The following is a 69,654-nucleotide window of genomic DNA, read 5'->3' on the forward strand; positions in this document are numbered from 1 at the left end:
CGGCGCCCCAGCCCAGTGCCCCGCACCCCTGGCTGGCTCTGCCGCAGGGCCTTTGCAAAGGATTCTGCATGCAGCTGTAGAGAGGGAGTAGGGCACGAGTTGGGGAAGCCAGTCTCCACTTCCAGGAGTGTTTTTAACATCTAACCTCCCCTACCCCTCCATGCTGAATCAACAGCCCTACTCCAGTCAGTTGGGCTGGATGGCACCATGCCTGGCACGAGACGAGTGGTTTCTCAGAACAGGTTCCAATGGGACAGGCCACCCCCACATGCTAATACTGGGCATTAATCAGCCCTAGGAGTGCCAGTCTCAGCAAAGGTTTCAGAGTAGCAGCCGTGTTAGTCTGTATTCGCAAAAAGAAAAGGAGTACTTGTGGCACCTTAGAGATTAACAATTTTATTAGAGGATAAGCTTTCGTGAGCTACAGCTCACTTCATCGGATGCATTTCGTGAGCTGTAGCTCACGAAAGCTTATGCTCTAATAAATTTGTTAGTCTCTAAGGTGCCACAAGTACTGCTTTTCTTTTTACTGTAAGGAGAGTGATCACTTAAGATGAGCCATCACCAGCAGCGGGGGGGAGGGGGAGGGAGGAAAACCTTTCATGGTGACAAGCAAGGTAGGCTATTTCCAGCAATTAACAAGAATATCTGAGGAACAGTGGGGGGGTGGGGAGGAGAAATACCATGGAGAAATAGTTTTACTTTGTGTAATAACCCGTCCACTCCCAGTCTCTATTCAAGCCTAAGTTAATTGTATCCAGTTTGCAAATTAATTCCAATTCAGCAGTCTCTCGTTGGAGTCTGTTTCTGAAGTTTTTTTTGTTGAAGGATAGCCACCCTCAGGTCTGTAAATCGAGTGACCAGAGAGATTGAAGTGTTCTCCAATTGGTTTTTGAATGTTGTAATTCTTGACATCTGATTTGTGTCCATTTATTCTTTTATGTAGAGACTGTCAAGTTTGACCAATGTACATGGCAGAGGGGCATTGCTGGCACATGATGGCATATATCACATTGGTAGATGCGCAGGTGAACGAGCCTCTGATAGTGTGGCTGATGTGATTAGGCCCTATGATGGGGTCCCCTGGATAGATATGTGGACAGTTGGCAACGGGCTTTGTTGCAAGGATAGGTTCCTGGGTTAGTGGTTCTGTTGTGGGGTTGCTGGTGAGTACTTGTTTCAAATTGGGGGGCTGTCTGTAAGCAAGGACTGGCCTGTCTCCCAAGATCTGTGAGAGTGATGGGTCGTCTTTCAGGATAAGTTGTAGATCCTTGATGATGCGTTGGAGAGGTTTTAGTTGGGGGCTGAAGGTGATGGCTAGTGGCGTTCTGTTGTTTTCTTTGTTGGGCCTGTCCTGTAGTAGGTGACTTCTGGGTACTCTTCTGGCTCCGTCAATCTGTTTCTTCACTTCAGCAGGTGGGTATTGTAGTTGTAGGAATGCATGAGAGAGATCTTGTAGGTGTTTGTCTCTGTCTGAGGAGTTGGAGCAAATGCGGTTGTATTGTAGAGCTTGGCTGTAGACAATGGATCGAGTGGTATGATCTGGATGGAAGCTAGAGGCATGTAGGTAGGAATAGCGGTCAGTAGGTGTCGATATAGGGTGGTGTTTATGTGACCATCGCATATTAGCACCATAGTGTCCAGGAAGTGGATCTCTTGTGTGGACTGGTCCAGGCTGAGGTTGATGGTAGGATGGAAATTGTTGAAATCCTGGTGGAATTCCTCAAGGGCTTCTTTTCCATGAGTCCAGATGGTGAAGATGTCATCAATGTAGCGCAAGTAGAGTAGGGACATTAGGGGATGAGAGCTGAGGAAGCGTTGTTCTAAGTCAGCCATAAAAATGTTGGCATACTGTGGGGTCATGCGGGTACCCATCGCAGTGCCGCTGATTTGAAGGTATACATTGTCCCCAAATGTGAAATAGTTATGGGTCAGGACAAAGTCACAAAGTTCAGCCACCAGCTTAGCCGTGACATTATCGAGGATACTGTTCCTGACGGCTTGTAGTCCATCTTTGTGTGGAATATTGGTGTAGAGGCTTCTACATCCATAGTGGCCAGGACGGTGTTTTTAGGAAGATCACCGATGGATTGTAAAAAGAAAAGGAGTACTTGTGGCACCTTAGAGACTAACAAATTTATTAGAGCATAAGCTTTCGTGAGCTACAGCTCACTTCATCGGATGCATCCGATGAAGTGAGCTGTAGCTCACGAAAGCTTATGCTCTAATAAATTTGTTAGTCTCTAAGGTGCCACAAGTACTCCTTTTCTTTTTGCGAATACAGACTAACACGGCTGCTACTCTGAAACGATGGATTGTAGTTTCCTCAGGAAGTCAGTGGTGTCCTGAAGATAGCTGGGAGTGCTGGTAGCGTAGGGCCTGAGGAGGGAGTCTACATAGCCAGACAATCCTGCTGTCAGGGTGCCAATGTCTGAGATGATGGGGCGTCCAGGATTTCCAGGTTTATGGATCTTGGGTAGCAGATAGAATACCCCAGGTCCTGGCTCCAGGGGTGTGTCTGTGCGGATTTGTTCTTGTGCTTTTTCAGGGAGTTTCTTGAGCAAATGCTGTAGTTTCTTTTGGTAACTCTCAGTGGGATCAGAGGGTAATGGCTTGTAGAAAGTGGTGTTGGAGAGCTGCCTAGTAGCCTCTTGTTCATATTCTGACCTATTCATGATGACGACAGCACCTCCTTTGTCAGCCTTTTTGATTATGATGTCAGTTGTTTCTGAGGCTGTGGATGGCACTGTGTTCTGCACGGCTGAGGTTATGGGGCAAGTGATGCTGCTTTTCCACAATTTCAGCTCGTGCACGTCAGCGGAAGCACTCTATGTAGAAGTCCAGGCTGCTGTTTTGACCTTCAGGAAGAGTCCACCCAGAATCCTTCTTTTTGTAGTGTTGGTAGGAAGGTCTCTGTGGGTTAATATGTTGGTCAGAGGTGTGTTGGAAATATTCCTTGAGTCAGAGATGTCGAAAATAGGATTCTAGGTCACCACAGAACTGTATCAATGTTTGTGGGGGTGGAGGGGCAAAAGGAGAGGCCCCGAGAGAGGACAGATTCTTCTGCTGGGTTACGAGTATAGTTGGATAGATTAACAATATTGCTGGGTGGGTTACGGGAACCACTCTTGTGGCATGTATTAGTTTAGATAGCTTAGTGTCCTTTTTCTTTTGTAGAGAAGAAAAGTGTGTGTTGTAAATGGCTTGTCTAGTTTTTGTAAAGTCCAGCCACGAGGAAGTTTGCGTGGAAGGTTGGTTCTTTATGAGAGTATCCAGTTTTGAGAGCTCATTCTTAATCTTTCCCTGTCTGCTGTAGAGGATGTTGATCAGGTGGTTCCGCAGTTTCTTTGAGTGTGTGTGGCACAAGCTGTCAGCATAGTCTGTGTGGTACGTAGATTGTAATGGATTTTTTCCTTCAGTCCTTTCGGTATGATGTTCATCTGTTTGCATTTGGAGAAGAAGATGATGTCTGTCTGTATCTGTACGAGTTTTTTTTATGAAGTTGACAGATTTCCACTCTATATGGCTAAATCTATTCCTCAGATGTTCTTGTTAACTGCTGGAATTAGCCTACCTTGCTTGTCACCATGAAAGGTTTTCCTCCCTCCCCCCCCTGCTGCTGGTGATGGCTCATCTTAAGTGATCACTCTCCTTACGGTGTGTATGATAAAACCCATTGTTTCATGTTCTCTGTGTGTGTATATAAATCTCCCCACTGTATTTTCCATCAAATGCATCCGATGAAGTGAGCTGTAGCTCATGAAAACTTATGCTCAAATAAATTTATTAGTCTCAGCGAAGGCTGAGGATGGACCAGGCTAGAGCCAAGCACCCTTCCTGACTAGGCAGAGCCACCCGGGGGGGAGGGGCACACAGGGAGGAAGCTTGCAAAGCCCCCACCCATGGTGCACCTGCCCTGGGGGTTAATGGCTGATGCTTACACAGAGCCCAGCACCATCACTGTCCTGACTACAGCTGCAATAGCCTCCCCATCACAAGCCCTAGCTCAGACCTAGGGCTCTTCAGCAGCAGAGCTCAGAGCACTTCCCCGAGATCAGCAGCATTAGCCTCACTTTATAGATGGGGAAACTGAGGAAACAAGGCAAGGCCTTGTCCCTTGGGCACGGGCTGGGGCGCCCATGAAGATGGGCAGAGGCTGCTGCATGAGGACAAGCCTAGGGCCCAGGCAGGGGGCAGCCTGTGCGAAGAATGGAAACACCCAGACCTGCAACCAGCGCCATGTGCTGCAGCTTCCACTAGAAGAGCTCTGGTGGGTGAAGCGCAGGCTGGAGGAAGCCATGTGCCCGTGCACCCAGCCACTGGGGACAGGGTCCAGGAGTCAGGAGGCAAGAGCCGACCTCCCACGGCCAGTGTCCCTCTAATTTTTCCCACCCATGTGCGGAATGAATTTTATTTTGTGCACCAATATGAAGGTCACGTGTCACACAACGAAATTCATGTGGTGGGGATGGGGCCGAGGGGGTTTAGTGTGTGGGAGGGAGCTCAGGGCTGGGGCAGAGGGATGGGGTGCAGGGGGTGAGGGCTCCGGCTGGGGGTATGTGGGCTCTGGGGTGGGGCCAGGGATGGGCTTTGGGGTACAGGCTGTCCCAGGGCTACGGCAGGGAGAGAGGACTCCCCAGGGAGAGTGTCCCTCCCCCAAGCCACGGCCAGTCCCAGGCTGAGTTGGGGTTGGGGGAGGGGTGCGGTGGTTGCGGCAGGTTGAGGACAGGGATAGGTAGGGGCCAGGGGAGGGGTGCCCCAGCTACGGCAGGTCCTGGGCTGGGTTGCCCCTCCCCCAACTACAGCAGATCCTGGCAGGGTGGGTTCTCTGAGCTCCTGCGTGGCGCTTAAGAGGCTGCTGCACAGCTGCGCAGTTTACAGAGAACTTAGCCTATGGCTCCTTGGCCCAGGGACTCTCCTGGGAGCAGGGCATTTTATGGCCCCGCTCAAGCACCCAGGCGTGCAGAGTCCGAAGCTGGGGCCCGCCCCTCAAAAGAGCACTGCAGTCCTGCCCTGTCCAGGGAAAGCAAGGGAGCAGTAGGTCAGGCGAGGCTGCGGAAGCAGCTAGCACCCTGGGGAGGGTGGCCTGTTGGCGTGGGGATGGGCACAACCAAGTAGCTGGGATAGCAGGTGCCATGACAGCTGGCAGGGGGACATGAATCAGTCACCCCACCTGTACACCTTGGTACCTGAGATGGGACCAGGGGATCAGCCTTCAGATGTGAACAAGGCCCTGCCCCCAACCCCCTTGGCCAATCAGAGCATAGAGACTTGTTCCCTTCTGTCCTGCCCCCATATATTCACATCCTGGGGGGTGAGGCAGATTAATCACTCAGCCCCTCACCCACATGCTGGTTGAGGGCCTGGCCCCCGGAAGGACAGTGCTGCTGCAGTTGGACCGAACCCCACTAACTGCTGAGTGCAGCAGGGCCAGGCTCTCCAGCGACACACCACCAGTGTTGAGTTAACATATGGCCAATGGCCCCATTATTTGGTGCGGCAGCTGCCTCTCCTCCCTTCCGTACCAGGGCTGAAGCCCAATTTACCCCACAGGGAGCTGGCCCTCTTCCCCCACTGCTGGCCCCCATTCTGGGACCGTACCATTGCACAGCCACTTTCCACACTGTACTAACGGGCTGAGCAGGTAGGAATTAAGGCTGGCCATGCCCCTGAGCTGGGGGAGGGGAGGGCACGCTGCCTGGGTGGAGTGTGACTCATTTCCCATGTGCTCCCTGCTGCTGAGATCCATGCTCGCACTGCCCCCCACCTGCCCCCAACAGCCTGGCACTCGTCATAGCAACTCTTTATTCACAGACTTATCAAAAACCCTAATAAAAACCATCAACCCCCACCCCCCCAAGGGGGGAGTCCCAGGAGCCCAGGGGCCACCCACCTGCATGCAGGGACAGGGGTGCAGAAAGGAGCCCCACTGAGAGGAGTTGCTGCTCCTGGCTTCACTCCCGCTGCTCCTCTACAATGGCAGCCAGCGAGAGCCTACCGTCAGCCAGTGCCAGGGCAGCATGGCGATGCCCTGGAGGGAAAGGCGCTGCCCAGCTTTCGGGCTGCCCTACAGCATGGAGAGCTTCAGTTCCTCTGCAGCCTCCAGCACGGCCAAGCTGGTACCTTGGCTTCAGTAACACTCCAGGGCCTCTGAGCTGGCAGCAGGAAAGCCAAGGGGCATGGCTGATGGGTGCCAACAGCCAGGGGTAGGAGCTGCTGCGGCGTGGGGCTCAGAGACCCCCCCTGCTCCTGGGCCCATGGCAGCGGAGCACAGAGCAGTGGGGAAGGGTGCTGTTCTGTCATCACCGGAGCTGCGGGTTGAGCTGCAGCAGCCACACGATGGTCTCTAGCAGGTGGGCCATGCCGTAGTGCCGGGCAATGCTGTGGAAGACGTTGATCTGCTCCACGAAGGCCTGGGGGAGCAGAGGGAGCAGTCGGGAGAGGTGGCCGGGCTGCAGCCCACAGCAGGGGGCACAGCACTGCAGCATGGGTGGAGAGCACATGTGCCAGCACCTGGGCGGGGCAACCAGGCAGAGGGCAGGACATGAGGAGCTAGTGGGCAAGGGGAGGAGAGGTTGGGCCAGGAGGGAGTAGGGTATGCTGGACTCCTGGCCATCATTTCCCAGGGAGCATGGGGTGGCTAGGGCTCCAACGGGGGCAGCACGTACCTTGGTCTGGATCATCAGGGTGAAGTCTCCCGCACAGCTGCAGTAGATGGGCATGTGTGTCTCCTTCACGCCTTTGCACTTCACGCACGCCTGGGAGCAGAGGAGCTTTGCTGAGGTCAGGGGATAGCCCTGGGATTGGGCCCCACCCCCAAGCGCCAGGCCGAGGGGACAGGCTCGCTTTGTCTGACCACAGTGGCCCACAGGGCCCTGCAGAGGGGTGTTGTGTGTCCCTGAGGCTGAAGCCAGCCTCCCCCGGCCCCCCAACAGTGGCTGTTAAGCACACTGCAATCGTGCCGGCCAGAGGGTGCTGGGCCTCCCCATTCCCCCGCCACTGTGCGGAGAGCAGCCCTGTGCCCAGGCTTTTGGGCAGCCCTGTCCCCATCTGAAGCAGGCACCAGCTGGACATTAGCAGCAGTGAGGGCCCTGATGAGAGAGCCCCTCCCCCTGCTTCTCACCAGGTCCTGCAGCACGAAGGCCATCAGCTTCTTCTGCAGGGCTTCCACCAGGGCCACTTCGATGGAGCTGTGGTCGTACTCCACCTGGCAGTTGGCGCACACCCAGCTGGGGGGCACAGCACCATCCTAAGGGCAGAGACAGGGTGAGAAGGAGCTGGGTATTAGCCAGATTGCAGCATGGGAGCAAAGCGAGCCCCCATGGCAGTCTGTTACCTGGCAGGGGCTGGGGTCTTTGCAGAGGTCCAGGTCCCTGCAGAAGTTGCAGTTGCGACAGATCACCTCGGAGAGCACGTAGGAGCGGCAGGGGTCCCGGAACTGGGCCTCCTCCGAGAACTCACCCACGTCCACCAGGCGCAGCAGGTCCCGCTTCAGCTTATTCACCTGATTGGTTATGTTGGCATCCAGCGCCAGCACCTGCCAGAGGGGAGAGCCGCATGGGCCACTGGGCTGCGAAGGGGGTGGGGGATGGGGGGGGGTCTGTGTTCCTCTCACAGGGCCGTAGCCCCACACATGGCCTGCAGACACTGCCCTGCATGGGCTGGGGAGTCCCTGGGGCAGCGATGGCAGCTGACTGGGCTAGTAGAGGAGGAGTAAATCCTTCCTAGGGGAACTCGCAGGCTGGAACTCTGCCTCAGGCCCTCCTGCTCTCTGCAGAAGGGGAGCGGCATGGACAAGCTGCAGATTAGAGCAAGAGAGACCAGGGATTCCCCCAGCCTGACTGGACCCCAGGAGGGCAGCTGTGCCTCCTCCGGCTGGGCAGAGTCCAGGGCGCAGGGGAAGGAGAGAGCCCTGCTGACCCAGCAGGCCCGGGGTCTGCAGTGCAGCGGGCGCACAGCTCACCTTACAGACGTAGTTGATGAACTCCAGCGCCGGGTTGTTGAGTGGCAGGTGGGAGCCGGGCAGCGCTGGGAACATGTCCGAGGGCAGCGTGGCATGGCGGGAGCCCGTCACCTTCTTCTGGATCTTCTGGGTGATGGTGAAGAAGCTCTGGGTAAGCTCGTTGGAGACGTAGTCCTGCGAGAAGGTGATCACGCCTGGGAGGGCAAGGGGAAAAGGTGCCCTGAGCCAGACTGCGGTGTGACGGGGCAGCTCGCCTCATCCCAGACACCAGCGCCCGGCAGGCCGCAGGCCCCAGGGCAAAGGGAAGAGTTGAACTCACCAGGCATGGCGCCCACCTCACCCGCAGCCTCCTGGGAGGCCTGGCTGCTGGCCCTCCTGACGGGCGTGCTCCCAGGAGCGTTGCGCCGCACCTCCGCCTTCATGCTGTGGTACACGGCGACGATGTAGGCTGGGAAGAGGGGGGGAAGAGGCAAGGCTCCAACCACAATCCCAGCTGGGGTGCTTGGGAGTGGCCCCCGGGCACAGCACCGCCTGATGGGCAGACAGGAGTGGGTGCCCCAGCAGGCATGCACCACCCCCATTCCCTGGAAGCCCCCTCAGCTGGGCTGCCCACCCACGGGCCCCTTCCAGGGGCTATGTCTATGCAGCGCACAGCACAATGGCGTCCAGTCTGGGGCTCCCAGCTGCTATCACAACAGCCATCCTAAGGGACAGAGATGGAGAGCCCCCACTGAGCACCAGGGGGCAGCACTGAGCGTCTCAAGGGGCAGCAGGGAAGAGCCTGGATCTGGCTCCTGTTGGGGGCAGCAGTGAGTGCTTGGGGAAGGCAGTCCCCATGCGCCCTGCAGGGGGCGCACTTACCCGACACAATCATGAGGAAGTAGTTCTGGCAGGAGGCTGCCTGTGGCAGGTACTGCACGATGTTCCAGTTGTTCTCCAGCAAATCCTCCATATTGGCCTCCCCTGGTTCTGGCTCTTCCTCCTCCTCCTCCTCACTGCCCTCCTCAGCACCCGCTTGCCGTTTGCTGGCGTCTGTCTAGACCAAAGAGCCAAGCGCTGGACAGTTACATGCCTGATTCCTGGCCGCATTTCACCTCCCTCGGGGGCTAACGTGCCCCATGCCCAGCAGTGACAACCCATCCCCCTGCCCCCACACCTGGCACAGCCCCTGCTCCCCTCTCCAGTGTGCCCCAGCCTGCCCTGAGCTCTTACCTCCCCAGAGGGGACACTGGAGGGCACTCTCCCCTTGATGCCCCCATAGTTAGCCGGGTCCATCCAGAGAAGGAACTCCCAGCAGCGGGAGAAGGAGATGGTCAGGGAGTGGAAGATCTCCTTCGAGTGGATGCTGGAGAGGAAGAGATGGCGGTCACCCAGCGGCACATGGAGACTGCAGCCTACCCAGGCTCTGCCTTCTACTCCCCACCTCGGAGGGAAGTCCCCTTGGGACCCAAGAGAGGAGGGCAGTGTGGGATGTGTGCCCCACGTGGGGGTGCCACTCCCCCACCCAGCCAGCCAGCCAGCAGAGCCCCCTCACATCAGACCCTCTTCAGGGAGTGGGCCTGGCATAAGACTGGAGTGTGGTTCTGCTCTGACCAGGGGTGTCATGGGTGCTGGGTCTGCCCCACAGAGGCTCCAGGTCTGGGGACGAAGGGGGATGTTTGACCCAGGGGCTCCAGGACGACAACATGCTGTGCTCATCAGGCTGCCCCCTATCCCGAAAGGCACCAGACCCAGAGGCCAGTGGGGAGCCCCTGCACTCTAATGGCTTGGAGGTAGCCAGCTCCGGCATGCTGAGAGGCAGCCAGGCTGGGGTGCGTAGCTGGCACTGTGGGAAATTCACTAGCCTGGGTTATGCAGGTGTCAGACTGGCTGATGTGTGGGCGAGGGAATATCTTTGATTGGCCCAACCTCTGCTGGGCAGAGACATTGTTACCTCCCGCAGCTGGTCTGCCCAGTGTCTGGGGCCCAACACGGCTCCACCACCACTGCACAGATGATCTAGTGGGCATGCCTGGTTTTAAAAACTCCATGAACCACTGACTCCTGCTCTGAGCTACAGAGTTACAGCCCCCGCCCACGTCCTGGCTAGAGCCGTCGGCAGCAGCCTCTCCGCATGCCCTGGCTTAGCATGTGGGGCTTAGCCCTGCGCTGCAGGGCCAGGGGAACTTGGCCAGCTGCCCGGGGCCCTGCCGCACCTGTTGGTGATGTACTCCACGTAGGCAATGGCGTCCTCGATGCGCCGTTTCTTGGTGCACAGGATGATGCGGTTGAAGTTGGCATAAACCACGGAAGAGCCGAGCCGCTTGAACTCGGCCACCAGCCTGGGAGAAGGGCGCAAAGGGGAGAGGAGCAAGTGAGGCAGGCGCTGCCCCCACAGAGAGCTCTGGCCCATATGCTGCTGGCTCCAGCCCCCTCCATGGGCACACACTGGCTGAGCAGCCTCAGGAGCAGAGCCCATCGGGCATCACATGCTTGGTCCCCGTCTCTGAAGGGAGCTCCCCTTGGCAGGGTGCTGGTTAAGGAGGCCTGGCCGTGGGTGTGGCCAGTGCAGCCGCAGGGGTGCATGCACAACGCTTTGGAGAGCACGTCAGTGCCTCAACAGCCACGCAAAGGCGCTGCCATCACCCGCGGCTCTTCCCCTCCTGTGTTTAAATGGGAGAAGGCCCCTTCCCCAGCACAGGCCATGCCTTCCAGGCCCGTTGGGGGCACTCTGTAACCCCAGCACCCAGTACCCTGAACCTCTCAGCACTGATCACCTGCTCTGGGTGGGAGAGGGGGGACAGTGCACTGCAGAACAGGGGATCTAGTGCAAGGTTCCCAGACTGCCACATGTGAGCTTGATCTTCCAGCCCTTCACTTCACAGCCATTGTTCAAGGTGCTCCATGAACCAGTGACGTTTGGGAGCCGCCATAGCCCGAGCTCTCCCTCCACCCCCTGGCTCCAGCGTGGCTCCCCCAGAAGGCCCCACTTGTTGAGCACATTAATGATGCCACCTAGTGGTGCTCAACCTGAGGTGCAGTCCCACAGCACAGCAGACGCTGGCAGGGCTTCCAACTGGCAGGCCGGGCCCTCTCCCCAGAGCCAGAGGAGAACAGCAACGAGTGGGGTGATCAGGTCCATTTTGGGGCCTGCCCTACCCACCTGCCGGGGAGCTCAGGGGACCCGGCTGCAGCTGGCACCATGACAGGCTGACACACCGCACCATGGCCTATCGCACCCCCCACCAGCCCTTCTGCCCTCACTCACTGCAGGAAGAGCTTCTTCATCATGTTGTGCAGGGTGCGGTGCAGCGCCGGGTCGTGCAGCAGCGAGGAGGGCGAGCTGAGCCAGCGGTAGAAGTGGATCACCTGGTTGTCGGCATAGACGTTGTGGTACTGCGTGATCTCCTTCACCCAGCCCACCACCATGCTTTTCAGGATCCTGGCAGGAGAGCAGAGATCAGCCCCTGCTCAGCTATCAGTCAAACCCACAGGCCTCAGCCAGAGATTGACCCCTCCAAATGCTGCTGGAGGAACCCAGCGGTGCCCAGCCCCCACCTACTCTGGTGTCCTTGCCTCCCCACCACAGCCAGAGGCCAAACCTCCAGGTCCCCGCCCGCCGACACCTACAGGCCTGGGGAATGGGGTCCCCTTCCCTGGAGCCCAAAGTCATGCTCCTGGCTACCCACAGCCATGCCCTTTGAACAGCTGCTGCAAGACACCTGCTGGGCAGGCAAACGCCTCCCAGCCCCCGCCAGGCATCTCCTTGCAGAGCGCCTGGCAGAGCCTGGCCCGTACTCCAGCTGCGTGGCCACACCTGAAGGTGTTGGAGCAGAGGGCGGTCTCGTCATAGCTGGCCGGGATGCTGGCGGCCTGGTTCCCCGTCACCATGTCCTCCAGAGATGCCTGCTGGATCACGTCGAAGCTGATGCTCATGCTGGAGGCTCCCTCCATGTCGTTGATGTGGTGGGACTGCAGGATGGTGTTCACAGCCAGGCTCTGGATGTCCAGCTCCAGACACACTGAATACAAGCAGCCTGTCAGCAGGAGGGAAGCCCCCCGGCCCCAGCACAGCGAACTCCTAGCCCCACTAAAGTCAATGGTTCAACACAATTGAACCCCGCATGGAGCTATTTACAATGCAACTGTTGCAGCGTACAGCTATCCCTGTGGCTTTGTACAGCATGATGCTTCTGGAGGGGGCGGCAGGGGCTGGTTATCTAGAGCAGCGGCTGCTGTGGAAATGGAGGGCCCTGAACCATTTCAGACCCTCTGATGAGGCAGGACACCTGCCTGGGTCCGCACAACCACTAGCCGGTTGATCAGTCACTAGCCGCAGCCAGGATTTCGCTATTTGCTGGCATTTAAAGAGGCTCAGTGTCTCCAGCCGCAGGGACCCTAGCCCCAAGGCAGGCTGCTCAATGTTATTTAGCCTTGTTCTGAATGTTTCACAATAATGGGCTGACTTTCCGAGGACAGCCAGGGTGACCATGGGGGTTCTGGAGCCTCTCTCCTCTGGTGCCAGCAGCTCCCGGCTTTCCCATCTCCAGAGACCAGCACAGCCCATAGTGCAGACGCAGCCTACGCCGCTAGACAGGGTTTCTCGGTTGCCCTCCCTGGACGGCACAGCTGTGTCGACACTGGGGCTATGTCGGCCTGGCTGCACGAGGCAGAGGAGGTGGGTTCACAACGTAGCTCTGCCCATGTCACTTTTCACCATAAGCCAGCCACAGTATCAACTGCCTGGACCCTGGCTTAGCCAAGTGGATGGCAGGCCAAGGTGGGCCGGTGGCAGGGTGCTGAGCAGTCCCCCAAACACCCCATCCCTCTCGCCCCCTGAGCAGCAGCCCAGCCCTCTGCAGCCCCCTCCTCACCGGTGGAATAGCAGCCCGGGTTGTTGATCTCTACCGAGGCTCTGTCGTCGAACTCCATGACCAGCCGGCTGTCGTCTGCCTCCTTGCCCCCGAGGTCCGGGCGGACCATCGGGGAGAGCCACAGCAGGTGGTTGTGGCGACGCAGGTGGCGGGAGAAGAAGAGGTCGGAGCCGAAGGTGGAGATGTCGTCGGGGAGGTTCCCAATGGGGATGTGATAGTACCTGGGACGGGGAAGGTGAGGGGTGCGGCTAGGCAGGGCTTTGACACTGGCCTGCCCCACCTCGGGGACACAGCACAAGCCAGCCACAGCTCCTGGCCCTCCCACTGTGCCAGACACCCTCCCCCACCCACGCTGTCCCCAGACAGCGGCTCACCTGCTCATCTCGAAGGCCTGGGACAGGCAGGTGTCCAGGTTGAGGTAGTGGCGGATCATGCGGCGGGCAGCATGACGCTGCCAATCCAGGACAGCATAGCTGATGTCATCTGTCACCCGCATGGGAACCAAGGGGAACTCTTCGAAGACGGGAATCCCACTCGCCAGCTGCTTCACGTCCCAGTTGGACTGCACAGCAATCAGCGTGGGGCCCCTGCGCTCGTCCTGCATCGGGGGTGGGGGGGGGAAAAGGGAGTTGGGGCTGGCTGGGGCACACAGGACAACCCCTCTGGTGGGTGCAGAGGCCTCTGTCTAGGTGGGGAAACTGCAGCCTGGCCAGCGAGTGCCCATGGCTGATCACACCTGCCCCTGCAGCGGGTCAGAGCACCCCGCAGAGCTGCAGGGTCCCAGTGCATTCTGGGACCCCCGGGAGCAAAAGCTGTGGGGACCTGGCCCCAAGGAACGAGTCGGGAGGCCTAGCTGCAAGGCTTGTCCCGCACTGGAGAGAGTCTGCACCAGGTAGGGTGACAGCTGGCCAGCCAGGGCCTGGGGGTGGGTGTGAAGTGCTGGGCCTCGTGCCAATGGTCTGCTGCCGGCCTGTCTAGCCTAGGCCAGTGGCTGGGGGCAGCCGTGCGGCTCACTTGCCAGGCTCCTACCTTGTAGGCCAGCAGCAGGCGCTGGATGGCCCTGGAGACCGTCTTGAGGTCGGTCTCAGCTCGCACCTCGAAGGTGTGCTTGTCCGGCGGGAGCAGCTCCTCGCTCAGCTTCTCCAGCATGGTGCTGCGCTCCGAGGAGTACAGGTTGGCCAGGTTAGGCATCTGGTTACTGCGCACCTGTGCCAAAGGTAGAGCGGGTCAGCGGGGAGGAGCAGGGCCCCCAGGCCTCACGTCCAGGGGCCAGCGGCTCCAGACGCTGCATTTCTCCACGCTGAGAGGGGTTTGAAGAACAGCGCTGCCCCGCTCCTGCTGGAGTCCACTGGGAAGCCACGATCCAAAGCAGCACAGAGCGCCCCAGCCCCTCTAAAGACACCCCGCCTGCCCGCAGCCTTACCGTGTCCAGCACGAAGACAGAGGCCTTGCGCTGCGATGGGACGAAGAGGCCAAAGAGTGCCTTGCTGCCCTGGGAGTTGTGATAGAGATAAATGTGCCGGATGCTCCCTAGGAACGCAGAGCAGACAGGTCAGAGCCCTGGGGCTGAGCCTCGCAACCCTCCTGCCAACACACCCAGCCTCAGGGCCTTACCTGGCTCTAGGTAGCTGAACTGGGCCAGCGAGCGCATCTCCAGATGCTCCAGGGCAAAGGTTTCAGCCTCGCGGCCGGTGAGATGCCTGACCAGCTGCCTGCTGACCATGCACACGCAGCCGAGGTGGATCAAGGCGCGCAGCAGTAATGGCACCTGGGGAGGGGCAGAGCTCAGCAGCTTCCCTAGAAAGCCCTGGTCACAGGCTCTGCTGCTGGTCCAACAGCTCTTCTTCATGTGGGTGGAGACAGTCCAGAGGGGCAGTCACCGGGTGAGGGACTGTGGGTTGCTCGGACAGTTCTGTTGCACTGCCCCATTTCCCTGTGTGATCTCACTTGGCGACCTGCTTCCCCTCCCCTCACCCCACAGCTCCCGGGCAGAAGGGTGGCACATGCTACTGCATGTCTGTGGAAGGAGAGCCCTGTCGAGCCTGGGCACTGGGGGGAAAAGGCTGCGTTTTAGGCACCTCTGGCGACAGGGCACCTGATGCTGCAGGCAGGGGGCTCCCAGGCCTGACGTGGGATGGGGTAACACCCGAGTGGGGCACGGGAACCTGTGTTCCCATTCCCCACCTGAGGCCAGGTCTGGCCTGCAGTTTAGGAGCCAGGTCTGTCTCTGCGGGAAGAGCCCCAGTGAGTACCAGCCGCAGTCACCTGAGTCTCGTACACTCCCTCGATGTCCGGGGCAGACAGGCCAGCATTGATCTCGTTGATGTGCTCTTGATACATGTCTTCGGGGACGGAGTACTCGTACAGGTTGTAGAGGAGATTTGAGCGGGGCAGGACCCTGTTCACCTGCCAGGAAGAGACACAACCATACACCAGTCTGCACCCCTCCCATGCGTGGGGGGAGCCCCAAACGTCCCCAGGAGAGCTACAGAACTACAGCTGCTACCAGAGCTGGCTCAGGACCTGGCTGAATGGGCCACCCACCTCCCAGCACGAGCCCATTCCCACATGTAAAGGAGTCCGATGGATTCATCCACTGTGCACATCTCAAAATCACCATAACTGCCTGCCTCTGCTCAGTAGTCCAGTGCTAGGATAGCAGGGGCCAGTGGGTTGGGACTATGGGGCGCTGGCGGAGCAGTGTGGGGGGCAGGGCTGGGATAGCAGGGGGCAGTGGGTTGGGACTGAGGGGCGCTGGCAGAGCAGTGGGGGGGCAGGGGCTACAGGTTGGGATTGAGGAGCGCTGGCAGAGCTGGGTAGAGGGGTCTGCACAGCAAACTGTCTGCACTTCGCCTCTAGCTGACAGGATTCCACTTCCCGGGCAGCTGACTCGTTGCCATGTGCAGCCGGCGGAGCAGAGGGCGCTCCCCTCACCTTCCGGTAGGCGACTCCCTCCTCTGGCTTGGCTACCCGCTGGTTGACGTAGAAGACCCGCGGGATGCTCAGCTTGATGCAGTGCAGGTCACTCCCAATAACGGCCCACAGCCTGAACAGGCCCGGCTGGCTGGTCTCCGCAACCTGCAGGCGGGAAGGCGGCTCAGATGCCCGGTGGGAGGCAGCACGCAGAGTTACTCACTCTTCCTCCGTGGGCTTGTAGGGCCCCCTACTCAGGATACCGCCCCTCCCTCTGGGGCCGCTAGCCACACTGGATATTTTCTCAACCTTTGGACTTGAGAGGGAGGGGCGCCCTAGCCATGCCGTGCCTTCACCCCCGTGATCCCCTGCACACATTCAGTTACTGCCCCCCAGGGTGCTCTCTTCCTGGGGCTGGAGACCAACCCCTCCTAGTTCTAATCCAGGCCCTGAGCCAGGGGATATCCCCACTGAAGTCTGCTCCATAGGCACGGCTCAGGGAGCCTACAGTCAATGACACCATTTCTGAAAGGAGCTGCGCACATGCCACCAGGGCCCTCTGCTCTGAGCCTGTGACATGGGCCAGCAGATCCTGGCCAGGCATTCTCTGCTTGGGCAAGGTGTAGATCAGCAGCAGCGAGAGGCAGCGCGCAAACGGAAGGAGGAGCCCACAGCCCCGAGAGGCTCCAGGCCAAGGTCCAGACACCATTTTTCTCCCCGTCCCAGTTTGCTAGACTCAATGGAGCCACAGTGGATGAGCTGGGTTCTCCCGCCCAACAATCCTGGCCAAGGACAATGGGTCGAACCCCCTCTCTACCAGGGGAGCTAGTGTCCATACAGAGCCACCTGGCCCTTGGGCTGGGAGGACCCGTCTGGTCTCCCTGGGATTCACCCAGCTGCGGCTCCGGGAGTCTGCAGGAGGGATTTCCAACTGGGGTCTGAGCACCCGTGACAGACTCAGCAGAGACACCCCACCTCCTGCTGCCTGCTACCTGCACGATTTGCCAGGGCAGGTCCAGGATGCTGCGTGCTGTCCTGCGCAGGTAGCTGCTGAGCCCCTTGGAGGGCCCATCCCGGATCACGCCCCCACCCAGCACCACTTCGCCATCCTCCAGCCGCCGCTTCTTCCGGCGCGCCTGGCGCTGCCGCGCCTGCAGCTCCCACTTCTTCTTGTGGTACTGAAGCCAGGCCATGCGCTCCTCCTGGGTGGAGAGCAAAGAGGGGTGACTGGGGCAAGGATCATGGGGATAATATTAGCTGTTGTGACCAGGAGCTGCAAACATGCCCAGCACAGTCAGGGCAATCCCCTGAGACATGGATATCTGCTACCACCCAGCCCCTCCTACTCCCCAGCCAGGACAGGCTCTGGGCGTGGCCAGGGAGCTGGACTAAGGCCTGCCATTCCCCCCCTACCACTCCCAAGACCAGTGTGCTCCGAGTGAGCATCTCATAGTATTGCCCTGCCTCCCACTGAAGCTTGCTTTACCTTTGTGGTGCCAGTGGGTGGGGGCGGGCCCAGTATCTCCCGCCAGGACTGGGTCAGCTCCAGGTTCTGAGACACCTCCTGGCTCTCCCCTGCCACTGGGACTCGCTTGCGCTTACTGGCGACGGGAACCGACAGCTGCAGGGGCTTGGCAGCCCCAAAATCCTCCATGTCGGCAACCTGTGTGCATGGGGTGCCCTCCTGGGGCTGGTTGGCAGTGACCTGGGGTGGGAACAAGGGCAGGGGGGCTCAGCCATAGAGGCCAAGGTGCGGGAATAGACAGGGCCCCACATGGCCTAGGCAAACAGCATCAGCCAGTCCCCCGCCTTGTCTCAGCCCCACCCCCATTACCTGTCTCTTGCCTTCACTAGTGAACAGTTCGTTGATTTTCTTCTGTTTGTATACGTCATTCTTCTCCAGGAGCTTCTTGTGCAGCCAGTCGGGGTGTCGGACCCGGGGCACGGGGTTCTTCACCTGCAGGAATATGGCCTGTCATGCCGGCTGCAGAGGGGAGGCCAGGGACCCAGCCCCTCCAGACCCAGCCGCCACACCGGCCCCTCACCTGCTGCAGTGCTGCAGGGATGGTGATGATCTTCTGGATGGTGCTGCCCAGTCTCTCGATGTAGTAGTCCCAGTCCAGGATCTGGGTGCAGGGACAGGGTGACAGTTAGCACTAGGGAAGGCAGAGCAGCGGGCTCACTAGCTACACTTTGCTGAGAGGCACAGCTGCAGGGAGTTAGGGTCCGCACAGCCCCTTTGTGTCCATGTACTAGCTACACCCCTGGTCAGGTGCCAGTGACAGGCAGTCACACCCACGGTAACACCCAGGAGGGAGCTGCTTCTAGCTGGTACCGGTGTCTCCGGATCGCTTACCGTTCGGATGTTGAAGTCCTGCAGGGAGGGGCTCTTCAGCCATTTCCGGAGGTAGTGCTTCCGCACAGTGAGCTCGGCTTGAAAGATGGCAAGCGGGATGGCCCTGGGGCACACAGGAACACTCATCATCCACTGGGTGCTGGCAGCACAGAACCCCCTCCCTGAGCCCACAGGGAGGCCAAGAGCCATCATAGCTTGTCCCCCCCGAGAGTGTCCCATTAGGGCTCATTGCAGCAGGCAGGTGCAGGGTCCATCTTACCCCCATGCCTTCATTATGGTCTGCGCCCTCTGTGGTGGGCCCCAGTGCCTCTCAAAGCAGATTTACCTCTCAGTGACTGGTGACCCTTCCGGTTTCTTGGAAATGATGAATCGACAGCTTAGCCCAGCATCCTTCACCATCTGATCCCCCAGGAACTCGGCCAAGCGCTTGGCCGTGCTGATGGAGGTGGATTTCTGCTCCCCGTAATCCTCCAGCTTGCGGGACATGGAGCGGTTCTCGGAAATCAGCTCAAATAACTCTGAGTCCGGCATGTTGGCAGCCTGAGGGGAGAGAGTGTCTGTGGGAACCCTGTTGCTATTAATTAGTGCTGCAGGAGCATACGGTCCTCTATGGGGGAGGTTGGGGGGGAGGAGGAGGGACTATACGAGACGCTCTGTGCAACCTGCTCTCTGCCAAGGATCTTAAAATCTAAGGTATACCGAGAACACACTGACTACAGCTTGCCTCACTGGAAGGGGCAGGTGTGTGTGTGTCTGGGGACAACCCTGTTCTACATTGTCATGTTATGGCAATTTAGGGGCATTTTATCATCTTGATCAGGCATGAGAGCGGCCATTGGAAGCTCCCAAGTGTCACTTGGGGATTCTGCACCCCCATTTGCTTCCTAGGGTTACCCACTCTCCCCAATTTCTTGGCTTTGTCTATGTCAGCGCTCTCCGATTCTGACCCAGGGAAGGTGGCCAGACTTCACAGAGCCCTCATGGCCACGTCCTACCCTGCGAGGGTCACCTTGAAATGAACCCAGTGAGAGCTGAGCAGCACTGCCCTACTGGGAGAACACGCAGAAGAATCAGAGCGGCTACGAAGAGATGTCTACTTAACCACCTGATTCCATCCTTCAGTAATGTCTCTTATGGGGCTGGCCAAGGCTGGGCGTGTTCGATCAGGCCTTCCTTCTCCTCCATGGGTGGAGCTCAGGACGCCCAGTCTGACGCCACCACTTCCCTGACAACAGCCTGTGTCAAACACCAGTTCTGACCTCCCTGCAGGATGTGGGGAGGGGAACCCAGTCTCCTGGCTCTGTCTTGCTATATGTCTTTGAGATCGATAGCTGGGGAATGACTAAGAGCATTGGATGGGAATGACTTCGTGACCCACCTCTGGGCCAGGGGCTAGACTCATCCCGGGATGGGAGCTGCTGAAGAAGAAGGGCAAATATTAGCCCAACATGGACAACAGCAGCCAAGGGAGTGCCGCAAACACAGCCCAACGGCAGGTCCTGTTCTCCTCCTCTGACGTCAGGAGCAGCAGACAGAACCAAAGCCATAGAGCCGGAATGGCCCTTGGGGAAACAAGGGGACAAGCAGGTCGCTGGAGAGAACGTCTGTCCTTCCCTTGCTGCTCTCCTTTAGCTCCTGGTGGCAGGGCACCTGTGCACCCCTTGTCCTCCCATCCAGGGGGTTGCGCCCATCTCCCCTCCAGGGCCCATGTTACAGCACAGAGAAGCAAGAGGCTGGGCGCTCACCTTGCTGTAAAGCACATCGAGCCAGTAGTCAGCCACCTTGGCCACAGAGGCATAGACCTCCTCCAGTGTGGTGCCCTTCAGGAAGGCCTCGAACACGGACGACTGGAAGATCTTAACCAGCTGCAGCTCCCCACGCCGCTTCACTTCAAACCCCTTCAGCTCAGCCAGGGACCCGTCCTCGTTGAACACTGCGTACCTGGGAAACGGAGCTTGTGAGAGACTGCCCAGCATTCCATGGCATGTCCTTTCCCTGCCAGTAGAGATGGGCCTTGCTGTGCTCTTGGATACCCCCAGCCGCATTGCCAGCCTGGTCAAGGATTGTGGTGCTAGAAAATAAACCCAAATTCACACAGCTAAAAGTCAAAGCGCTGAGGGATATCAGAGCCCTGCTCCACGGAGCTCCCGGAATGCTCCAGGCAAGGGAGGGCCGCCAGAAGTTGTGTGTGGGACAGAACAGGCAGGGGGTGGATACTGAATGGGGCACTGCTCCTCGTCTAGGAAGCAGGGAGAAGCGGATGGCGCAGGACGGGAGTGAGAAAAGCAGGGCAGAGTTCTGGAGAGCTTCCCAGCGGAGGATGAGGAAGCTGCTTGCTTGTGAAGGGGCAGAGGAAGCTGATAGCGTAATCAGAGAGGAGAGATGCTGTAGCATCACTTGTTATAAGGACACATCCCTCCAACCACAAGCCCTGGCTCTCTCTGCAGTTCGCATCCCCTGCCCTAGTAATCACCAGTGCACATGGGTGCACACAAACCAGCTCGAGCCTCCCAGGGCCATGCTCTCCAAGCAAGCTGGGCACATGGAGCCAAGGTCCACGTGAATATCCACATCACTCTGGAGATGCCAAAGGAGGGTCAGTCCCACACCGGGGCCTCCAGGGGAGCGTGAATGCAAAGAATTATGGAAGGCCATTCGCCATCCATGTGACTATGGAACATGTTGGCAGGACCTCTGGGCAGCAATTGGTTCAACGTGTGAGAGGCCAAGGTGCCCACCCAGATCAGCAACTGCATCTGCCCCCATCCTGCAGCAAGTTACCTGCGAACAGGAACTGAATGGGGTTGAGCAAGGAGATGACCCTTCCATTTAATAGGCATTGGCAGGCCCCTGACTGGATTCCCTGACTATGAAATGAGATGGGAAGGCAAAAGGAGAATTGTACTGTGATGCAAATGGGAGATCCCCAGTGGGAAAAGAAGATGGCGGGCAACAGGACGGAGTTGCATTGCTGCTGAAGCTGAAGGCAAGCCAGGTTCTTACAGCATTTAGCTTGCTATCTCCTTGTACACTGAAGATGAGATTCAGAATCATATCTGAGCAGTTACAACAGTACAAATATGCACCAACCTCAGCAGTGCCCAAGGAAGAAATTGACAAATTTTATAAAGATCTACAGAAAACATTACAAGGAGTTTCAAAAAATTTTAGAGCAAAAATAGGAATTCCTGGGCTGGAGCAATAGGCAGATGTAGATGAAGAAAACAGAAGAGAAAGGCAGAAATTTATTAGCCTAAGTAACAGCCTGGTGACAGTGAACACACTATTTCAACAAAGAAAGTGGCAGAGGAAGTGGACATGGATATCACCTGAGGGGCAAACGAAGCACATGAACGACTTTGTACTTGTGAATTGCAGATATAAATCAAGTGTGGAGATCATCTGAAGCTGTTATCAAATCAGATCATAAATTACTCCTGGCATCCACGAGGTTGAGGCTGAGAGAAATCTAAAAAGTGCCAAAAACCAAGATCCATGATGCAGACAAACTGAAAGAGCTGGATATCAGGACAGACTAAAAAATACGCCACGTGGAAAAACATCATGTCTCTGCTAAAAGAAGAAATGAATGTTGAAGAAACGTGGGAACCGTGTACAAAAAGGGATTATGAGAGTGGGTGAGTAAGTGTTGGACTGCAAGGCCAAAGAGAGGAAATAAGGCAGATAGCAGATGAAGTGCTGCAATACAGCGACAAGCAAAGGCAGCTAAAGGAGAACAAAAAGGATGATGTACGTTTAAGAACCAAATACAGTCGGCTGACCAGAGACACAAAACAGGAAGCAACTGGATAAGAGAAAAAAGAAAAGGAGTAGTTGTGGCATCTTAGAGACTAACAAATTTATTTGAGCATAAGCTTTTGTGAGCTACAGCTCACTTCATCGGATAAGAGAACAATGTAAGAAAGCAGAAGAATCCACAGAGAAATGTGACAGGCGTTATATTTCAATATAAAAGAAATTAGCAATATAGGGGAACAGATGAGATGAAGATGTCGGCAGTGAGGAATAATAACTGGGGGTGAATAAGCAAAGACTAAGCAATGGAAAGAATACTCTGAAAAGCTGTACCAAGTGCAGAACACGTGGGGGAAACCATCCTGGAGAAGCTTCTCAGCACAAACCAGGGAGAACAGATGCTGGAATTCTTAGAAGTAGCAAAAGAACTTGAAAACGAAAAAGGTGCTGACGTAAGCTCAGAGCTGCTGAGTCCCCAGCAGAGTCACGGAGTCCCCAGGCGATGCCTTGGAACTGCTCCCTACGAAGCCAGTCAGGACTCTGGGGAAGTCTCCTTTCTGTGAGCAGACTGATTTCAAAGCAAGAAGCTCACACAGCCTCCACCTTCCTGGGTCTGACCTTGGAGCATTCAGCATCCTCTGCCCCTCCGTGTGCTTCCCACAGCGAGTCTGCCCAGGCAGGATCCTGGGGAAGCCAGAGGGTCCTGCACTCCAACTTTGCAGTCAGACGTGACTCTTAGTCAGCCAGTAAAACAGAAGGTTTATTAGATGACAGGAACATGGTCTAAAACAGAGCTTATAGGTACAGAGAACAGGACCCCTCAGCCGGGTCCATTTTGAGGGGCAGTGAGCCAGACAACTATATCTGCACTTCACTCCACATCCCCAACCAGCCCCCAAACTGACTCTCCCTCTCTCCACCCTTCCTCCTCTGGATTTTGTCCCTTTCCTGGGCCAGGAGGTCACCTGATTCTTTTGTTCTCCAACCCTTTAGCTATCTCCTTGCAGGAGGGGAAGGGCCCAGGCCACCAGTTGCCAAAGAGTGTTGGCCATTTATGTACACTGGCCCTTTGCTCTTCTACAATTACACCCTCTTATCCACTACCTAGAAACTTAAGAAATGCATAGGGGAAACTGAGGCACCCCTACAGTATTCAGAGGAAACATTAAGAACAGTCTCACTTCGTCACATCGCTATAAGCAGGCAAGGAACACATGGTGAAGGCGAGGCACAAGCCAGGTACATATCTACACATAGCAAGTGCCAAGTGAACGGGGAGAAGCAATAATAGGACTGATATATAAAAAAAAAGAAGAGTCAGTGCAGCAATGACAGAAGAATCAGCTCATTGAGCGTGCCAGGAAAGCATTCCCCAACGCATTGCAGACGAGAATGAAGCCGTCTATGGAAGCAGTGCTTGCAGAGAAATGGGCGGGATTTCAACCAGAATGAAGCACAACAGATCAGTTATTTGTGATGAGCCAGATATCAGAGAAGCACATAGAACACAACCAAACCTGTTACAACAAACTTCAGTGTCTTTTGATTGCATTTGGCAGAGAGGGTTATGGCAAGCTATGAGAACATATGGCATCCATGAAGAATGGAGCAAACGTCCACAGCAAGTTTCTGAGTGTGGTGGGAGCAGAAAAGCAGCAAATGGAATGGTGCAGAGCAACCGTAGACGTGAGACAAGGATAGATGCTCACATCAGATCTTGGTCCTGGAAGCAGTCATGGCTGTAGCACTGACAGATGAAATGAGAGGAGTCATGTTATGTGGTAGGACAGTGCATAGCCTTCAATTAGCAGATGTTTCTGATTCACAGCATTGACCTAGGATTTATAGAGAATAAGTGATGAGGTTAACTGGGACAGCAGAACATTTGGACTGAAGAGCAGCATGGAGAAGACAAATACTATGGCAACTGGAAGACAAAAGAAAGAGGTAAAAATCAAACTCTGAGAGAGAACCAGAACAAACTGTGTTCCTTAAAAGACTAGTATTGAAAAATGGGATTTGAGAAGATAACATAAAAAGAAGACTGTGTCTAGCTGTTACCACATTGGGAAAACTCTAGATCTTGCAGAAAGGTAAAGACATTTTAATAAAAGCAGAAGCCAGCGTATCTGAGGCACCCTTATGCCAATACTGCTGGAGTATGAGAAAAGCCAATGAACAAAAGCTTTTGACTGCAGAAATGAACTGGCTGAGGGGAAAAGAGAAGACTGCAGAAAACAAAACAAATGAAGAGAAGAAAATGGTTAGGGCAAGAAATAATGCTGTTACAGAAGATTCAAGAAAGATGATGATGATGGTTTGGACACTTCAAGAAGGATACCACACATGGGGATATGTACCAGAGCGCAAGGAACCAGAAACAGAGAAAGACCAAGGATGCATTGGATATAGACAGACACAGACACAGAACAGAGACAATTAAAGATCACCAATGCCATGAAGCTGGTACAAGACAAAGTGGTGGAAAGACCTCATTTGGGCCCTGTCGTTGCTGCTGAGCTGACAGACGGGAAATCCAGGAGAAGAACTGCCACAGCACATTCCTGGGGCTAGAAGGCTAGTGGGATTCAAACAATGATCAGATATTTGTGTGGCTCAGGAGAACAGCAGTTGTAGGGAATTGGAAGGGATCTAAGCCCTCATGCCAAAGGCTATGAGCCAAGCTCTCACTGGGAAGGAATATTTCATAGCTGCCCAGCGTGAGTTTCCTTGCTCTGTCCTCTAAAGGACACTGGACTAGATGGCTCACTGGTCTAAGTCCATCTGGCCATTCCTATACTCCCAGGTTTTCAATGGGGTTGCTTGGACTGCAAGTCAAGGGAGCATTGGGTCCAACATAACTCAAAAGATTCTGTTGATGTAACATGGAGTCTGCCCAGTTAAAATCTCTGCCAGCAAACGTAAGAGCTAAGGCTACCCTAGCAATGCTAGGCACTCTTCTGGCCTACCAGCATGTTTCACACCTTCCTGGCAGTGAACCAGAGTTAACAATAGAAGGTGCTCCCTAGGCCAGGCTCACCCCACTTTACTGCTGGTGAAGTCAGTTCAGCCCTGGGGTGCACTTCAGCCTTGTTCACATTGCAGCTGGAATCTGGACTGTTGCACTTCATGAGTTCTGTGCAGTGCTGAGCAAGTAAGGAAGCAGAGTCTGGCTTGCCTCATGCCCCTATCAGACTGAAGGGGAGCATGAACAGCCAACCTGCCCACCTCCCTCCTTCCCTCTGAGTAAAGTGACACTCACCGTTTCTTCAGTTTCTTGCCCTCCTCCTTGGAGGCTGGGAGGATCATGGCGAGGTACGGCCCGTCCACTTCAAAGAAGATGCTGTTCTCTGAGCGGGTAACGTAGGTGAGCATAGCCGGGTCCACAAGCTCCTGGTACTGATCATTTGTGAAGCCTTCCTATAAACACAGCATCGTGGGACCACTTCATTGCACTGCTGGCCGGGCAATCCGCAGGGCAAAAAGGGGGACGTTCTCCCAACACACCCACCTGGAGTGACGCCCAAGGACCCGCTGCTCCCACAAACGAGCAGGGAAGGACAGCAAACACTCCCTGCTCCTTCACAGGGTAATGGGCACCAGCCTGGCACCCCACAGGACAAGCCACACTCCCACGACCCTAGGGTGGTGCCAGCCAGCTGAGATGCCTGAGTCTTGCCTCCTGGTCTGCACTTCAGCAGGACACAAAATAAAAGCTTTACAAAGCACCTCACTCTGATTCCAGCCAGTGGGGGACTGGCATAGGGTAGGCTGGACAGAGGAGCAGGGTGCGCTGGGTTTGGACCAGAGGAGGAGAGGGTGACGGAGAACTATCCTGACAGAGGCTTTAGCGAGGCGGTAATGGGGTGTAGGCAGCTTCAGCCCCCTGTTGTGTTAGAGCGAGGAGCAGAGGTCAGCATGCTGCACTCCAGTCTCTGAAGGTCCAAAGCCAGGCAAGAGGCATTGCATGGGTCCCTGGGGTCATAGTGCCATTTAGCCAGCGTGCACAGACTGAAGAGAGCGTGTGCACACACAAATCCTGGGCTCTTGCTCTCTATAGCTGGCATCTGCACTGTGCTGCAGGTTTCTGGGACACTCTCCCCCACCCTCAAGGTGCCAGGCTTGTGCTAGTGATTCCACAGGTTGGCATTGGGCAAGCAGCAAGTGAAGCTCCAAGGGCCTGTTCATTCGTGGTGAGAGAGTACTGGAACAGAAGCTGCCCTACAGGTGGCCCCCGACACCTGTAATTCTCAACAAAGGCAGAGCAGCCTTCACTGGCTCCATGCGTGGGTGAAGGCCAAGACCACTCTCCCCTTTGGGAGAGCAGGTCCGCTGGAGTCCTCCTCTCCTGTCCTTCCCTCTCCACTCCCTCCCAGCTGGTCTACGCTGGGGCTGGATTTACCTTCACCAGGATATTCAGCATGGCACCAGGATAGGAGACTGTCACCTTCGGTTTCTTCGCATTGGTCGATTTGATGACAAAGTTTTCTGGGAAGCTGTTGGGAAGGACACACCAGATTCCGTCTGTGTCCAGCTCCAGCGGCCTCCTAGGAAGGGAGAGCACAGCTTGGCAGAGAGAAGGGCAGGGCCTTTCTGCAGAGCATGCCCAGTTAACATGGGCAGCTGGATGGAAGAACCTGCAGGTGGCAGAGCCTTTGTAACCCACATCTTGGCTGTGATTCACAAGCCCTCATGTCATGTGTCCCACCGGTATGGTCCTGCAGCCAAGGCCTCTCCCCCAATCCTCCCACAGGCCCCTGCCCCATGGTCATTAACCCCTCCGGCACTTACCCTATCTGCTCGATCAGCTCCCTGGCCTGGGTGATGATGTTTGCTCCAGTGAAGCAGACAATCCCAGCCATCTCCATGGAGTACCAGCGGGCCCTGGTGGAGAGAGGGCCAGGTATGAACAAGAGCTGACAGTGAGCTCATGCCAACCTTTGGGAAAAGGGCATGGCAAGGAGCACCAGAAGGGAAGGTCGAAGAGCAAGAGAGTGACGCCCAGTGGTTGTATCCCGTTCCCCTCCTGTGACTTGTCTGGTTAGGCTGTAAGCTCTTTGAGGCGGGGAATGTATTTTTGGTTGTTTAGGGCCCAGAACAAGGGGTCTTGCTCCGGGTTGGCTTCTAGGTGCTGCCATAACAGCAGCAGTAAAGGGAGTGGTACAGGGAGCACTCACAGGCTTGAAAACCAATGAGAAGCTGGGGAAGGAGGGGGCAGAATCACTGGAGTGACCCCTCCCTCCCAAAGCATCTCCCAGCAGGGGTCTGGCAGGGAGGAGCATGTGTCTAGCTCCCCTCAGAGGGCTGCAGGCAGCACCCACCCTTTGCGCATTACGTAGCCGTAGAAGGAGTTGAGGATACACTTATGCGCCAGCTGTAGGGAGTCATACAGGATCTCCATGTTCTTGCAGCGCTTCACTTCGGTGGCGTCTCCCATCTCTGTGGCCGCAGACAGCTTCTTCTTCCACACCTGAGAGAGCGCGCGCACCACGCACGGGTCAGAATGCTCCCACCCAGCCACTACAGATATTAGCAGCATCCAGTTATTCCCCAAGATAACAGCCCCCAGTACGGCATGGGTGCTCCAGGATCATTTGCCTAGACTCTACATTCCTTTCACCGGGACCTAGGGAACAAGATCTTATGCTAGATGGAGAGGAGCTTTCCTGCTTCACTCTCAGCTCTGAAGGATGCGCTCCTCGCAGACACCACACAACAGCAGCCGAGCTGCCTTCGATCAGCTCTGCCCCCATCTCATTGCAGTTTGCTGGCATCTGTGCAAAGGTGGGAGGAGACGGGATAAAATCCAACAGCAGAGCCATATGGGTTGGGCAGGCCTTCTAGCCCACCCCTGAGCTGGGGGCAGGACTGAGGCAATTACTAAAGATAAGCTGCAAAGCAAAAGATGGTTTGGGCCTTTGCTGAGCCCTTTTGGAGACAGACTCAAGGGTCTTTTGTTTTTCCCTACATGCATTAGGAACATCCGGTCCCAACCGCCCTCTGCAGGAGGGCCCGACTGGCGTTGGGACAGGAGCGTGATATCACAAGAGGCGGACAGCTGACCTGCAGCTCTCTGGGCCCGGAAGTGAGAGGCTGCAGAGTCTTACGCACCATACAGCTCAGCAAAGGGAATAAAACCAATCGATGGGAACTGGGAATCAAAGCCTATCTCTGTGCCATTTCCTTCGATGAGCACCCACAGCCCAGCTCCCATCTCCAGTAGCTGGGACTCCACAGCCAGCTCACCCCAGTGCCTACAGTAAAATTCCTCTTGCTGTTTTGCTCTGTTGCAGCATTTCCCTGCCTCCAGGGAAGAGGGGAGCAGATCCCTGTCCCCTTTAGAGCAATCTGTATGCTTAGGGGGTCCCCCTCTCCCACACCCAGCTCTCAGCCTTCCCCTCCCAGCCTGTCTCTAGTCTGCAATCCTCTCACCTCATGGCTGTCTCATTTAAACGTGCTGCCCCAAACTGAACCCAGAGCAAGGAAACAGGATGCCTGGATGCAGGGTTGGCTGAATCCCGATTGAACTAAACATGCCGCCACTCAGCTCACTGGTGTAGCAAGGGATTGGGTCTTGGAGCTGTTCATGCCTCACAGCTGCTGCTTACTGAGTGAGACGGATCAGTGGTGAGACCCAGGCGTGTCCCCTCAGCCCTCCCGGAAGTACTACATGGAGGGACCCGTCTCTGTTCTAAGCCTGGGTCCGATTCAGCAAGCTGGCCTCAGAGCTCCTGAGCACAGCTGCTCATGCTCAGTGAGGCGAACAGCCAACCCTGGACGAACAAACAGCCTAGCAGCTTCTGGAAGCAGAGATCTGCTCTTCCAGGAAAAGGGAACTCGTGGCTACCCCAGTGACACCCAGGACAGAGGGATCCGACCGCCACACCTTGTGCAGCCCCTTGAACTCGTAGCGACGGTCTCGGAAGGCTCGCACGGTGTCCACATAGAACGAGTTCTCCCGCTGGCAGATGGTGGTGACGCGCTCCTCCACCTTGGTGACATGCAGCTTCTTATAGGCCTTGCGGCAGTAATCTGTGCCAGAGAGACAATAGAGGCAGCTTAGCCAGAGACCAGCACGCCCACAGGGGCGGCTCACCCCGACCGGTGGGCACAGGAGGATGGCGGCAGCATGGGGCAGGCCATAACAGCAGAGAGAAACAGCACCTGCCAACACAGGGGTCAGGATGGGGGGCATACAAAAACAGGGATGGTGCTCACCTCACGCTCCTCTCAAACCCAGGCTCGGCCTACAGCCCCGGAAAAGGGGGATGGGTCTGCTAAACAGTGCTTCACGAGCAGTAAAAACACTCATGGTGTTGACATTGCTATTCATCATTAGGTTTCAGAGTTAAAACTCACAGATGAATGCAGCTGATCATGTCTCAGACAGAATCCAGAGCGCTGTCCACAGACTACAGCAGGGAGCCTTGGAGGGTTTTCTTCACAACCCAAAGGGCTAGAAACTCACTGCCCAGCCCCAATGGGGACCCTCAGAAGAGAGCCGGCAAAACAGCCTGCTGACAGCAGACATGGTCTGCTCTGGCACGCAAAGCAACTCCAACTTCAGCAGCTAGGAAGAAGCAGCTGGTTACAAGAACACTCAGCACATGGACAGAGAAGGGTGTATGATGACAGATGGAAGGGAGAAAGCCAGTTGTGCCTGTGTAGCCAGTGTCTAAATTATAGTGCCATTACAAGCTGGCAGTGGGTTATCCCTTAGAGCCCACAGATTGTACCAGCATGGACTAGGCAAAGAGGGGAAGCTAATCTGGAGAAATATCTTTAGGAGAAGCGACCCTTCAGCACCCCGATCGAGCAAACTGAACCACAAGGTGCCACGCGCTCAGAGTTCGTGTCATTTTAAGCTAGTTCTCACCCGCCAGTCGCTTCTTCTCAAACTTGGCCTGTTCCTCGCGGGACAGCTCATGAAAAGCACGGGGCGGGCCGTCCGGGTAGAGAGGGGGCAGCTTCTCTGACTCCAGCTGCTGCTGGATGCGGTGGTACTCGCTGCGGCTCGCGGGCACTGCAAGGGAAGGACAGCCATGAGCATGTCTGAGCAGGAGTCAGGGCAGGACTGTTCCTAGGCCAGGCTCCAGGGTCTCCCCGCAGTGTAGCGCAGCAAAAGAACTTCTGCAAGCAGCAGAGCAACACTCACTAAATTCCCCTCTCCACTGCCAGGTCATCCGGCGCTGGCAATTGGCACCTGGCTTGTTAAAGTCACAGGCAGCGCATGTGGCCTCGTCCACCATCGCCGAGGGCTGGAGAGAGAGAGAGAGAGAGAGGGGAGAGGGAAAAAAAAAAAAAATATCAGAGAACCTGGCTCTAACCCCAGGCCTCTAGCAACTGGGTTCAGAGCTCTGCCTCCTCAGAGGCTTCTCTACTCTGACCCGCTGGCAGCCATATTTATAGCAGGCCCTGCCAAATGCCCGACTGTCAGTACCCAGCCCTGCTTCCGCACTTCCTCCTGAGCAGGGAGTTAGCTCTCGCTGGCTGGGAAGCAGGCAGGGTCTTTGAGCCCTGTCCCACTGGGATGCAAACTCAGGAGGAGGCTGCCTGCTACCCACCTGCAGCCTGTTTGTAAGGATGATGTTGGGGTACATGGCCCCCACGTCCAGATGGTAAATGAGGGGACACTCAATCCGGTTAGGAATGTCCTTCAGGCAGTTCAGCTTGACTTTGATTTCATCACACACCTGCGGTGAGGGGAAGAGGCAGAAACCAGACAGGAGTGAATCAGCAACTGAGCAGAGCATGCAGCACGGGCTCCCTCCTCAGGGGCAAGTGCTTCACTCAACCTTCCCGTGACCACAGAGCGCACGAGGACCTGGAATAAGAACTAACGGAGCACGAAGCTTAGAATGGGCTGCATTTTGATCTTCAGCAGCACAGATTCCCCTTAGCCTCAGTCACAGAAGACTATTTCTGATGTCAACTATTTAATACACCGGAAATGGGGCCAGGCACAGGTATGGGGGAGGGGGGGCGAGGGAGGAAAAAGGTGAACTCAGGGCTGAAAAGAATAATAGCTAAAGCGGTTATATGATGCTAACACACATAAACAAGAGATGGGCTTGTCTAGAGTAACGTCACGTACTATCTCCTACAGGCCCCAAGCTGTGTGTCACCCCCACAGAGGCAGAAATCAGGAATAGGTCTAAGCTACCTCCTGGAAGTTGGTGACTTGATCCAGTGGCAAACCTTCCTCCTCCTCGATGGCATGCCGGAGAGTTTTCTCTACACGCTGCAGCAGGAAGTCAAAGGCAACAGGGTTCTGGGGGGACATTAGAATGAGTAATTATGAGGCTGTCTCCAGCTCCTCTCACCCAACCTCCCTTGCTGGCCTTGGGGAGGAAAGCAACTACGAACTCCTACCGAGCTGCCTGTTCTTCTGCCTGCTTTAGATGGGCCCAGGACAACGGAAGGCATCCATGCAACAAGCCACTCTCCACACTGACCTATAGCTTACTTGAGGATGCATTTCTCTCCCCGTGGTAAGGGCATACATTTGCCTGCGATGAGGAGAGACAATCCATCCCAGGGTCTAACTGCACTGAAGGAGATGGGGGCACAAGCAGATTGCGAACAGTGTAGGTCACCAGCAGACCCTTGGCAGGCACTGTGCATCCTAGACCCCAATCCAGCCAGAGACCTCCAGGCAGATGCAGCATTTCCCTACAAGGCTCTACAGCTGCCATACAGTCTGCCACAAAGCTGGCATGAAACAGGAGGCTTCTCACAGCCGGAAAGCCATGTTCCCAGGATTATGAACACATCCACACACCCCAGCGTTTGACTTAGGACAAAGCTGACCTAGTCGTCAGCTCCCAGTACACCCTTGCTGTCCCTAGAACCCAAGGGTCAGCTCTAACAAGGAGGTCCTCTTATATTCAACCTACGTGCCGCCCTATCTTCTGCGGCAGAAAAGATCATTGTTGGGCTGACCTATTCCATAGCACTGGAACCATACACAGCACATTATACCAACCCTCGTCCCCAAGGATCGTACAGCCTAAAAGCCCAACAAACACACAGCAAGCGGCATGCACCCCGGACTGCAGGTGGAAAGGGAGGGTGGGCACAGGGAGTGCTGTGGAAAGCAGCACCCAGCTGAGAGTGGAATGGACACAAAGCAAGGAGAGGCATGGCTGAAGCAGGAGGTCGTGTGTGCTCTTGAGAGAGAGGAAGGCGGGGCCTTCTCTGCCAAGGGCGGCTGATTCCAGGATGCTCTCTGACGCTGTGAAGTCTTGGATCCTGACGTTCCCTTTGGCTTGGTTGGTTGTTAGTTCCAGCTGTGGAAAGGTTTTTGCCCGTCTGAGCCATGTCTGGATTCAGGGGCCCAGAGCCAGAGGATCCCAGCACAACCGAAAACACCAAGGAAAGTAACTACTAATGGCCAGGGGGAGGAGTCTCCAGACTCTCTACACCCCTCCCGACCCCAGAGATGGGGAGAGGGGTGATCACACCTAGGCTCACACCATTTTAAAGCGGCAGGGGATGTCGCTGCGAAAGACCCCCGACTCTAGCGCCTCCACATGGCCCCCGACGTAGGTCTCTGAGTCTAGCACATGCCCATCCTCTGTGAGCTTGTTGAACTCCTGCTCCTGCTTGTTGGGGAAGATGATGTTGGCGTGATAGGCCTGGACCATGAGCAGCGCCTCGCACAGCGTCCCTGAGCCTTTCCGTAGCACCTGCAGGGAGAGTCATGGGGGCACTCAGGGTCAGGACCAAGCCATGCAGGAACCCAGGGGAGCCAGCCCTGTCACAGCACCACGTGTCAGTGAGACAAGGTGCTTGGCTTGGCAAAACCCAGCTTGTGGCAACAGTGGGGAGCAGAGAATACCCTGCCCTGGAAGGGGATCCCTTAGGAGACCGAACAACACATGGAGTCTGGCAGACTGCACCTATACTAGTGACTGGGAGAAAGCTGTGGCTGTTGCATTAACACTGACACTGCTGCCCTGTGGTAGGTGCCTGAACTTGCCTGTGCCACGTCTCCCAGCACTCCCATCATCACCAGTATTAGTGCAACAGGGGGAGATGTCCTCAAAATTGCTAGCACAGACACAGGCACTGCTCCCACATGGATCCCTGAGATAATGTGGCCGAGGAGAGTGCCCTCTACTGGGTAAACGTCCAGAGCCCCGTGTAACACTGGTGGGAGCCCAATCAGCAGACGTCCTGAGCACTCAGAACTCCAGCAGAAGTTCCTGGGAGCTGCCACTATTGACGGACATAGGCCCCCACCAAGTCCACTCATGTCTCAGCCCCTTGGCAACAGGGACCCTCTGCCAACATGGCCGCGTTCCACCAGCACAGAGCACTCAGCTCCTTTGACCGGCCGAGCATGGGCTCTGGCTCCTGAGCGCTCACCTCGTCGGGCTCCATGGGAATGATGGTGCACAGGGCGAAGATGAACGGGTGCACGTACTTCATGTACATGTAGTAGGTAGCAACAGCGTCGGACACCGAGTAAGTGGCCAGTGTCTGATGGGAAACAGCAAAGAGCTGGATCAATTCAAGTGGACCTCAGAACAGGAGACTAGCAGATCGACGCCTGCCCCATGCAGCACATGCTACAGCCTGGGGGGGGATGTGGGCAGCGGGCAGTCACAGACAGTAAAGGCCGTCTACGAGCTGTATGCTCAGAGGCCCCTCAGCTCCGAGGGGACGAGGGAAAGGGCCACTTGCCATGTAACTGCCCATATGTCCCATAGTGCTGGGAGTGGGGAAACTGCTTCCTGTCCACACAAATGCTCCACAGCTGATGCCCCGCCCTGTCCATGTGTACACAGAGCCTTCACCCCTGCTTTAGTGGAAGTGAAGTTTGGCACCGTCACAGTACTTCTATGGCCCAAGTGCTTCACCTGCTGTAGATGAGTGACAAGTCCTCCGTTAGTGAAATCAACATGACAGCACCAGGAGGGATCCTCTCACCTCTGCCCCAGGCGGGTTCAACTGATTACATGGGAACCCCATCCAAGGCTGCCAGAAATACAGGAGGCCAAAGTGACCCTCCAGCTTCCTTCCATGCCCACTGCATTAGGCATTTATCCCCACCCAGAACTAGCCCAAATGATCAGTGACGTGGACCAGTGCCCCAGGCTTCCCGGGGCCTGTCTCCTGACCACTGGGTCCAGAGGCTGCAGGGCGGAGAGTACCTGAGGCTCTTCTGTAGCCATCCGGCACATCTCTTCAGGGTCCAGCTCCACCGGGTCATAGCCCAGCTTTGCTTTGGCTGCTGCTTTCAGGTTGTGGCTTCCCACAGGGAGGTAACTGTCTCTCTTCACCCACCTGAGGAGAGGAACCAGAGTGCCAGCCTGTGAACGGAAGCCATGAGCCACCCTGCCCCAGGAAACCCTGAACCACATGGGCAGCAACTTTATAACTCAGACAAGTGGGGGGAGGGGACACGGCCTTCATCCAAGGTACCAGGAGCCAGGCCTAGTGCAGGGAAGGGCTGGGCATCTCTGCCAGTGCCCTCAATTCTACTCATCTGCATCCTCTCCTACCTCAAACCACCACCCAGCCCCAGCACACCTCAGCCCGCCTACATTAAATCACTGAGTGCAGGGGACGTGATCTTGAGACTGCCTGCAGGAGGAAGGTGGCTCTCCAGACTACAGATCTCATAGGAACTGGACTGACTAAGTCACTCGTTCCCATCACAGCTCCCTGTGGAGGATTTGCCTCGCTACACAAATGTCCCTCCCCCACCTCTCCTGGGTCCCCAAGTTCAGACTGCAGACTGGAATGTCATCACCCGCCGGCGAGGCAATGAGACCAACCCCTCTGGGACTTGTCTACTAGTGCTCTGGCTTGGCTGACATCTCCTGAGCTGCCAGGTCCAGGCCTTAGCTTGCTGCACCACCCAGACCCTAGCATACCCAGCAATGGACATGGAACAGCCAAATAACGGACTGACCCACCAATGCAATGAGGCACTATGCATGAAGCCAGCGAGCAACGTCTCCTGAGGGGAAGCGTACCAGCCAGCGTCCACGCTTCTCTAGGAACAGGCACTTTACAAAAGTGCTCCGTTACCCAGAGCCATAGGTGCACAGAACGGAGGCAGCGTCTGGTACCTTAGACAGTCCATGTGGATGCACTGGGAGGCTTTGTATTCCCCTTGGCTGTCCTTTTGGAATCCAATCTCTTGGTACATATTCATTCCATGCACTGCTGCTCTGGCTTCCACAAAGGGCCTGGGGAGGAAGGCTGAGCTAGTACAGAGGGTTCACAAACACAGGCACCTTCACCCCTCTTCTCCTGGAGAAGTGCTTTCAAATCTAGCTTCTTTTATAGACCATGTAAGCCAGAGCTCCTCTCTGCCCCCTTCCCTTTGCGGCTACAGTACAGAGTTTGGACCCAAAGAGTCCCCTTGGCATGGTGTTACACAGAGGATGGGCACGGCTATTCAGTGATATTCTGTATCTGGATGCAAAACTCAATGATCAGTTAACCCAAGCTGGCTAGAGCCCCCCAGCTGCTTTCCTCTCCCCAGGTCACTCTGCAGTTTTCTTCATCTCCTCTCTGTTCACTGCCCCACCAGTTTTGGGATCAGCAGCATGTAAACATGGTGGTATTTACCCCAGAGACAAGATGCAGTTGTGCAGGTGGCAGAGCAGGGCTTGGAAAGCCAGAAGTGACTAGATTGGAACATCCAGGGTCACTGCTTCAAAGACAGGAGCTGCTTCCCCACTGTGAGAGACGCAGCTCTGCACCCCATCTCCCCCACATTGCAGGACTCTGTAGTCTGGGGTCTGAGACCCACAGGCTTTGATCAATCCCACAGCATGGAGAAAGCTCTTAAGAGAGGGTGTTCCAAGACAGAGGGAGGCTGAATCCTCAACATGGATTGGAACAACCTTGCACAGTCACCTTATGACTCCCTGGAAATGAAGGAGGGACACATGGTCTAGTGCCTGCTCCTGGAACCCCCTGCCCCCAGCATAGGGACTGCCCTATGGTTTCCACTTCCATCCTTACCAGTCAAAGAAGTCCCCATTGTAAGTGACCATGATGGTGGGTTTGGTCTCCTGGACATGCTCAAACCACCTCTGGATTAAATGGGCCTGGATTTAAGAGAAAGGTGAGACGTGAATATAACGTAACCTACCCTCTGCTCTCCTTCTTGCAGAACCTGATCTGTTCTAGCGTGACTAAACACAGGAAACAAAAGCTGTTCATGTACTGTGACTGGCACTATGATCACATTGTAATCCCCAGAGGAAGCAGCCAGCTCTCTCTGGCCTGCCTAGACCTCAGTGGATGACATGTAACAATTTGAATCTCGTCTTCCAAACAGAACTTACTCACCTCATCCAGCTCGTTAAAGACACAAAAGGGACCCTCATACTCCGGCTTGGGAGTAAACTCAAAATCTTCAATATCCTCAGAGACGATCTCCCTGTTTGTGATCAGGTAGCCCTAGGAGGCAGCAAAGGAGAAGGGTTAGTGAACGCGTGCACCTCAGGTGCAGTATACTTGGGGAGAGCTCCACAGAGCCAGCTTGGCCAGTCCTTGGGGCTGAAGATGCTGGTGGTACATTAGCCAGTGCAATCAGATTGTTTTGGCCAGACAAGGACCTGTGTCTGGTCACCAGGCTTGACAGGTTGGGAGGCCTCAACTCTGGCTCAGTGCTGGGGACTGGGAAGAGACAATGCTGTAGAGTCCTGGATTTTTCCCACACCCTCCCAGATATTGCTGCTCATCCAAAGAGGGGGCCCCCCAGCCCCAGATGGGAGGAGTGCAAGGTTTTGTAAGAGAAGACTGAAAGGAAAGCCCTTGGGAACCCTGAAGTCTCTGGTGTAGATATTAGTTTCACTCCCTGAGCCATTCCATAGACACTAAGCAATATGCAATAAGACAAAAAGGAGACAAGTTGGCTGAAGTCACGAGTGGGCTCGCAGCCTGACTTTGCTACTGGAGTGTGTGGAAGCAGCAGCCCTGGCTGGACTGTTACCTGGCCATCAATCATGTAGGAGATCATCATGATCTGGTCTGTCTCTGCATCAGGGAACTTCAGGGGGAGCTTGGTGGTTTCAATGTCAAAGGCCAGCACAACAGGATCCTGAAAAAGACCCAACACATCAAGGTCAGCATGGGAGCCTGGATCCAGACAATGTGATTCCAGGCTAGCGCGAGCAGAGATAATGTTCGAGTGAAGTGAGGCAGAAACACTGCTTGATCACATCACCTCCTTATCAACCCAAGCCACTACCTTAAGCCCATCCTCTAACCTTGCACTATGATCCCTTTGAAGCCTGTGGTACAAGACCAACCATGTTTGGGAAAACCTCACCATTTCACTGATGGAAGCCAACTTCAAGCAGAGAATAACCAGCCACGCAGAAGAGGCACAGACTGCCCCACTCTAATCGGAGCACTCACCGGTCGCTCTACCAGGTCGTCTCGGCGGGTGATTTCCGGAGGGTACATGCTGCCTCGATAGCGGACATTGTACCAATGAGCCTGTCGCAGCAGGAGAGAATCAGAGGAGCTGCGTTAACATGGCATCTCCCAGTACCATGTGCTGGGTGTTGAACTGACACCTAATACACACCATATGAAAGAAGGGCAGCACGGGCTAAGCAGCCAGAGCAGGAAGCTGGGCGTTAAGGATCCCAATTCTGTCACTGGATAAAGATGTGGCCTTGGGCAAGCCATTTAGCTGCTGTGCCTCAGTTTCCACCGCTGAGAAACAGGGCTAACAGTAATTGCCGACATCACAGAGACTGACTCATTGCCATGGAGACCCTTGAATTTCCATCACCTCTGCCCCTCAAGGGCATAACACTAGAACAAATGTTCTACCCAGTTACAAGCCCCTCCTGGCACACCGACTTCTTCACTCACCACATGAATCTTCAGGTCGATGGACAGACGGATGTGGTAGGGCACGTCATACTCCCGCATGTCCACTATGTTGTCCATCTGGTTGACAGACTTCTTCGAGGGCCCCTCATCATCTGTGGTCAGGCTGCCACCAATTAGAGCACTGCAAGGCACAGGGGAGAGGGAGGGTTTAAATAATCAGTCTATGCACAGGTCTCAGATTCGGGGGAATGAAGATAGCTGCTGCTTCCGCAGTGTTTCTCGTTAGTGTGACCTGAACAGGACACTAAGAGGTTTAGCACCAGCAGATGCTAGAGCAGTCACCAGAAGGAACTCTTCCCTATTAATCCAGCAGCCAGCTTCAGAAAAGGAAAAGAACAGTTACTTACCTTAGGGTTACGGTGGTTCTTTTTGGTAATCTGTCTGTGTGGATCACACTCAAGGTGCACATGCGCCACATGTGCAAGAGATTTGCATGCATGAGGCTCATGCTCACTTTGAGTGGGATCTGCATGGACAAAGCAGAACTGGGACATTTGCTGTGGTCACCAGGGCAATCATCAGCTCAGGGAGTTCCCTCCCCATCCAGAGGAGCTGACATAAGGATCTGTAAACTTAACACCGAGCAAAGGAAACAGAGCTAGAGTTAAACCCTTTCAGTCCTGATTAGAGAAGAGGTAGGTCTGGGTCACATGGGGAACACCTTGCTAAGCACAGTACAAGAACATAAGGAAATCCTGCTGGGCCCTGGGACCAACCCCTCAAGATGTATTGCTAAAGAGGAGAACATCTACCTGGACAGCATGGATGTGTAGGTGTCACTCGCCTGGTCCCGCTCCCTGTTCTTCTTCACAGCAGGAGAGATTTCCCGCCGCACCTTCACCAGGTCTTCCACAGTGTTGAAAGATAGCTTGATGTAGTTCCGCTTCAGGCCCACCAGGTGATTTGGCTACAAAGGGGCAGACCGGCCAATGAGGAAAAGATAGTGAGAATAGTGGGGAGAGACTGTGCAAGCGAGAGGCAGTTAAGAAAGGAGATGGACCAAGAAAGACAGCAAGAGTTGGGGAGATGGGGGTGAGAAGAGACCACAGAACAAGGGGCCGAGGTGTGCGTGGATGGGGAGAAAGGTAGGAGACAGATAGATAAAGTGTCTGTCAAGAGTCAACATTATTTCCCATGATCAATGTCCAGGCCCTATGCCTGGTATGCGCATAATACAGGACTAGAATAGAGCATACAGACCCGCCTGCATCCCACTCTGCCCAGACTTGTACACCCCTCCCCCATTACAGCTGTGCAACCTGCCAGCAACAGGGTAGGGGGCAGAGTAATTACTCACCAAGTCCAGATCCTCTTTGGGAACCGTTTCCAGCTTTGCGATTTTCCCCTGGTACTTCTTGGAGAGGAAGGAGGACACTTCCCGCTCGCAGCCCTGCACAGAGACTAGAGTTTCAAGAGGGCAGCCAAAGCCCTGCCCATCAAAGCAGAGCAGATTTGCAGATACTGTCTCACCTGGGGCTGTGTCCTGGACCTCTAGGTGTTCAGGGGCTTGAATAATGGCCTGACTGGAAACCAATCTCTTCCACCCTGGGAGAAGAGTTTGGTTTTGTTTGTTTTTTAAAAATGTAAAACCCAGAACTGTCAGCCAAGCCCTCAATTTTGCAGCTAACCAGGTGAGTTCTCCACAGGGGCAGAGTGACAGGACAGTGAACCCTCAGCCACTTACTGGGCCTTGAACAGGAACAAAAGGTGCATTTAGTCACAGGATTGGGAGCAGAAGCCAAAGAAGGGTGCTGATTAGGTGCTGAAGGGCTCACTGAGTAAGAGCACCAGGTGGCTGGTACTTTGAGGTACCAAAGCTCATTCAGAAACACAAGCAACTCTCCCCAGAAACTCATCAGAAAGATCATGTACATTTGGTATAGTTGCTTCCCTTCTCCTTTCAGCTCGACAGCAGAACTAGCATGGCAACAAGCGCTGAATTCGATATTTTGATGAATATTAATATTCATTTTAAAACATTTTCAATTTATATTTTCACAGTTGCAGAAAAGTACGCAAAGGTGACCAACCAATTATTTCATGACGGGATGTTGAAATTTAAGTTTAAGCTTTATAACAGTTAAAACAGAAATTGTCAGCATCCCATGTCAAAATATACAAAGTAAACATCCTTAAATCAAACTCTAATGATTTTTCAAGCAGCAGTTTTCTTATTTGACCTATCTGTAAATTTCGATGGTTAGCCATGGAAACATTTTTTCGTTGGTTTGTGGGTATTCAGCAAAAATCAGCATTTACCGATAAAAATCTGATCCCTCCAAGCCCAACTATAACCATGGATTTCTGTCTCACCGGCCAGGACCCCACGCCAAGCCCTCTCAGGCTGTTAACGTGCTGCTGTCCCAGCCCCACACCTGCCTAACTCACATCCCTGATTCATAACCACATCTGCCTCCACACTTTACCCGAAGCCCTGTTTGCCAGCCCCACAGCCATGGAGTCCATACCCACCTTCCGGGTTGCAATATAGAAGTAGGGTTTATAGGACAGGGCCACCTGGAAAAGAGCAGACACAGTCAGCATGGCACTGGGTAGGAGGGGAGAGGCACATAGTTAGCACATTCCCCGCTATGTGTTAGTGTGAAAGACACAAACAGACCTGTACGTCCCCACTCTGGTCTCTCTTTCTCTTGCACAAATGATAGTCTAACACACACCTTCCCATGTACTGTTCAGCTTGGTCCGGACACACACCCTCCCCACCCATCTCTGGCTCTCGAGCAGAGTCCAACAGGGGCCCTTCCCACCCCAACCCGTGCAGACAGACTTCCATGGCTGAGTAAATTGCCCACTTTAATATCTAATCAAGAAGGAATTAAAGCATCTGGACGCCTAGGAAAAGCAGAACTCCTGAGCAAGAACACAGAAGAGACTATAGTAACACCTACCCACGCAGCAGCGAGGCACCACACGATGAGACCAGTACTGACCTCCTGCTACCACAGCGATCACTGGCCATTATGAGCAAACCTTGTGCATATATCCTCACCTGCCTCTGATTGAGGCATTGGATACACAGCAATGCAGGCAAATGTTATGCATGGGTCTCAATCCCACCTCCAGGCAACCACCCCTATCTACCCCTGGCAGCATAGACATGAGGCTGGAATGGTGATCAGACAGTTTCCTTAGTTGTATGCGGTGTCGTTGTAGCCATTGGTCCCAGGATGTTAGAAAGACAAGACGGATGAGGTAATCTTTTGGACAGTTGGTCCAATAAGAGATATTACCTTGCCCAGTTTGTCTTTCGGTTTCCTTAGCGTTACTCACAATGTCCTTTTAGGAATGAAAAGAGAACCAGGAAAAAGTCAACTGAACTTCAAGGCCAACCTGCAGCGTTTGTACCCCTTAATGCAGCCACCCAACTCCCTTCTGCACCCTCTTTGTCAATGTGACTTGTGCCCAAAGGAGGAGCAGCCCTTTGGTGTTAACCTTCCAGCGTCAGTCAGGAAGTGGTTTCCAGCGTACAGCTCTGCAAAGTCTTCCCGCAAACCATTCAGCCAGACTGCTCTGTGCCCTCCAACGGCAGCTGCTCCCGCCCCTCCGTCCTCTGCAAGGAACTGCAGTTAAAGGGACTCACCTTAAACCTGCTCCCATCCTCCTGGACGAAGTAATAATCCACACAGCTCACCAAGCGTTTATCATCGTCCAAGATCTCTGCCTGGGAGAGGGGAAGACAGCACGTCACAGCCCCCACCCTAGGGCAGAGCCCAAGAACCCCGCAGCCCCCACCCAACCTCCCGCCCCAGACCCCCGCCCACTCCCAGCCTGTCCCACAGGCGGGCCCCGTGCGGCCTCGTGACCCCCCCCCCCCGGCCAACCGGATCCCCGACACCCACGTCCCGCGAGGCAGGGCCCGGTGCCGCCTACCGGGTGCATGTTGATCAGCCAGCCCGTCTTCTCCCCCGGCTCCTTGGCCCGCTCGAACCCGAACTGCGCGTCCATCCGGTCGGTCCGCTGGCTGCGCTGCAGGCGCTTGAGGGCGGAGAGCCCGGAGCCATCGTCCCTGCAGAGAGAGCAGCGCGTCAGGCCGGGGCTGCCCGACGCGCCGCCGGCCGCCGACCGCCCCCCGCCCCGCGCGCCCCTCACCGCGCGGCGTCGGGGTCCCCGCCCGCGGGCTCGGCGCGGCGCCGCCCGCTGTTCCTCAGCGCCATCCCGGCGGCAGAATTTCCCGCGCTGCACCCAGCTCGCACCAGACCGCCTCGACTCCGCGGGCGCCGGGCCCATTCTCCGCCTCCGGACGCTAGGCCAATCACAGGGCGCTCCTGGCGCACGCCCCTCCGAGAGCCAATGGGAGAGAGGCTACCCTCTCCATCGGCCCGCCCCGCCCCAGGCAGGCCCCGCCCTCGAGCCGCAAGCCCGCCTCCAAGCGACGCGGACCCTGTGCCGACAAGGATCCTCCCGCCCCCCGCGGGTCTGGTCCCGCCCCCGAGCCACCCGCCCGGACTCCCGCCCTCAGAGCCGCGCCCCTGGGCTCGCTGGCCCCGCCCAGCTGGCCCCTCCTGCCGGCCCGGAGGCGAAGGGCGCACGCGCCGTAGCCAGCCCGGGGCAGTTCGGCAGCGCGATGTGCCCGGCGCTCTCCAAGGCGCTGCCGCCGGGGCCGCTGCTCCGCAGGCTGCTCGCCCGGTACTTGCTGCTGCTGCGGCTCCACCCGCTGCTCACCAAGGCGGCGTCCAGGTGAGCACCGGGCAGAGAGACTGGGACTGCCCCCCCCCCCGGAGAACCGCCCTTCACCCGGGAGAGACCCCCCTGCCGGGAAACCAGCCCCCTCCCCCGGGAGAGACCGGGACAGACCCCCCCGCCCCCAAACCAGGGAACTACTCCACCCCCCCGGGAGCGACCAGGACCCCCCCAATAGCTGGGGAACCGGGACCGACCCTCCCCCCAAAGCCAGGGAACTACTACACCACCCCCTGGGAGAGGCTGGGGCCGACCCCCCAGTTGGGGAACCAGCCCCCCCGGGAGAGACTGGGACAGACCCCTCCCCCAAACCAGGGAACTACACCACCACACCCCGGGAGTGACCAGGACTGACACTCCCCTCTCCCCCCGCAGCCAGGGAACCAGCCCCTCCCCTGGGGGAGACCAGGACCGACCCCCCCCCATCTCCCCAACCAGGGAACTACTACACCACCTCCTGGGAGAGACTGGGACTGACCCCCTCCCCTGCAGCTGGGGAACCAGCCCCCCCCCACCGAGAGAGACTGGGACCAACCCCCGCTGCTTTGCTGTGATTTGCGCAGTTGCCCTTAGCTGGGCCCAGGTTGCATCTCCCTGGACGTGGCTGGCCTGGCGTACCCAAGGGCAGAGTCCTGGTTAACATGGTGCCAGCTAACACTGTGCTCCTCGCCTGCCCCACGTAGACAGAGCGCCAGGTGTTTGGTAGGGCTGTTCCCAGGGCAGAGGCCCAGCTGCTGTGGGATTGAAGGATGCTTGGCCCTCGCCCCCTTGCTCCCCGGTCTGGGCGCACTCCATGGGGCTGGCACACCACCTGTCAGCCTGTTTTTGTGCCTGCTGGCGAGGTGCAGCAGCAGTCCTCTCACCCATGTGGCTATAACAGGCAGTGAGGGGAAAGCGGGGCTGTAATTGTGTATGGGCTGCGGGGGGATGTTATCTCTGGGCCGCTTTCTGAGCCAGCTGCATTCAGTAGACCCACAAGACGTCACAGTGGGCTGGGTTCAGCGGACTGTGAGCAGTGATTTTTGCGGGGTCTCTCCTGTTCACTCTCTGAAGACATCGGCACAGCCTGCAGTGGTTGCTCTTCTCAGCAGAGGCCCCATGGACTCACTCGGTCACAGACACTGAGCTTCCGTCTAAACCAGACAGGTTCCTGCAGGGCAGGGATGAGATGTGTTGCTGGAATGGGAGAAACTTGCCCTGCCTGGGCTGTACCTGCTCTGTCAATAATGGAGAGCAGAGTACTGTTTGTACAGCACCTAGCGCAGTGGGGCCCTGCTCCTATGATTGGGGTCCCTAGGTGCTACCACAGTCTAGATCAGGTGTCGGCAACCTTTCAGAAGTGGTGTGCCGAGTCTTCATTTATTCACTTTAATTTAAGGTTTCGCGTGCCAGTAATACATTTTGACATTTTTTAGAAGGTCTATCTCTATAAGTCTATATATTATATAACTAAATTATTGTTGTATGTAAAGTAAACAAGGTTTTCAAAATGTTTAAGAAGCTTCATTTAAAATTAAATTAAAATGCTGAACTTGCGCCGCCGGCCTGCTCAGCCTGCTGCCAGCCTGGGGTTCCATTCACTTAGGCCGGCAGCAGGCTGAGCGGGGCCTGCGGCTGGGACCCCGGCTGGCAAGGAGCCGGTAGCCAGAACCCCAGACTGGCAGCAGGCTGAGCCAGGCCGGAGGCCGGGACCCGAGACTGGCAGTGGGATGAGTGGCTCAGCCCGCTTCCACTCAGCCCGCTGCTGGTCTGGAGTTCCATCCGCTGCTCCTGCCAGACAGGGTCCTAGCTGCCGGCCCCGCTTAGCCCGCTGCCGGTCTGGGATCCCGGCCTTGCCGACGTAGAGTGGGCACCTACCTTCTCCCTGGTTCTAGCCCATTCTCTTCCTCTCTCTGCACTGAGCTGAGGGTGGGAGTGCACTGAGCACAGGGCTGGGGGTGAAGGAGCAGGCTGGGGGTTGGGGTGTAGGGTCTGGCTAGGAGCTAAATGGGGGGGCGGCTCAGGGTTGGGGCAGGAGGTTTTGGTGTGGAGTGCTTACCTGGGCAGCTCCCATTTGGTGCGAGGGGTGCAGGTGGGAATGTGGGGGGGGGGGGGGTGCAGGAGCTTCCATTTGGTGCGAGGGGTGGGGGTGGGAATGTGGGGTGTGTGAAAAAGTAAGGGCATGGGGTATGGGGAAGCTGAGTATGTGTGGGGGGTGCTGGAGTCAGGGCTGGGGTAGTGGGGAGGTGCAGGGGTCAGGACAGAGGGCTGGAAGTGTGTGGGGGCGTGCAGGAATCAGGGCTGTGGTGTGGGGGGAGTCAGGGCAGAGGGCTGGGGGTGTGGGCTAGGGTCATGGGGTGCTCCCAGCCCTGCCCAGAGTGGCTCATGGCAGGGGGCTGGAGAGGATATGCCCTTATTCCACCCCCGTCCCCACCTCTTCTCCGCCTTCTCCCCGGAGCAGCGAGCGCGCTGCGGCTCCGCTTCTCACCCTCCCTTGCAAGGGCCATCAGCTGATCGGCTGCAGGGAGGGAGAGGAGGAGGGGCAGAAACCCAGCAAACTGGGGGGACGGGGGGAGCTTGCCTGCCCTGCAGCAGCAGCCGGCAGGACCAAGCTTCTTCACCCTGCCCCCGCGGGGGGGTGGCCAGAGAAGAGTGGGCTGGGGCGGGCAGGATTTTTAATGGCAAGCTGCTGCCTGCCTGGGTCCCGGCTGACAGCCCCACTCAGCCCGCTGCTGGCCTGGGTTTGGCAGCGGGCTGAGCGGGGCCAGCGGCTGGGACCCGGCAGGCAGCAGCGTGCCATTAAAAATTGGCTTGTGTGCCGTCTGACACATATGCTGTAGGTTACCAACCCCTGGTCTAGAGAATAACACCAGTCTCCAGAGCAGTCAGATTGGCAGCTCTTGCCGGTATTCCATGCACCAACTTAACCCTTCAGCTTCCCGCAAAACAAGAGGAATCTGATTGCCGGACCCAAGTTCAGACTGGATCCAACGTAACGCCCTGGTCAGAGATCTTAAGGCATATTCTCTGCTATTGATTTAAGCAAGCCTTCAGGAGCTTGTCAGCAGGGCCATGGCTGTGAGGCCCGGAGGTGCCGCTGTCCACAGAGCCTCCTCCCAGCCCATGCTGAAGCGGGAATTGAGGTGAAGGGGTCTTGCTCCCATGCAGTACAAAGGGGACTTGCAGGCTTTGGGGATGCACTCTGAAGCTGTGCTACAGATATATCTGGGTTTGAATGCTGGAGGTAGGGTAATTCCCTGCCCAGATTTCTGAGCTGGAAACAGAGATAGTGCTGGCGAGAAGCAGATCTGTGTTGAGCAAGTGATAGTACAGGGCTGAGTGGGGCTGGCAAACCAAAGCACCCACACGTTCAGGGGAGGACATGCCCCAGCTTGTGATTTGCAGCTGATTGGAGCCGAGGAACTGAGAGTCAGGATTCCTGGGTTCCATTGCTGACTCTTGTGACAAGTTGCTTCATCTCTGTTTCCCCCAGCTCTAAAATGGGAACACTATTGCCTTGCCTTGCAGGAAGGTTGGGAGCCTTAGGGCAGGTCTACACTACTGCTTAAGTCGATCTAACTTACATTGCTTAGGGGTGTGAAAAATCCCCCCCCCCCCCCCCCGAGCGACACAAGTTTTGCGCTGTCCACGTGGTGAGAGCCGCTCTCCCATTGACATAGCTTACACTTCTTGCCAAGGTGGAGTAATGCCGATGGGAGAGCGCTTTCCCATAGCACGTCTTCACCAGACACTCTGCAGCGGTGCCGATGTAGCACTGTAATGTAGACTTGCCCTGAGTGTTTGTAAAGCACTTGGAGATTCCTGGCTGAAGGTGTGGTGAAGAGCGAAGTACTCAGTGTTTGCCCCGTGGCCAACTGATATGCTGAAGAGTAAATGGAACCCAGCCCAGTGTGAATAACTGACACCGCTAACCTCAGAGCCCTCTCTTGCTTTTTCTTCTCTTGCTGTTCCACTCCTTAAACTCTCCCATCCGGTTTTCCCCATCGCCTTCTCCTTTTCACCATCTCCATTGCCATCGGCGCAATTTCCCACCACATGGCCTCTGATTGGGTGGGCCAAAGGAGAAGAGGTGTGGCCTAGTGGTTAGGGTGCTAGCCTAGAACTTGGGGGACCTGGGTTCAAGTCTATCTCTGCCAGAGACTGCCCTGTGTAACTTTGGGCAAGTCACTTTATTCTCTGTGCCTCAGTTCCCATCTGTACAATGTGGATAAATGGCACCTCCTCATGTCACCAGGGCTTGTGAGGATAAACATTAAAGATTGTGAGGTGCTGGGATGCTACAGTGATGTGTGCCATGGGCGTACCATGGAGAGACAGACAAGCTGCTCCCTCTCACCAGCTACTGCCTATTCTTTCCATGGGCCTTGGCCTGCCTTCCCCTCCCTGAGGCACTAACCAGCCAGAGGGAGGGGAAGGGCTATGCATTTGGGAGCAGGGAGAAGAATGTCTACGTCCATTTCTGGCAAATGAGATCGAAACGTTGGTACAACAGGGATAATAGTGCCTGTTCTTGTAACGCTCTTTGAGATCCACTGGTGAGCCACGCTACCCAAGTGCAGAGTATAATCAGTTGTCTTGGAGACTGTCAGTCACCTGGGACCATCGATAGGTATAGATGTGTTGTGTTGCTCTCTGCTGGCCTAGCACGCTCCCCATGGCTGAGAGAGCCGGGCTCTTTCCTTCCCACGCACCCTCCCCAGTAATAAAGGGCTGGGGCTTGTGATTCCATTGCCCCGGTGAGGTTGCGAAGGTGTACACGAATGGAATTTAGGGCTGATCAAATGCTCGTTGCGATCAATGCAGAAGGCTGCCACAGGTGTCAATGAAAGCAGGATTTGGCCCACAGCAAACTACTCTCTTGCCCATGCACAAGCAGGAGCCTTTAGCGTGCTCTCTCTCTCTCTCTCTCTCAGCTGTGTTTGCTTTTCAGGGCAGCTCAAACTTCCTGTCCCCCCAAGCCTGCAGCTCTGACTGGCACACACTGGGAGCAGATCTCCTGGGGCCATTTTCAAATCAGAGCTGCAATTTAAAGGACACTTTCAAGTGAATGGACCCTGTAGACAGCATGGCTGTCAGCTTGGCAGCTGGCAGAAAAGCGGCCAGTTTACAGGGGTGTTTAAGACCCTGCTAAATGGATGGGGTTGCAGTCCACAGATCTGGTCTGCCACAGAAGCAGGACTCAAAAGAGGGAGGGCCTGGGCGAGGTGGTGGAACTCTGCTGGTACCTCATTTGCCACCTCCTTCCTCCTGTAACTCTTCTTCTTTGCGGGGTGGTTGCTGCCCTATTCTTCTCTTTCCCTGGTAGCTCCCATCGAGCGCCAAGGCACATCTAGGAGTGAGAGAATGAACTGAGATGGAAAACATGGCTTAAAGATCAGGAAGAGAAGAGCTGCCTGATGGTGAGCTGTATCTGGCTCTGGAATTTTCTCATCAAGGTAGAGGGTGAAGGCCCCATCACTGGGGATATTTTAAATGAGGCTGGCTGAAGCAGAGGAGAGCTGTAGGGAATGGGGAATCTGACTGAATCTCTGATTTCCATTGCACTGCATAAGTGAACAAGGCAGATAATGTTGCTATTGGTCTGTAGTAAAATAGTTACCAACACTGCCATTTGTTTTTATCATTAGACTTCAGAGTCAACACATCACTGAGATAAATAGGAGCAGGTCGCATAGGCTCTTTGCTGAGTCTGGAAGGCTGCACCATGGGGGGGAGAGGGGTCACGTTTGGGCATGTTTGCCACACAGCCATAAGGGTCAGAAGCTTTAATTTAAAAAACAACAACAAAAAAACATTCTCTTCTGTTGAAAGTGGTGGGCCCCATAGTAGGCTGGTGGGAGCATTTCCCTGGTCACGGGCTGCGAGCCGGTGCTACTAAATCTAGATGAAAGATGCAGAATCCGTGCTCCCCACGTTGGCTGGGTTTCATTGCAAGCATGCAGGAAGTGTGAAGCCTCAGAGCTTGCAGTGCCTATTAGTGAGCGCTCCCACCCTGATCTGACTGGTCTTGGAGCTACTGCACTCTTCTCCAGTGGCTATGCTCAGAGCTCAGGTTCCCTCTTAGACTGGGTTATTTGGCTGGCTTCTGATCTCATCCCCTTTTCTCTGCCTGCAGTGCTGTTTTGTCAGCGCTTGGGAGCCTCCTGTCCCAGTTCATTGAGAGGAGCCAAAAAAAGCCAGGGTCATCCAAAAGCCTGGACCTGAGCGGGCCCTTGAGATTCGCCATCTATGGGTAAGTCACAGGTGCTAGTTACATCACCTAGTGCACCTCTGGAACGTGCTCCAGTACCATGGTGATGGGCGTGAACTTGACCAGAGAGGATGTTGAGTTGGTGGTGCTCTCCTCCTGGAGGTGTGTGAGAAGCAGGATACGCTGCTTTGCAAAGTGCTTCCTCCCTCACTGTTATGGCACCATTAGTATCTCTCTCTGGAGCGAGAGAAAGGATGGTCTGGTTAGAGCAGTAGCACAGTACTTTCTGCCACAGACTTCCTTTGAGACCTTGGGCAAGTCACTTGTCTCTCGGGACCTCAGTTCCCATCTGTACAATGGGGATAAGAGCCCTGCGCACAGGGGTGTTGTGAGGATGAACCCATGCAAGATCGTGAGGTGCTCAGATACTGTGGTAATGGGGCCAGCTAAGAACCTAAGCTGGGGCTGGATGGAAGTCTGGGGAAGGCTGGAGGACAGTGATGAAGCACAGTCATGCCCTCTGGTTTGTCAGGTTCCTGTTCACAGGGCCACTCAGTCACTATTTCTACCTGTACCTGGAGCAGCTGATCCCATCGAATGTCCCTTTTGCCATGGTCAAGAGGCTTCTGCTGGACCGTCTGGTTGTTGCTCCACCCTTCCTGCTGCTCTTCTTCTTCGTCATGAACCTGCTGGAGGTAGGTGGCTATCTCCAGTATGTGCTGAAGTCAGGCTGTAGGGTTTGGTGTGTGGTTCTGGATACTGCAACAGATAGCTAAGATAGACGTATCTGTGTGTTTATGTGCCTGGACGGAATCTAGCTCCTGGTCACCAATGATCTAGGACAGGCCCTGTTGGTCAGAGCAGGGGACCTTCTTACTTTGCTGCTGTCTTCCTGTGAGCTCTGAAGTAGCTCACTCAGCTGCTTTGAGCCTTGGCTTGCCCCGCTATACAGCGGGGATGCTCATGTTTAACATCAGTCTGGGGTTTGTGATCTTCTGAGCGGGCTGCATGGCCAGATGCTCTGTTCCCCTCTGCTGGAATGGCCAGCTTTGGCTAGTGTGATGCACCTCTGGCACATCGTGTGCTCCTGGGTCTCACAGGCGGTGAGTGCTTCTCTCTGGCTGCACTCTGTTAGGATCTGTGTCTTTGTAACCCCTTTGCCCACATGGCTTAGGGCTCTGTAAGGGTGAGAGTCGGTGCCTCTTCCTCTGGAGTTTAGGCCTGGCCTCCCTGGCCATCACCGATGTTCCTTGTGTTCCAGGGAAAGGACCTGTCTGCGTTTGCTGAGAAGATAAAGAGTGGTTACTGGGTAGCACTCAAAATGAACTGGAAAGTGTGGACTCCAGTCCAGTTCATTAATGTCAATTACGTCCCTATACAGGTAAGTCTCTGTCTGCTCACATGATGTCCTTGCCTGGGAATTCTAACCACTTTTGCAGCCCTACATCCAGGTTTATAGCATGGGCTTTTTCCCCCACTAGTATAATGTCCAGGGTCCCCTTATCAATCACCCTATGATCCCCTTCCTTTAATATTTCTGTCCTCCACGCTAGCAACCCCCTCAATTGCTCTTGTGCTTAAGATTTTGGCCAGAATCTGTTACTGCGCCTCAGCTAGTTGCAGAGCTGAGGTCTCCATTGCCCACAATCAATTGTTCACGTGTGAAGGACTACACAAATCCAGACAGATGCTGACACTTTTGTCAGTAAGACACGGGCACTCACATCTGTATCCAAAGGGGGTGTCACGTCCCAGTGCAGTAAGTGACCCGGTTCTGTCCCAGGAACTGTAGTTAGGGGACTGTCAGCCCCAGGCCGGTCTGTATCTGGACACTTCTCTCCACAGTTTCGGGTGTTGTTTGGAAATCTCATTGCTCTCTTCTGGTTTGCCTACCTGGCCTCCGTCAAGAAGCGATAGCATCACGGCTGTAATTTTGGGCTGGCCTGCATCGCCTGTTGAGGCAATTGCCATTGGTACTCTGAAAGTCCGCAGCCCCCACTTTGATTTGGGAGCATCTGGAAGAACCGACACCACTGCAAATCCTCTAGGTTTCAACACTGTGCATGCTGCCCTAGTGCCGACAGTGCCTACTACAATGAGTAAGGCACCTATCCCTGACCAGGAGCCCTGGGCACCCTCCTAATACAAATATTACTTTGATTCTTTTCTGACTAAGACCTTGAATTAACTGCTTTCTAATGGTGCTTAACAATAACCACAAAATCAACTGGTAGGGTAAGAAACCTGCACAAAGTGTTCTGGGTCTTTTACTCTTCATTTTTGAGTATAATAAAATTGCTGTTTCACTCCTTTCTTGTGAAGTTTTATCTTTACTCTGGTGATTTGCTGGTTATGTTTGAGATCTGTGACAGATCCATGCAGAAGTGGACAGTCTCTTCTTAGTTGCAGGAAGGAATAAGATAAATCTCGTATGCAATAGAGAGACAAAGGAAAGTACAGGTCCCCTACTTAGTGGGAAGGAGAGCTAATAACTGACATCAAAAAGGCTGATGTGCGTAATGCTTATTTTGCTTCAGTCTTTACTGAAAAGGTTAATGGTGACCAGATACTCAATACATTAATATTAGCAACAAGGAGGAAGGAATGCAAGCCAAAATACGGAAAGAACAGGTTAAAGCATATTTAAGTAAGTTAGATATGTTCAAGTTGTTAGAGCCTGATGAAATTCATCCTGGGGTATTTAAGGAACTAACTGCAGAAATCTCAGAACTATTAGCAATTATCTTTGAGAACTCCTGGAAGATGGATAAGATGCCAGAGGACTGAAGAAGGGCCTACACAGTACCTATCTTGAAAAGGGAACAGAGGACCTGGGGAGTTATAGACCTGTCAGCCTAACTTTAATACCTGCAAAGATATGGGGACAAATTATTTAACACTCAATTTGCAAGCTGTCCCACATGACATTCTCATAAGCAAACTAGGGAAATGTGGTCTAGATGAAATCCAGTAAAGGTGGATGCACAACTGGTTGAAAGACCATACTCAGAGCAGTTATCAATGGCTTGCTGTCAAACTGGGAGGGTGTATCTAGTGGGATCCCATAGGAGTCAATCCTGGGTCTGCTACTAGTCAATATTTTTGATAATAGAGTGAAGAATATGTTTGCAAAATTTGGGGATGACACCAAGCAGGGAGGGGTTGAAAGCGCTTCAAGGACAGGATTTAGTGATCTTGAAAAATTAGGGAATTGATCTGCAATCAGCAAGATGCAATTCAGTAAAGATAAATGCAAAGTATAACACTTGGGAAGGAAAAAAAAATCAAATACACAACTACCGAATGGGGAATAAATGGCAATGTGGTAGTACTGCTGAAAAGGGTCTGGGAATTATAGGGGATCACAGATTGAATGAGTTGTCAATGTGATGCAGTTGTGAAAAAGGCTAATAGTCTCTAGGGTATTAACATGAGTCATATGAAAACACATGGGAGGTAATTGTCCCGTTCTACTCAGCACTGGTGAGGCCTCCGCTGAAGTACTGTGTCCAGTTCTTGGCACCATACTTTAGGAAAGATGTGAACAAATTGGATAGAGTCCAGAGGAGAGCAACAAAAAATGATCAAAGCTTTAGAAAACCTTCCCTATGAGGAAAGGTTAAAACTGGGCATGTTTAGTCTTGAGAAAAGAAGACTGAGGAGGGACCTGATACCAGTCCTCAAAGATGTTAAAGGCTGTTATAAAGACTACTGTGGTCATAAGAATGGCCATACAGGGTCAGACCAATGGTTCGTCTAGCCCAGTATCTGGTCTTCTGACCGTGGCAGTGCCAGATGCTTCTGAGGGAGTGAATAGAACGGGAATTTACCAAGTGATCCACCCAGTGCCAGCTGCTGGCATTTGGAGGTTTAGGGACACCCAGAGCATGGGGTTGCATCCCTGAATATCTTGGCTAATAGTCTTCGATGGACCTATCCTCCATGAACATATCTAGTTCTTTTTTGAACCCAGTTACGTTTTTGGCCTTCACAACATCCCCTGACAAGTACCAGAGGTTGACTGTGTGTTGTATGAACTACATTCTTGTTTGTTTTAAACCTGCTGCTTATTAATTTCATTAGGTGACTCCTTGTTCTTGTGTTATGTGAAGGGGTAAATAACACTTCCCTGTTCCTTCTCTCCACACACCAGGCATGATTTTATAGACTCTTATACCTCCCCTCAGTCGTCTCTTTTCCAAGCGGAACAGTCCCAGCCTTCTTAATCTCTCCTCCTATGGAAGCTATTTCATATCCCCAATCATTTTTGTTGCCTTTCTTGGTATGTTTTTCAAGTCTAATGTCTTTTTTGAGATGGGACAATCATAACTGTATGCAGTATTCAAGGTGTGGGTGTACAATGGATCGATTGTTCTCCATGTCCACTGAAGGCACGACTAGAAGCAAGGGTTTAATCTCCAGGAAGGAAGATTTAGGATAGATATTAGGAAAAACTTGCTATCTCTATGGGTAATTAAGTACTGGAATAGGCTTCAGAGGGAGGGTGTGGGATTCCTGTCCTTAGAAGTTTTAAGAACAGGTTGGACAAACACCTGTTGGGGATGGTCTGGGTTGACTTGGTCCTGCCGCGGCGCAGGGGACTGGACTTGCTGATTCTTGAAGTCCTTTCCAGCCCTACATTTCTATGATTCTACCCTTTTCCTTTTCTCATTGCTGTGCTTCATCCAGGACTCCATACGGCCCCCTGGACAGTTGTGTTCAGATACTCAAATTCCAACCTCTGCCGAATCTCACTGACCTATGACCTTAGAAGGATGAAGCAGAGCCTAACATCCCTTGGGCTGGGAAGAAAAGGAAGAATCAAGCCTACCTGTATTTTTGTGCAGCTCATATTGTATCACACTAAGCACTCTTGAAGCAGATTGGCTAACCCAGCCATGTGCCAATACAGTAAATTCACACTACGTATCGCATCTGATTGTTCCTGTGTGTGTTGTGCTGAATAGCAGTTTTGGCTTAGATAACGTGGCTAGGACAGGTAATCTTGTCATCCATGCTGGGGTAGGGCCAGTACTTGGAAAGGTGCCAGAGTCCTGAAAGCATTTGTTCTGCTCCATCCAAGTGCGCCTGACCCTGGAGACCCTCAAAGAATGGCTGTCAGTGTGAGTGTTGCCTACCTTGCATAATTGTTTAAAATTTTCCTTGCCTGCTGAGAGGATGGAAGGACAAAAGCCACAAAGAACAACTGATGCTGTTATATGAGGCTTAAAAACAAGTGCATTAATGTTCTTCCACTGAATTCACGTCCAGCAGTCTCCACAACAGGGACTGTGTCGTGGTTGGCTAAGATTACCTGCTGAGCTCCTGGTAGGACTTTCTGCCTTTGGCTCGTTGACCTCTCAGGCTGACTCAGCGGCAGAGACAGACTTTACCAGCCCAGTGCACACGCTGTTGCTAACTCTGCATCACCACAGAGTTACTATGGGTGGCTGTGGATGTCTGCTCGGACACGGGGAGGAACTGTTGATTGTTTTTCTGTACAACTGAACTTCCCATAAGTCTGTTTCATAACCATAATCAAGAATGTTAGGAGGGAGGAGGATAAATACTCCTGCGGATGAATTGTCTAGCTTAGGAGAAGATCCTGCTTTCAGATCTCCAGTGAGGCGCGAGGACAGGGCAGCCATTGGCATCCAAAGGTCTGATTCACCATTGCCCGGTGCTTTGTGTAGTGGGCAAAGAAGGTGTCAAATGCTATAGCTCTTCAGTGGGCTAGGACCACAGCTCCATCACACTGGGCACAGCAGCCTGGGGCCAGGCACAGCAGCCTGGGGCCAGGCACAGCCCTGGTAGCAGGGGGTTCTGCTGCCCCCTGAAGTTCCTCCCCAGCGCACGGCGGCTCCCTGGCCCTCCTTCCTCCTCTGCGGTGCTGAGGGAAACGCCAGCCTATTGTTTGCTTTCCTAACGCACAGCCCAGCCTAGTGTTGAATTCCCAGGGCTCTTTGCAGAGATCGTCCCCCAGCTCTGCTGCCCCTGCTGACGTGTTAGCAGCAGCTGGTGTCGGGGAGCGAGCTCGGCCAGGAAAGCTCACCTGGGTGATTGTGCTCCATAGCCCACACCTCCATCTGTGGCATTCAGCCAGCTCCTCTCCTCTGCTTCCCTACAGATTTTGGCTGGAGGGCACCAGACACAGCACCGAGGCAGGCAGTGCTGCAGAGTGCAGTAACGTACGGGGCCTTTGGGCCCAGCTCCTTCCTGTGTAACAGGTCCCCCCCTTCCTCCCAGGGAACCCCTGCTGATATCCCAGACCAAGATCTGCTGGGAAATACAAACCCACATATTGCCTAGAGGGGCCTACAGCTTCTGGGGAGCCTCTGGCCAGTACCTTCCTGGAGACACTCTGAATGGTCTGTGGGGGAGGGGAGACCAGCCCAGGCTCTTTGAGGGCAGGGAGATTGCTAGCCCCTGGAACTGTTTTCAGAGCAAGCTGAGCTCAGCGTTGCTCCCCAGCTCAAAGCAGAAGAGGCCAGGCCATAGCCATGTTGGGACGCCCTTGTAGATGTGCAGCCCGCTCCTTAGGGTGGGGAACCCAGCAGTCCGGAGCAGAGTTGGAGGACTAACAGGAAAATCTGTGTATTAAAACCAACCAGAGGCAGCGTACTGAGCGCTGTGAAATGATGTTAGGAGCTCTGCTGCTGCCCTGGGAAGGATAGTGGTGTATTCCTCCTCGTGCACCCTGGGTTTTCCTGCCACATGTAAAGGCTGGAAAGAAGCCAGCTGTTGTCCCCAGCTCCTGCTGCGGGTCACCCTGCCCTGAAGTCCAGGTATTGTTCCCAGCTTCTCCTGCGGGTTGCTATGGCTCTCACCACTTGGCGCAGCAGAGGGTTGTGCACCAACAAGGAAGAGCAGCCCAGTTGTGGAAGAACAAGCCGGCAGGAAGGGGCCTAGTTCTTCCCTCCTAGCCCTCTGGCCTCCGTTTTATTAGGCCAGCAGATTCCCATTGTGCACCCTTCCCAGTTCAGCAGGCCCTTCACAGGCACCTGAGTCTAGACAAACGCCTCAGCCCCCTTCTTTGGGTGAGAAAACTCCGGGTGGGGTCAGCTTCCAACAAGTAGGGCAGTACTGTGGGTGTGGTCCCTTCACCTGGCCAGCTTTCAGCCTCAGGGCTTCTCTCTGAAAAACCCGTGGGATACAAAGCTATTTCACACAGGTCCATGGGGCTTTGCTCCTCGAGATCAGACACTCAGGCAGATCAGTTCCCAGCACTCTTAACAATATTGCAGGAGACTGTCTGGAAAGCTGAGGCTATCCAGAGTCATTGGGAAAGGCAACGTACACTCCTGGTTCCTGCCAGACGCTATAGAAGGGAATACAGGTCACGTGGCCAGCTGAAGCAAGCCATGTAGTATGAGAGGAGAGTACACCACTCCACAAGCGGTTGCTGGACCAAACACAGGGTGCTGAGGCCAGGTCAGGGGCTGCCCTCTGTCGTCTCAGTGCTGTCTTCAGGACTCCCAACCAGTTGGTGCGAGGCCAGAAACAAATGGCTACCACAGCCGTGATCCAAATGAGGTCACGGCCATTGTCCAGAGGGGCACTCTACAGAGCTGTGCACAAATCATGGGAACAGCTTTCTCACAGATGGAGTTTCAGCAACACATGGAAAAGGTGGGACATGAACGAACATGAACATGGACATGTCCTCCACTTCGGATCAGAACGATACAACCCACTCCCCATCTTATGTTTAGCCTCAGAACTGGGAACACACACAGCAGGGCTCCCTCTGAAACATCTGCATAAGGTCCTAAAAGCAGCTTGTCTTCAAAGCATTTTACCATCTGGGACGGGGGTGCTCTACTGACCTCAGGATGGCACCTCCTCCTGGCTGTTCTGGGAATTAGCTCTGCCAGGCCAATGGCCCTTCCTGTGGCACGCTGTCACTCGGTGTCTTTCTCTGTAGTGCCCTCTTGTTCCAGGAGCTGCAGCCTCCTCTTTGTGACTCAGCCGTCCAGCTAGGTCACTAGTAACATTTTCCCCTTCCGGGGTGTCTTTCAAAGTCACTTTCCACCCGTGGTGCCAGGCAGGCCTCGCACCCATTGTCCTGACTCAGCCACTCCTGCAGTGACCCGGGCAGTCTTCCAGCTCACTGCCCCACCAGTGCCACTTCCCTAGGGGTGGGTAGGGGAACCTAGGCCCACCCTCTACTCTGGGTTCCAGCCCAGAGACCCTACAACACGCAGCCAAGGTCTGTTCAGTCCTTGCTGCTCACTTTCTAGGCTGCTTCCTACCTCATGTCCCATGGGCTCTGTTTTCCACCCTGCTCTCTTCAAAGTCCACCCTTCCTGCCAGGCCCTCAGGGTCCTACTGTTTTCCTGGGTTCCCTCCTTTCCTCTCTAATACACAGAGCGTGACCACAAACTTCCTCCCAGCCTTCTTTGCTGCTGCCAACTTCCAGGATTTATACTAGCCTAGCCCATCTCTACTCAGGTGAGCTTCCCTCTAGTCAAAGCTCCCCACTCAGCCTATATTACCCTTAGCTACTTAATTGGCTGATTGGGCCCACCTGGCCTACCTCAGCCCTTAGAGCCAGTGTGTGGAGTACACCCCATTGCACCATCCCACAGACTAGTCCTCCATTTGGCATATGGACCGTGTGGAGAACTGGCACTCTTCCGATTTATTTGTGTGGATAACATCTGTCACTCAGTTTCGCCTCTCCCTTGTATTGTGACCCACTGGCTGTAAAGCGTTAATTTATTTTTGGAAACAGGATAAGCAATGTCATTCTTTGTTCCCAGATGTATACATTTACATTTAGCCATATTAAAATGTATATTGTCTGCTTGCACCCAATTTACCAAGCGATCCAGATTGCTCTGAATCAGTGACCTGTCCTCTTCATTATTTACCACTCTCACAATTTGTGTGTGATCTGCGAACTTCATCAGTGATGATTTTATGGTTTTTTTCCCAAGTCATTAATAAAAATGTTAACCAGCACAAGGCCAAGATCCAGTTCCTGCAGGCCCACACTAGAAACACAGGTTTCAGAGTAGCAGCCATGTTAGTCTGTATCCGTAAAAAGAAAAGGAGTACTTGTGGCACCTTAGAGACTAACAAATATATTAGAGCATAAGCTTTCATGAGCTACAGCCCACTTCATTAAGGTGCCACAAGTACTCCTTTTCTTTTTACTAGAAACACAGCCATTTGATGATGATGATTCCCCCTTTACAACTGTATTTTGAGACCAATCAGTTCGCCAGTTTTTAATCCATCTAATGTGTGCCATGTTCATTAAATAGCTTTCTAATTTTTAAATCAAAATGTCAAGTGGTACCAATTCAAATGTCTGACCAAAGTCTAAGTATATTGCATCAAACACTATGACCTTTTAATCTTATAATCTCATCAATAAAAGATAAATTTATAATATCATCAATAAAGTTATCAAGGTAGTTGACAGGATCTATTTTCCATAAACCCATGTTTATTGGCATTAATCATACAACCCTCCTTTAATTCTTTCTTTATCAAATTCTGTTTCAGCTGCTCCATTTTCTTGCCTGGGATCAATGTCAGACTGACAGGCCTATAATTACTCGGGGTGCCCCGTTTACCCTTTTAAACCATTGGCACAACATGAGCTTTCTTCCAGTCTTCTGGAATTTTCCCAGTGTGCCAACACTTACTGAAAAATCAACATTAACAGTCCGGTGAGCTCCTCAGCCAGCCCTTTTAAAACACTGTTGGATGCAAGCTATCTAGACCTGCTGATTTAAAAATGTCTAACTTTAGTAGCTGCTGTCTAATATCCTCTTGACATACTAGTGGAATAGAAAGTGTTATCATATGATATGACTGCATCCTCTGTTTTTTTCCCCAAATACAGAACAGGAGTATTTATTGAACACTTCTGCCTTTTTTGCATTATTATTGATAATTAATTCTACTATTTCCTTTTAGTAACAGAGCAGAAAAGAATGTAAGGATTCTTTTTGTATCTGATATACTTAAAAATCTCCTTATTGTCCTTGTCGCTGCTGGCCATACATTTCCCCTTGTGTTGCTTTGCTTCCCATATCAATTTTAGCTTCTGATTTATATTCATTTCTATCAACTTCCCCTTTCTTTCATTTGTTATATTTTGTATTATATTATAGCTGCCTTCCCTTCCCCACTCAAACAGGTATTTTTAACCAATACACCCTTCTTCCTCGATTGTGGCTTTTTGGGCATCTAGTAAAGTGTCTGTCATCAGATGTTCAGCTGTGAGTGTGTGTTCTTTGTGTGCTGTCCCAGCTCTGCGCAGATAGCTGGCACAGTAGACCTCAATCAAACTACCCAGTAACCACAAGACTTGGTTTAGTAGCGAAGGCACCCGGCCAGGTTTATTATCGACAAAGCAATAGCACCTGCCAGACTCTACAAGGATACTAAGGGCTGATCTACACTATGGGAGGAGATCGATCTAAATTACACAACTTCAGCTATGTGAATAATGTAGCTGAAGTTGACTTACTTAGATCTACTTACCGTGGTGTCTTCACTGTGGTGTGTTGACAGGAGATGCTCTTCCGTTGATTCCCCTTGTGCTTCTCGTTGAGGTGGAGTACTGGAGTCGACGCTAGAGCAATCGGTGATCGATTTATCGCATTTATACTAGACATGATAAATCGACCCCCGCTGGATCGATTGCTGCCCGTCGATCCGGCCGTTAGACATGCCCTAAGACATGTATGTCCATGACAATGGATGCAGCTCAGTCAGACTTTCCACTGCCCCCTAGGCTGGATGAAGGATTAAGGTGAGGTATCCCAATATTTATAGACTGAGACAAACAATCTGGGATAAACAATTTACGTATCACAGTATGTGTTTCATGACATGTTTGTTACCTCCCCTTGTATTTTCCTCCTGATGTTTCAGACAAAACATTCCTATTCGCCACCTGGCTTTGTACTTTCACTCCTGATGTTTCAGACAAAATATCACCATTCATCACTTTTGTCACACCATTTTATCGTGTGCTAGGTTGGGATGTTCTTGTGCTGGCCTGCTGGAATGTGTTTACGTATTCTGTGTGTTTTAGCAATGCCAGCAATACTGGTGCCGAGTTTGTGTACCGGACACTGGCTTGCAGGGGAACATCTGCTTTTGACAGGGCCTGACTTGCTCAGAGCGTAACTTCTGCTGACTTTGCTTCAGGCCTTAGGTCTTGCACCAGGCCCATGCTTCAGGCTCTTTCTTTCTATTACAGTGCCCTTAAACAATTCCCAATTGTCATTCACATTTTTCTGATTGACTTTTTTTCTCCCCGCTGTTTTGGCTCATAATTGTTTTCAACTTTTTGAAACTGGCCCTTTTGAAGCATCATCATTGGTCTGGACTTTATTCTATTTGCACGTTGTAAGTGTGATCAAGTCATGATCACTTGGATGTAAGTTACCATTAATTTTTAGTTCTGTGATCAGTCCCTCTTTGTCTGCCAAGATGAGGTCTAATATAGAATTCCCCTGTGCTGGAGGCAACACTTAGTTGCAAGGGCTCGAGTTCAGCCTGGCCCCTAAGGACCAGTCTGGGGTGGGAGATCAGCAAAGGAGGCACTTCCTGTGTTGAGGCTTTGAGCTGCTGGGAGCCAGCTGAAGAGTTCTCACAGGTGTCAGTGCCTTTGTTAGGGAACAAGGATGGTGTCAGGGCTGCGTCCCCTCTCTGGCACTTCGAGTGTCAAAGGTGGAGGCCTGCAAGGATTCTAAAAATTAATACTGGCCACTCCAGGCTGGTATTAAACTCCCAAGGTTACAGCTACTGTCTGACCTTGGATGGGTAGATGCTGCCACCACCCAAGTACAAAAACCCCTTTGAGAACCCAGGAAGGTGCACTTGGGGATTCCTTCCTGTGGGGCACCCTCAAGCCCTTTCAATCCCCCTCCGGGGAAGAGCTGAGAAAGAAAACAAAGGAAATCAGCTGTTGCCACCGGCTAATTAAACAATATGTGCACAAACCTCTTAGGACACAAAATCCAATCCTGTTCTTAAAAAAGATCAATTTTCTGACAAACAAAAAGAAAGAAAATACATTTGAAAACTCAGGCTATTGCTAGTTTTTAAAAACCCACTTACAAGAATTAAGCATCAAGAATAACCTTCTTGAGGTCCAGCTTAAAGGTTACAAGCAAAACAAAAGCATTTGGGGTTAGCACACAGGAGTCCACAAGGCATAAAGAAATAAACAGAGATAAACCTAATCGCGTCTTCCTAGACATTCCTGATCTACTTACATATCTGGGGTTTCAAATTAGTAGTTTCTAGGTATTATTCAGATGATTTTCATACTTGGCCCAAGCTTCTTACAGCATAGTTCCAGCCCTGTCTCTGCTTCTCCCTGAGAACAACAACAGACAGACAAAGGGGAAGTTTTTTTTTTCCCAATTTTAAAAAGTTCTAGCCTTCCCATTGACTCTTTTGGTCAGGTGCCCACACCCTTCCTTTTACCTATGCAGGGAGACTTTTTAACTCTTTACAGGTAAAGCAAGTAGCTAACTGGCTGCTGGATATCCATAAAAAGGAGCTATCCCCCCTTTATTTATCACAGATGGTTTATCGGTGAAGGCTCTGGACTAGGAGTCAGGGATGCTCTCAGTTGGGCCTGGTTGCAGCAGGGCCCCGGGGCCATTGTGAGTGGGGTCAGAGAGTCAGTTATTCAGGGGAATCCCCAGCTTGAATGGTCAGCCAGCTTTCCAGCTCCTTTGCACTGCTAGTGTGGCACATAGCAGTGAGACGTAGGCCCAGCGGCTGTGTCAGAAGGCTTGAAAAGCTCACATGATGTTAATCATATTGCTCCTGATGATGGCACGGCCAGGAGCACAGGTGGCAGTTAGCAGAATATCCAGGCTCTAGCTGGATTGCTCCAAGTCCTGTACAAAGTAAGGGTCCGTCTCTCTGAGAGTCTGGTAGAGTTCTTCTTGGGCCCGAGCTCCTTTCCTCTCAACCAGCTGCAGTAAGGCATCGTTCATCATTCGACTTGTCTGTTCACTTCTCACCTCTTCCTCTTCTTCACTGCTAAGTAGCTGGGCCTCTCATAAGCGCACCCGCACAGGCTGGATCTTTCCCATTCGATCACGGAGCTGCCGCCGGTGCTTCCCCACGAAGGCTGCACCTAATGGAGACACCAGCCCTGCATTACTTTGCTGTACATGGGAGATACAACCCTGCGTTAGTCCTCCTCCCCCGTGCCATTCTGGGTTGCAGGGACTTGTTCCCGCCCCTGTACATGAGACTCTTCTAGCCCAAAGCACACAGCCTTTGCAGAAAGGTTATAAAGTCACTTACAGTTGCATATGGTAGGTAAGGACTCCTCCATTTTGACTTCAGACACCGACAAAGGGTTGCTGAACAACCCTGAGGTTCTGGTGCAACAGCCAACACTGCTACACATTCCAGGCCCTCCCAGCAGCCTCTCCCATGGTGGGGTACAGCTAGCAATGTGATCATTAATGAGCCGGGGAAGGTTTAGGATGTACACCATGAATCACAGAATATCAGGGTTGGAAGGGACCTCAGGAGGTCATCTAGTTCAACCACCTGCTCAAAGCAGGGCCAATCCCCAATTTTTCCCCCAGATCTCTAAATGGCCCCTTCAAGGATTGAGCTCACAACCCTGGGTTTAGCAGGCCAATGCTCAAACCACTGAGTTATTCCTCCCCCCAAACCATAAAACCAGTTCTTAGCCGGGGCATCATTAGACTGCAGACTAGTCTCCCTAATGGAGGAAAGATTGTCGAGTGATTCAGGCACTAGCCTGAGACCTGGGTTCAAGTCCTTGCTCTGCCAGAGACTCCTGGCATGGCCTTGGGCAAGTCACTCAGCCTCTCTACGCCTCTGTGCCCATCTGTACTATGGCAATCCTAGGTCTGCCCTGCTGCACAGGAGTGTTGGAGGATAAATACAGTAAAGATTGTGAAGGGCTTCGGTTCTAAGGTCATATGAGTAATGAAGTTAGCTAGCTAGGGGAGCAGTGACATGTCACTGCACTGCACACAGCGCTGCAGAATGGTAAATGCAAGAAGCAAACCAAAAAATGTCAGGGTTTGAAAATAAACCTAAGGCCAGAGAGTTCCAGAGTGTCTATAAATCCAGTTCCCGTTTGCTAACTGGCCAATGTCTGCTCTCCCATTCACCACTGTAAGCCCAGAGTCACCCCACTGAGGAGAATTGAGTTATTCCAGATTCATGCCAGCGTGACTGATAACCTAATGTGACAGAAATCAGGGGAAGTCTTACCATTGTTTTTCTTGGGATTTGGATTGGGCCCTGTGTGATGTTGCATTCCATATGCTTTATGGAAATATGCTTATAAATATGACATAACTGGAATATGCTTTACACTAAATACCCCATTATGTGGTGTCATTAGAAAGCTTGTAATCTACTAAGTGTGTTCATCCTATTTGTTTGCATGTGTTATTTCTATATCTGGAGTTAGGAGAATAAGATATAGACTTGTATCAATGAGGTAAACATATTAAGTGGAGGCCATTAAGGGTGCGCCAGAAACAATCAGTTGTAAATGGCCTTTGTTACTTGAAAGCCTTCCTGTGTATGTGTGGGCCAGCCCATGGAGAATAGAGACTAGGGGTCTTATAGTGACATGTCACCATGTCACCTGATAATGAAATCCATCTTAAATCTGATACTTTTCCATTTAGAAGGAGGGGTGGGGATCCAGAGAGACAAAAGATTGCCGCCGTGTGCCAAAGCTATAAAAGGGGGTGGAACAGGACAAAGGGGGAGGCCAGTCATGAGAAAACCCCTGCTTACCACCTGAGATGTCTGCTGGATCTTACAAAGACTGTACCAGGTGAAAGGATTTGGGCCCAGACTAGGAAGGAGTCTAGTCTGTGAAAGAAGCTTATTGGAACATCTCTGAGGGTGAGATATTATCTGTAATCAGTTTCTTAATGTATTAGGCTTAGACTTGCATGTTTTTGATTTATTTTGCTTAGTGACTTACTTTGTTCTGTCTGTTATTACTTGAAACCACTTAAATCCTACTTTTTATATGTAATAAAATCACTTTTGTTTATTAATAAACCCAGAGTAAGTGATCAATACCTGGGGGAGCAAACAGCTGTGCATATCTCTCTATCAGTGTTATAGAAGGTGGACAATTTATGAATTTACCCTGTATAAGCTTTATACAGAGTAAAACGGATTTATTTGGGGTTTTTAGTTAAGTCTCCAGCTTTGGGGGAGTGGACCAGACCCTGGGTCTCTGTTGCAGCAGGCTAGTGTGCCTGGCACAATAAGGCAGGGTTCTGGAATCCCAAGCTGGCAGGGAAAATGGGCTCAGAGGTAATTTCAGCACATCAGGTGACAGATCCAAGGGAGGGGGTGTCTCTGTGACCGAACCCGTCACAAAGTAGTGTAATGCAATCTCTTTGACAGGATGGGGATTCAGTGGAATGGGGCAGAGAGGGGTCAGAGCAGGGGCAGGAAGAGGTGGGGTGGGGGAGGAGCATGAGTAGGAAAAGATGGGGCGGGGGTTTGGAGGAAGGGGTGGAGCGGGAGTGGGGCGAGGGGCGGCGCGCGAAGAGACAGGGCGGGCTGGGGCTGGGTTGCTCACTGCTGCCGGCACCAGACCCCCCGCTACCACCCCAGGCCGCCCTGGATGCCGGATTCCCCTGAAGCACAGGGCTCCCCAAAGAGGCTAAGGGCAATCTGAGAGGCTCTGCATTCCAAGAGCCCCTTGGCTAGCCAGGTGTCTGACCTGTCACTAAAACGGTACTGGATAGCTCTCTTCACACACAGAATCTTCAAAGAGTTGGTTAATTTCCTGAAGATAATTTCTGGAATCTCAGGAGGAACATCATCAAGGATCTATAAGGATCTACAACCTATCCTGAAGGATGACCTATCACTCTCACAGATCTTGGGAGACAGGCCAATCCTTGCTTACAGACAGCCCCTCAACCTGAAGCTAATACTCACCAGCAACCACACAACACACAACAGAACCTCTAACCCAGGAACCTATCCTTGCAACAAAGCCCGTTGCCAACTCTGTCCACATATCTACTCAGGGGATACCATCATAGGGCCTAATCACATCAGCCACACTATCAGAGGCTCGTTCACCTGCGCATCTACCAATGTGATATATGCCATCATGTGCCAGCAATGCCCCTCTGCCATGTACATTGGTCAAACTGGACAGTCTCTACGTAAAAGAATAAATGGACACAAATCAGATGTCAAGAATTATAACATTCAAAAACCAGTTGGAGAATACTTCAATCTCTCTGGTCACTCGATTACAGACCTGAGGGTGGCTATTCTTCAACAAAAAAACTTCAGAAACAGACTCCAATGAGAGACTGCTGAATTGGAATTAATTTGCGAACTGGACATAATTAACTTAGGTTTGAATAGAGACTGGGAGTGGATGGGTCATTACACAGAGTAAAACTATATCCCCTTGTTATTCCCCCCCGCCCCACACTCTTCCTCAGACATTCTTGTCAACTTCTGGAAATGGCCCACCTTGATTATCACTACAAAAGGTTTTCTTCCTTCCCACCCTCCCTTCCTGCTGGTAATAGCTTATCTGAAGTGATCACTCTCCTTACAGTGTGTATGATAAAACCCATTGTTTCATGTTCTCTCTGTGTGTATATAAATCTCCCCACTATATTTGCCACTGAATGCATTCGATGAAGTGAGCTGTAGCTCACGAAACGTTATGCTCAAATAAATTTGTTAGTCTCTAAGGTGCCACAAGTACTCCTTTTCTTTTTGCGAATACAGACTAACACAGCTGCTACTCTGAAACCTGTCAGGAGGAACCAGCATCAAAATATTCTGGGGGTGTTGCAGACCATGCCCCTCTGGAGTAGTGGTTCTCAACCAGGGGTACATGTACTTCTGGTGGTATGCAGATGTTTTCCAGGGGCACATCAACTCAGCTAGATATTTGCCTAGATTTACAACAGGCTACATGAAAAGCACTAGTGAAGTCAGTACAAACTAACAGTTCATACAGACAATGACTCGTTTATACTGCTCTACATACTATAAGCTGAAATATAAGAACAATATTTATATTCCAATTGATTTATTTTATAAGTATATGGTAAAATGAGAAAGTCAGCAATAGTGTGTTGGGACACTTTTGTATTTGTATGTCTGATTTTGTAAGCAAGTAGTTTTTAAGGGAGGTGAAACTTGGGGATATGTTAGACAAATCTGAAAGGAATACAGTAGTCTGGAAGGCTTGAGAGCCACTGTTCCAGATCACCCCATGGGGTAAGGACATGCACTTCCTCTGTCCCCAACACCCTTCTCTGGCTGCAAGTGTTACTATAATATTGGTCTGCCACAGGAGATTGGGCGGGGAATGTCCCTCTGGCTACGCATCTCAGGGGTAGTTCACCTGTTTCTAGGGCTTATCAGTAGTCTAAATGGAAAAGAGAACAATATAACCATCCCATTGTCTCTCAGTCAGCCTAAATTCACCCGCTGTCATTTTAGGTGACTGGAGTAACCGTCTCTGAGCAAGAGCTGGGTCTGTAATGCCTTTCATTCTGAGGGGTCCAGGCTCAAAGAGAAAAACAAAAAAACCCAAAGTTAAAAGGTCCCTCTACTTATTTAGAGAGTCCAGGAAGCAGGATCCCCAGCTGCTCCTCTAGTGGGCAGTCCCTGCTTGGGCCAAGAGTTTGGGAGCTTTGCTATGGAGCTCTTCTTCGCTTCGAGTGCCACCTCCCACTCCCAAGGAGCCAGCCTTCTCCAGGCCACAGAGGCCTCACAGGTGTATCGGGTTTGAGCTGAGTGTGCGCAGAGAAGCTCATTAATCCCCTCCTAGGTTGCATGGGAACTTGCCCCATCACAGGGGTTTAGGACTTAACCATTATTCTGGGGGATACTAGAGCATCCTGTGAAATAAGTTACCCTCTCTCTGGGGGTGCAAGGTGGTGCTGTTTAGCGCTTTTGAGTAAGATTATTTGCCTCAGCGATGGAGATTGCAAATCTCTGACAGCTGATTTAGGGCCCCAGCCAAAATCCAATGAAGCCAATAGAAAGTCTCCCACAGATGTTTATGGGCTTTGGGTCGCGACCTCTGTACCTTTCCCAGATCACTGTGCTACCGGCATGAGCATGATTCACAACAACCACACCATCTCCCCTGAAGTTCTGCTCAAAATGTCATCCACATGGAACTACAATCTGCTGATCTTACCTGGCCTCACCAAGGCCTTCCGGACCAAGCTGCCATCATCTTGACCTTTCACATGGAGCTTGATTTCCTTCTCCATCTCCCTGGTGTAGATCTCAAAATATGAGTGCTGCTCCACTGGATTCCAATAGCAGAAATGCAGTTGCTGAAGCAAAGAGATAAGGGGTTGAGAGAATCTCCCTCCTCAGCCAAGAGCAGGAATGAACAATCACATGCACCAGGCCACATCTCCTCCCTAGAACTGCGAGAGAATTGCCAGGGGAACATACAGCTGCCAGGGCTCGTAAGGCTCTATTCTAGCGGAAGTACAGCCATTGCAGGGCACCTGGTTACAATGTGGTTGTTCTAGAAACTGTTAAAGCCAGGTTCCAATTTGTATGGTAGATGGGATTCAACAGTAAATAGTGAAAGGTTCTACAGCCATATAAATAAGAAGAAAACAAAGAAACAAGTGGGACCACTAAACCCTGAGGATGGACTGGAGGTTAAGGATAATCTAGGCATGGCCCAATTTCTAAACAAATACTTTGCCTCAGTCTTTAATAAGCCTAATGAGGATCTTACGGATAATGGTAGCATGACAAATGGGAATGAGGTTATGGAGGTAGATATTACCACATCTGAGGTAGAAGGAAAACTCGAACAGCTTAATGGGTCTAAATCGGGAGGCCCAGATAATCTTCATCCAAGAATATTAAAGGAATTGGCACATGAAATTGCAAGCCCATTAGTAGAAAGACTTTTTAATGAATCTGTAAACTCCTGGGTTGTACCGTATGACTGACGAATTACTAACATAGTTCCTATTTTTAAGAAAGGAAAAAAAGTGATCTGGGTAACAACAGGCCTGTGAGTTTGACATCTGTAGTATGCAAGGAAAAAAATTTGAAGGAGAAAGTTAAGAACATTGAGGTCAATTGTAAATGGGACAAAATAACAACATCGTTTTACAAAAGGTAGATCATGCCAAACCAACCTGATCTCCTCCTTTGAGAAAGTAACAGACTTTTTTAGACAAAGGAAACGCAGTGGATCTAATTTATCTAGATTTCAGTAAGACGTTTGATACGGTGCCATATGGGGAATTATTAGTTAAATTGGAGAAGATGGGGAGCAATATGAAAATTGAAAGGTGGATAAGGAATTGGTTAAAAGGGAGACTACAGCGGGTCATACTGAAAGGCGAACTGTCAGGCTCGAGGGAGGTTACCAGTGGAGTTCCTCAGGGATTGGTTATGGGACCAATCTTATTTAATCTTTTTATTACTGACCTAGGCACAAAAAGTGGGAGTGTGCTAATAAAGTTTGCAGATGATACAAAGCTGGGAGGTATTGCCAATTCAGAGAAGGACCAGGATATCATACAGGAGTATCTGGATGACCTTGTAAACTGGAGTAATAGTAATAGGATGAAATTTCATAGTAAGAAGTGTAAAGTCATGCTTTTAGGGATTAATAACAAGAATTTTAGTTATAAATTGGGGACGCATCAATTAGAAGTAACGGAAGAGGAGAAGGACCTTGGAGTATTGATTGCCCACAGGATGACTATAAGCCGCCAATGTGATATGGCCGTGAAAAAAGCTAATGTGATCTTGGGATGCATCAGGCGAGGTATTTCCAGTAGAGATAAAGAGGTGTTAGTACCATTATACAAGGCACTGGCGAGACCTCATCTGGAATATTGTGTGCAGTTCTGGTCTTCCATGTTAAGAAGGATGAATTCAAACTTGAACAGGTACAGAGAAGAGCTACTAGGATGATCTGAGGAATGGAAAACCTGTCTTATGAAAGGAGACACTAGGAGCTTGGCTTGTTTAGCCTAACCAAAAGAAGGCTGAGGGAAGATATGATTGCTCTCTATAACTATATCAGAGGGATAAATACCAGGGAGGGACAGGAATTATTTAAGCTCAGTACCAATGTGGACACAAGAACAAATGGATATAACCTGGCCAACAGGAAGTTTAGACTTGAAATTAGACGAAGGTTTCTAACCATCAGAGGAGTGAAGTTCTGGAACAGCCTTCTAAGGGAATCAGTGAGGGGCAAAAGACCTATCTGGCTTCAAGATTAAACGCAATAAGTTTATGGAGGAGATGGTTTGATGGGATAACATGATTTTGGTAATTAATTGATCTTTAACTATGGGTAAATAGGCCCAATGGCCTGTGATGGAATGTTAGATGGAGTGGGATGTGATTTACTACAGAGAATTCTTTCCTGGATATCTGGCTGGTGAATCTTGCCCACATGTTCAGGGTTTAGCTGATCGCCATATTTGGGGTCAGAAAGGAATTTTCCTCCAGAGCAGATTGGAAAACCTGGGGGTTTTCACCTTCCTCTGCAGCATGGGGCATGGGTCACGTGCTGGAGGATTCTCTGCATGTTGAAGTTTTTAAACCATGATTTGAGGACTTCAGTAGCTCAGACATAGGTGAGAAGTTTATTGCAGGAGTGGGTGGCTGAGATTCTGTGGCCTACATTGTGCAGGAGGTCAGACTAGATCAGAATGGTCCCGTCTGACCCTAATATCTGTCTATGAGTGTCCCTGAGCTGTGCCAAAACATTTGACAATTTAGGGCTGCTGTACAGTTCAGGGATATGGTTAAGATCATGTCTACACTGCAAAATAGATCCAGGCTTTAACTGTATCAGGAAGAAACTTTTGTAACCAGTTCATGATATACTTATATAGTAGGTGGACCCTGACCGAGTACCTTCAGGAAATCACAAATTTCAGTATCAAAGGGTTAGACACAAGCTGTGACATGTGCCAAAGCCTCTGAAAAGCCAGCTGCTGCAGTTAGTCTGGGACTGAATCTAAAGGTCTACATGAAACCCAGTAGA

The 69,654-nt window shown here is 53.0% G+C and overlaps 2 protein-coding genes across 4 annotated transcripts; one reads left to right on the forward strand and one right to left on the reverse strand.

Moving 5' to 3' along the window:
• Positions 1-5,791: 5,791 nt before the first annotated feature.
• Positions 5,792-41,957, reverse strand: POLE (DNA polymerase epsilon, catalytic subunit). 3 transcript variants are annotated; one of them, XM_038373637.2, is made up of 49 exons: positions 41,828-41,957; positions 41,609-41,744; positions 41,319-41,399; positions 40,190-40,234; positions 39,015-39,107; positions 38,470-38,624; positions 37,697-37,838; positions 37,232-37,312; positions 36,804-36,911; positions 36,158-36,268; positions 35,828-35,913; positions 34,924-35,043; positions 34,000-34,132; positions 33,212-33,325; positions 32,317-32,529; positions 31,005-31,112; positions 30,406-30,534; positions 29,997-30,099; positions 29,718-29,864; positions 28,728-28,873; positions 27,163-27,311; positions 26,633-26,725; positions 26,244-26,388; positions 25,104-25,261; positions 19,831-20,026; positions 18,411-18,625; positions 18,086-18,188; positions 17,775-17,855; positions 17,564-17,686; positions 17,216-17,434; positions 16,722-16,931; positions 15,751-15,894; positions 15,082-15,222; positions 14,431-14,584; positions 14,240-14,346; positions 13,846-14,022; positions 13,191-13,414; positions 12,817-13,037; positions 11,760-11,964; positions 11,211-11,384; positions 10,159-10,284; positions 9,176-9,308; positions 8,825-8,999; positions 8,283-8,411; positions 7,964-8,157; positions 7,337-7,537; positions 7,124-7,249; positions 6,669-6,758; positions 5,792-6,413 (listed from the first exon to the last, which is right to left on the reverse strand). In XM_038373637.2, exons 1-49 carry the CDS (start codon positions 41,890-41,892, stop codon positions 6,303-6,305), a joined length of 6,840 nt encoding a protein of 2,279 aa, XP_038229565.1. In that variant the 5' UTR covers positions 41,893-41,957; the 3' UTR covers positions 5,792-6,302. The 3 variants fall into 3 exon arrangements, with proteins under 3 accessions (XP_038229565.1, XP_038229566.1, XP_038229567.1); XM_038373638.2 differs by having other exon boundaries at positions 26,244-26,337; positions 41,828-41,907; XM_038373639.2 differs by lacking the exon at positions 32,317-32,529 and having other exon boundaries at positions 41,828-41,907.
• A 251-nt stretch (positions 41,958-42,208) lies between these two features.
• PXMP2 (peroxisomal membrane protein 2) lies at positions 42,209-50,918 on the forward strand. Its single transcript, XM_038373541.2, has 5 exons — positions 42,209-42,415; positions 48,534-48,650; positions 49,141-49,303; positions 49,870-49,989; positions 50,454-50,918. Exons 1-5 carry the CDS (start codon positions 42,303-42,305, stop codon positions 50,523-50,525), a joined length of 585 nt encoding a protein of 194 aa, XP_038229469.1. The 5' UTR covers positions 42,209-42,302; the 3' UTR covers positions 50,526-50,918.
• Positions 50,919-69,654: the final 18,736 nt, after the last annotated feature.

Source organism: Dermochelys coriacea, chromosome 15 (assembly GCF_009764565.3).
Source record: "Dermochelys coriacea isolate rDerCor1 chromosome 15, rDerCor1.pri.v4, whole genome shotgun sequence".
Taxonomy (NCBI): Eukaryota; Metazoa; Chordata; order Testudines; family Dermochelyidae; genus Dermochelys; species Dermochelys coriacea.

Coding starts and splice junctions, on each gene's coding strand:
- POLE (XM_038373637.2), bottom strand. CDS start 41,892: ATGGCGCTGAGGAACAGCGGGCGGCGCCGCGCCGAGCCCGCGGGCGGG. Junction 37,839..38,469: donor TACACATCCATGCTGTCCAG/GTAGATGTTCTC, acceptor TGTGCCTTGCAG/TGCTCTAATTGGTGGCAGCC. Junction 9,309..10,158: donor GTGGAGTACATCACCAACAG/GTGCGGCAGGGC, acceptor CTTCCTCTCCAG/CATCCACTCGAAGGAGATCT.
- PXMP2 (XM_038373541.2), top strand. CDS start 42,303: ATGTGCCCGGCGCTCTCCAAGGCGCTGCCGCCGGGGCCGCTGCTCCGC. Junction 48,651..49,140: donor TTGAGATTCGCCATCTATGG/GTAAGTCACAGG, acceptor CTGGTTTGTCAG/GTTCCTGTTCACAGGGCCAC. Junction 49,990..50,453: donor TCAATTACGTCCCTATACAG/GTAAGTCTCTGT, acceptor TTCTCTCCACAG/TTTCGGGTGTTGTTTGGAAA.